Source organism: Tripterygium wilfordii, chromosome 21 (genome assembly GCF_013401445.1).
Source record: "Tripterygium wilfordii isolate XIE 37 chromosome 21, ASM1340144v1, whole genome shotgun sequence".
In the NCBI taxonomy this organism is placed as follows: domain Eukaryota; kingdom Viridiplantae; phylum Streptophyta; class Magnoliopsida; order Celastrales; family Celastraceae; genus Tripterygium; species Tripterygium wilfordii.
The window spans coordinates 8,144,136-8,210,381 of NC_052252.1; the positions used below are offsets into that span (position 1 = coordinate 8,144,136).

The window sequence follows — 66,246 nt, forward strand, 5'->3', positions numbered from 1 at the left end:
AAAATGAGACATTTAAGGGATTCGGTCAGAATTGGTACAATAATAGACAAGGTCAATGTTGCTGTGACACTCAATCAACATATATTGGTTAACAAATGCTTATGTGGCAAAAAAATAAATAAAAAATATGACTTTAAAAAAAACTTTACCTCTCCTCTTTCTGATCTCTCTCCTCTCCTAAGAAGAAGAAAAAAAAATCAGGGTCAGGAAAATGAAGGACCAAAATGTGAGTTTTGCCAGAGAAGGATGCAATCGAAACCTGTTGTGAACAAAAGGAGATTTGTCGATCTTGAACTTGCCTGGTGTGGATGGGGCACTATCAATCTATCATTATGCGACATTGGCTTCATCTGTGACGTCATACAATCAAAATCTCAAATGGGTTTTTAGGGTAGGAATTCTCAATGGCGGAGGCCTCTCTATCTGTTTCATTAGCTGTTTTTCATTGTTGTTTTTGGACTTGTCGGTCTATTTGTGGGAACAAAGGAATCTTCTGGTTTCTTGGAGAGATGGGTTGTCCTCCTTTGTGGTGGGATACAAGAATTGAAGAGTCAAAAGGAATTGTAAATTGTATTGATTGAACGGAATTTGAGAGACGAAGAAGAAAGAGGCCTTGTTTGGTGCAGTGGGTCGCAAAGCGGTCCCATTAACGGACCCGCTTCACCAAACGCATCATAAACCGGACGTTATAGCTCACAAAACTGGGCGGTAAGAGCATCTGCATCAGTTTCTCTTAACAGATTCCCTAAAATACAGATAAAATGCCACTTTCCCCTATTTTACAGATTCCCTATCCAATCAACACTGCATCAGATTACCTATCATATTCTCTATTACATTAAAATAATATTTATTTCTCTTTCCTTTATTTATTCTTTTCATATAAATTACTTCTATTTAAAATAATAAATTAATTACATTTAAAACAATATATTAATTAAAATAATAAATTAATGTTATTAAAAATTAGAGAAAAAAATTGAGGAGAGAGAAAGAAGAGAGAGAAAAAGTGAGGAGAGATAGAGGAGAGAGAAAGGAGTGAAAAAGTGAGGAGAGGAGAGAGAAAGAGATGAGTGATGAGAGAGAAAGAAGAGAGAGAAAGAAAGGAGTGAGGAGAGAGTGAGGAGTGAGAAAGAAGAGAGAGAAAGAGGAGAGAGAAAGAAGAGAGAGAAAGGAGTCAAAATGTGAGGAGAGGAGAGAGAAATAGATGAGAGAGAAAGAAGAGAGGGAAAGAAAGGAGTGAGGAGAGAGAGAAAAAGTGAGGAGAGAGAAAGAGTGAGGAGAGAGAGAGGAGTGAGAAAGAGAGGAGTGAAGAGAGAGAGGAGGGAAAAAATGAGGAGAGAGGAGAGAGGAGAAAGTAAAGTAGTAAAAAATGTTATTTTATGTTTAGGGAAGTGAATAGTGGTTCTCTAGATGTAGGGAACTACTGTTCATATTCTGTAAAATAGGGAACCTCTAAGTAATCTGATGCAGAGCTCTATTTTGACAAAATCTCTATAATCTTTCCCTATTTTACAGACAGATTCATGTTTAGATAATCTGATGTGGATGGTCTAATGCCCAGCTGAAACAAGAGCCTTGACTGTTTTTTGGCGTGGGACCCATGCGATCCCACATCAAAAAGCAACAAAATTTTTTTTTATTTTAAAAGGTGTTGGTCCCGTACATTTTTATTTACTGTTTATATTAAGTTTATATTTTAAAACATAATGTAAAATTAAAGTTTCTACATTTAATATTGTATATATTATTTATATGCAATAAATAATATATAAATTGGCTTATTTGTATTTTTAGAAAATTAAATTAAATTTCAAAAATAATTATAATTAAAAATGCAAACAATTATATTTTACATTTTATTATACATTTAAATATTGTATATTTATACTATAAATTTAAATATAAATATTCTATATAGTATAAATATACTTAAATAAAACAATTAAAAAAACAAACAAAATACATTTTACACAACTTAACCGCTAACCACAATTAATAGCTTTGTCAAACACCTCAGAGCTTATTCCACAACTTTAAGCTCAGTTTTTTTTCACATCTTAACAACGAACGTTGAAAATTAACATAACCGCTCTACCAAACACACACAGAGTCTAGGTCTTTGCTTTCAATTGCATATGAAGAGACTAGATCTGATGATAAGAGACTAAGAGAGAGTAAAGTTTTTAGAGAGAGAGGAGAGGAAGTTGCAAAGAATTTGTTTTAATTACAGGTCCTTTTTTCTAAATTTAATTTTCAGAAAAATCTAACTGGGTATTTCTAAATCATGGTTTGTTGCCACATAAGCAATTGTTAAATTTGCCAATCTACTTCATGACAATGTTTAAGATACCATCTACAGTGGCAAAACACCTGGAGAAACCACAAAGAAATTTTTTGTGGGGTGGCTCAGAAGAGAAAAGAAAGATGCATTTAGTTAACTGAAAACAAGTCATAAAGCCAAAAAAATTGGGAGGTTTGGGGATTGGAGACATAAGTGAGAAGAATAAAGCTTTGCTCTTTAAATGGTTATGGAGATTTTTGAAGGAAGATTCAGCCTTGTGGAGGTCAGTAATAAGTGAAAAATACAAGACAAATGACCACAAACTCTGCTCCAAGTAGATCCTTATCTCAGTTTTGTGGTATGATGTGCACAACATTATATCGGGAACTCAGTTAAGTCGTCTAGTGAATGAAGGGTTGGGTTTCTCTGTAGGGAATGAGAAAAAAGTTTCAGGCATGATAATTGGATCGAAGTAGAAACGCTGAGATCACGGTTCCAGAGGCTGTATAGTATATCATCACAGTAAACAACAACGATTGAAATGATGGGGTATTGGCATAACTTTGGTTGGGAATGGAATTTTGCATGGAGAAGAAGATTATTTGGTTGGGAGGAGGAAGCACTAGTCGAGCTGAAGCAAACCTTACTCTCTTTTAATATGAGCCTCAATAGAAGTGACAGAGTATTCTGGAGATACAATTAAGATGGAAATTTCATAGTAAAGTCATCTTGTTGGAAGCTACAAGACATCCCTCCACACACCATTACAATAGATATTCCTTACCATATTCCCGCCATCTGAAAAGGATTCATACCACCCAAAGTAGAAATTTTTACGTGGACCTTGCTCCAAAAGAAAAATTAATATCAGGTCTAGGTTGGTGCAAAGAGGAATAATCTAGGATATAGACAATGTGTGCTCTTTTTGTTCATCAGCACAACAAAATAGTAAATGATACCTTCACTCAATGCTCTGGACCAAGATCACTATGGTATAAGGTGGTAGGGTGGTGGGGCATTGTCTGGTGCCCCCTGAAGACATTTGTGATCCGTTTGAACAGTGGTGCAGCATGGTGAAGGGGGTCTACAGAAAAAAAAATATGGTTTATGCTCTTCTATATAGTAGTATGGTCTGTTTGAAGGGAGAGAAATGAAGTGATCTTTAGAGACAACGTAGTTAACTGGGAGAAGGTGTTTTTGTTGTTTTTTGTTAGGCTCCAATTCTGGATATCCTCCATAATTCCCAACTTCCCATACACAAGCTACCAGATGCTACAATGCCCAAGCTCTGTGACAGCATATGAGCAAAATAACAACAAACCCTTAAGGCTTCCCTCCCAGTGGGAACTCCCCCACAATGGTAGCATCAAATGGAATGTGGATGGATCATCTATGGGTAAGCCAAGCCTTGCTGGTTTTGGTGTGGTGTTGAGAAATGAAAGGGGTGAGTTCCTTTGCATCTTCTCTAGTAGTGCAGGTATATGTGATTCAAATGAGGCATAACTGAAAGTCACTAGAAAGGCTTCGAAGCTTACAACATCATCAGTGTTTCAAGCCAGGAACATAATTCTAGAGTCTGATTCAGTGAATGCACTCAAATGGTCAATGGGGAAAGCGAATGTGCCTTAGAGGCTGGATCAAATTTGTAATGATATTGAAATTAGGGCTGTGAAAAATAACCCAAAAAACCGAACTGTCTAACCGAATCGATCGATTGGACGGTTCATATAATAAATTTAAGTGAAAACCGAACCGATCGATTGTGTTAAGTTAAAAAAAATCAAAAATTTGGTCGGCTTTTTATTTATCAAGACAAACCGACTGAAATTATATATTTATAAATATTATATATATATATATAATATAGTTAAGTAAGTTAAAATTGTTGTTTTAAGTTTTACAAATTTACAGTTTTACTTATAAATTTATAATCTTTTACTCTTAATAATTTCTTATAACTAATGACTTAAACACTTAAATATATTATTATGATAATTGCAATATGGACCATTGATTTTTGAATCAATGGCTAGGTGTGGTCCTTAGACCTTAAATCCTTTTTGGACTTCAGTTTTTCAATCTTTCTTTGCTTCTTTGGATTATAGATATTGGATGTGTATTAGGTTGCATTATTTATTCCTTATGGGTATGGGCATAATGACTATTTAATTTTTCACATATTTAGCTAGTATACTAAATTAGTGTATCAAGCCCAAATGTTTGACCGAAAACCGTTGAGCGATTTTCATGTCAAGATAAGTGTGACCGTTGGTTATCGGTTTTCTATATCTAAAAAAATTGAAATTTCTGCTCGGGTGTCCCAATGTAAAATAACCAACCAAACCGACTAATTCACACCCCTAATTGAAATAGCAAAATGGCAACTATCAAAGATATTAAAAGTAATTAGAGAAATAAATATTTTAAGTTATAAATGATGGTTTAGATAAGTTGTTGTGGAGTGCTGTTGAATTGTGATTCTGCAAAATTGTAAAATGACTCATTTTACTATATTTAGAGAATATGTTCATACTCATTTTATTGTGGTTTTTTTCAAAAAAAAAAAACTTTGTTTTACAGCATAAAATTTTAAAATCAATCGTGAACCAAATGGTGAAAGCGTAATACATGGGACTTTTGGAAGAATTTATTTTTTTTATTTTCAAAATTAATTTATAAGGTGTGGAAAATGAGCTAATTTATAATATTTGGTGGAATTTATGACGATAGCTTGTAAGATGTGTAAATTGTATAATATAACTAAATAAAACAAAACGAAATGAAAAAGAAAAGTAATAATATGAACTACAAATTATTGACATGGATTTACGTGCTTGAGAGAATTATTCCGCTTATGTAAAGTTGTGATTGGCATTGACTGACAAGAGAGGCGAACAGTGGCACAAGCATCAATGCACGGAAACGTGTCAGTTTCTAAAGGACCTCAGCCTGAGCATCTGCGTTAATCAACGGGTTTACGATTAACGCCAAGCGCCTGCGGCCCCAACCCATCGTGGCTCTTTCGTCTGCGTCTCAGTTAACAGTTCACAGTCCTCTTTTTTTTCCCGCTTTTGTATTATACGGCATCGTTTGACACGTGTGACATATCTGTCATCTAATTTCTTCCGACGCCGTGCACGATGATGTCGTTTTTAAGCTTTTCCACGATTATATATACTTTTCAGAAAATCAAATATTTAATTGAAACTTCCTTGCCAATGAATGTCTGCTGTAGCCCAAAATTAATTACGCCACTTATACATGCAGTAGCTATAAGTATAAGATTAAAATAAAATATCTCAAATTTGACAAAGTGAGATCGACTATGCCACAAAATTACAAATCATATTGAATTGATTAGTTACATTGTTTACAAAGAATGAAATGTTACAACGTCTTTTTTTGAAACGGAGGAGGGAGATTTGAATCTTGATCACCAGAGTGATACACATCATCTTTACCATTCAATTAGTAGCTCAAGTGTAATGTTACAATGACCTACTTTGGTAAACAATTTTCAAAGTAGCATATATGTTAATAGAAATGGTGGCAACAGAAATGTTGAATAATTTTAGTAGCAGATATGTTACGTGAATGTTTGATAGTGTTTGGTTGAATTTTTATCGATAACATTTATGTTGGGTAACATTAATTTATTAAAATAAAGATAATAATTAATTTATAAAATAAAAATTAAGTAAAATAAAAATAAAGATAATTAATTAATTAATTTATAAAATAAAAATAATTAAGTAAAATAAAAATAAAGATCATTAATTAATTTAAAAATTAAATATAATTAATTAATTAGTGCGAATTGATTTGAGGGTATTAGGGGAATAACACTAAAGAGTGAGGACAATATGGGGAGGAAATGAAAAATGCTTTCAAAATTGTCTCCAAGAGGAGCATTCCAAAAGTAACATAATATTGCTCCAGAATTGTCTCGGATTATGTGTCCGAAAATGATCGTTTGACGTGCACAAAGCATTTATGCTAGATACAAACATAAATGCTTGCAAAAATCTTTGCCAAACAGGGTCAATGTCTTTATTACAACACTTTACTATTTTTGCAAAGATGGTTCTTTCTCAACGACCAAAGATATGTTCCTTTTAAGGATAAATTTAGAATTGACACTTCTCTTGTTTAATTTAAGTTGTTTCTCTTGTTTAATTTTATAATACACAAAAATTATAGTCAAAATATTTGGATTTCAATATGAAAAATATTACTCCGCTTGTGATTGCAACGGGTCTCAAACTTGGATAAAAAATGAGGATTGTGTAGATTGGCAACCAATTTAAAAATTTTTCAAGCCTATGAAAATGAGTCAAAATGATATTCGTTTGAGCGTTCTTTGCACGCGACAAATTGCATTGAACGTGAGTGTAATGATAAATGACCGAGGGTTGGCACAGACATATTTGAATAGCGACGTGCTGCATCGGACCCCGAGTATAGTGATAAATGAGTAAGGACGTCCCCCGCAAGTGACGTGCTGCATTAGTGCCTAGATGCGGTGAAACATGGGTAAGGGTTCCTCTTTTGTACGGACGGCATAAAGAAGTTAATCCACAATTATGACTACAGATAGACATGAATGGCATTAACGAATGTAGGGAGTGAATTTTCGTTGATTTTCTCATATACTAATGTAGAGTACCGTAATATTTGAATAAGGGCTCTAGTTATAACATATATTGACCATCTCTTGTCACTGGCATATTTACACTTCTCTTAGGATGGGCTCAAGCCGACCCTGAATTTTTGAAAAAATAATTACTTTGTAATATATTAGTTTGGGCTAACATTCGCTTTACACTGGATTTAGTCCACCCTAAATTGTTTAAATTTTTTTTACTTATTGTTGTTTGGGCTAAAATCATACTACATGAGTACTTTTATATATATAATATAATATAATATAAACTATACATCTTTCTATAAATACATACATTTATCCTCACTACCCCTTAAATTTTTTTTAAAAAAATTCTTTACACATTACCAAAAATACTTCTATTTTTGTAAAAGTATATAATAGTATGGTTAATATAAAAATTATAATTATTAATTAATACGCACTCAGACAAGATGATATATGATTTATACTTAATGAAAATAATCTATCACAATTTAAATGATTATTTTTTTGTCATCTTTAACATTTTATGTTTTAATTTATAATGTGTAATTTAACGATGACATAGATATTTACTTATACCGTATCACTTTTAATAAATAGCCCTAAACTTTTTTTTCTGAGGTGTTGTCTCCTAATCCCCATTGTCTTTTCTGGCTCCCCCACTAACGAAGCCCCCCTAAATATATTTCCTAAATCCTCCACTATCACTAGTTATGTTGTTTTCTTTTTCGAAAATCCAACTTATAACCCTACTTTTGAGGCTTTTATGCAATTTTTAGCAAATATTTTTATAATATAGCTCGATTGTTGCAAATGAAAACTTAAATTTTTTTTTTAAAAAAAGGGAAAAAACTAGAGATCCTTCAATATTTTAAATAAATGAACTTTATCCTAATTGAACAATTTATTTGCACCTAAACCCAACCTCGAAACTTAAAAATTGTACCTACAATATAGCCCCGAGGCTTATAAATTTTTGTTTGTACATATATATAGTAGGTGTTAAATATATAAATCAAAATTATTGAATGCCTAAAGGAAAAAAAAAAAAATTTATGTAAACAATCATATATGTCTTGTATTGTATAGTGAGTACGTACCCTTCTATGCGTAGATATTTTTTAATAGGTCGACGGCGATAGAAATTTAAGCCCACAATCATAGTGATGGGTGGTGGGGATCATTGCCCCCCTAACTAAAGGCTAACCCCATTATTATGTATTTATGGGTTTCAATTCAGTGTCTTGCCTTTTGGCATGGATAATATGTTAATAGATTTAGACGCCGAAAAGATTATTTGTGAATAATTACATGGTGTAATAAATGATATCAATAGCAAACAAAAGTTCCGGAATAGGGCGGCCGATGATTTTATTCTTGAGCACACCTGATTTCGACTCTACTCTTTAATCTATCTTATTTTATGTACCATTTGATTGTGTAATAGAGTAGTTGATGCCCTAACCTCACTGGAACGATCGATTGAATCAATTTCTTTCAATCATGTTGCTAAATAGGTTTTACTTATCATCTCCGATTGTATTTTGAGTAATGAATTTCTCTTTAAAAAAAGCAAACAAAGGTTGCGTCATCATTTATGTTCCAAATCTTTGAATTGGGAAACAAAAAACCAGGAGATTTAATAGTAGAGACATAGGTCACACTATTGGAAGTTTATGATTAAACTAGGAAACTAAATTATGAAAATATATTTTTGATGGGTCCTAGTTTATAATTCTGGGTCTAAATGATAAAGACATTTGTAATGTTCCCATATTTGAATAGATATATTTGACAACGACAACTTAAATTTGAAAACTTCCTTTAATAACTAAAATATATTAGAATAGAATTATTAAAAATATTTTAAAGATGGTTGGAGGGATTAGATTTCCTATTAAATATTTGAGAATGGCAATGGGAGGGATTAGATTTCCTATTAAGTATTTGATTAAGCATGTAGTTTCTTCACTCATTTAGAAAGAAAGAAAACATGAAGTTTCTTCCATTTGTGGTTGGGGATCAATGTCATTTCTCATCCTTTCACAGTTTATAAGTAGAATGCTTTTCTTAGTCTCATACCCATTTTCTATGTTGTTTAAGAATCAAAACTTCTTACTAAATAAGAAATTAAATCTTACTCTCTCCGTCTCATTTTACTATCATTCTTTCTATTTTGGTTAATTAAAAATTTTGTTGAAATATTTCAAAATTATCCTTATTTAAAAAAAAAACCCACAATAAATAGTGATAATTTAGAATAATATGATTATTTTGATTAGTTAAATTACATAAAATGACGTTTATTTAAGAAGTTGAATTTTCAAAGAAGGACGTACAAATTGAGATGGAGGAACTATTAGATAAGAAGTTAATGTGAGAGTATGAATGCACTGTCTCAAAAGTTAACATGTTAATTAGTCAGAATTTTCAAATTGCATTATCATTCATGAATTATTGAAGCTAAGCTTACATCATATGATGAAAAAAAGACATTGCTTGCAAAAGTCACAATGCTATGGGTATCACACTTGAGAATATTCGTCACAGAATATTGGCTTTTACTTCCTGCTACAATCTTTCATTCAGTTTAGCAATTGATTCTATCTTCACTCAATTAAACAAATCATATCTACAATGACAAGAAAGTAGGCTATCATTAGATTTCCATTTCCATTTTTTGGTGATATTAAGTAAAAATGGTATTTGAAAAAACTAAGTAAAAAAAATGGTATTTGTAAAATAAACAGCTTTTGCCATTATGAACTTTTTCATGCCCTCCACAGGTGTAAATAAAAAGTACTAAACAGCTCATCTCTTACTATTTACCAGTGGCAGTATGCCAGTATGTGATAATTGAGAGTAAAGGAATCTCCTTCACAAATCCTTTCAAGTTTCAACCAAAATGATTCAAATCCCAATAATGAACAAGAAAATTGTCTCTGTCGGATTGTTTTTTTGACCTGTTGTGTATCTTTCTGCAAGATCCTCTTGCTGTAATCCCTTTCCTCTCTTACCTTTTCATCTTTCTCTCCACTTCACTGTAAAAATTGTGTGAGATGTATCTGTGAGAGGTTTCAACATTTCCTTGCTTGCTGGACTTTACTGGGTATTTATTATCTCTAACGACTCACTTGCCTGTATTTACATTTGTGGGTATTTCTTTGGCTAAAGCAGCCATTGAAGAAAAGCTTCCCTCTCATCAAGTACTGAAACAGAAAAGTTTCAATCTTGCAGGTGTTGAATCGCAGAAAGAGCCATTGAAACTGAAGTTTCTCTGTTCAGTAGCTAAAACCCATGATGAAGTAAGAAGAAAGTTACAGTCTTGTTCATTCTCCAGTAAACTACATTGCTTCACCCAAAATGAAGAACCATTGAAGAAAAGCTTCTCTCTTCAGTTATGGCAGTAAACCAATGAAGAAGTAGAAGATAAAGTTGTACTCTTTTTCCCAACTTAAGCTCGGAAAACACAAAATGCCAACCACCGCCGTTTCTGTGCTCCTCCTCCTCCTAGCATTCCTCTCCACCACCATCACCACCACAGGATCCCGCCACCGCCACCTCCTCCACCAGCCCTTTTTTCCCGTTATCACCGAACCTCCACCCCAGCCTACCTCTCCCTCTCCATCTCCACAACCTCAAATCAACAAAAGCCAGCCTAAGTACCCCTTCTCCACAACTCCCTCCACCCAACAAAAGCCTTTCTTCCCCTCCTACTCCTCTTCTCCTCCGCCTCCTTCCCCTGCTATCCTCAACACCTTCCCGGCCAACATCTCCTCCATACTCTTCCCTCACCGCCAAAACTCCTCCACACACCGTCCCCTCATCATCACCATCTCTGTCTCTCTCTCCCTTTTGTTCGTTGCTGTCCTTGCCGCCATTTCTGCCTTCGTCATCTACTTCCGTCCCCACCACCATAGCACCACCAAGAAGCCACCGCGTTCTGACAGCCTCCGTCTCTTCCCACCAAACACCACCCCTTCTGACGCCTCTCAGAAAACTCACCACGACAACGACCAACGTCGAACACCAAACACAAGTACCGAATTTCTCTATCTTGGCACTCTGGTGAATTCACGAGGAGCTAACAACAGCGAAATTGCCTCAAACTCTGCTGGCATCAAGTCAGGGGTAACATCCTCCCCGCCGTACCAGAGACTGGGTTCGCCGGAACTGAAACCGTTACCTCCCTTGCCGCGACTCAATTACTTGCATAGCTTCACTAGCGGCGAAGTTGAAGGTGATAGCGATGGAGAGGAAGAGTTCTTCTCCCCGAGAGGGTCTTCAGGTCGAAAGGAGAGTCTCAATTTAAGTCCAATTCGTCAAGGTTCTACTTTGAGGACAGAGGATCAAGTTCCACAAGGAGAGAGTTCTAAGTTCGGTTCGAGAAGCTTCAATTCCAGAACGGCGTCGTGTCCGTACTCGAACCCCTATTCAAATTCCGTCTCCACTAGTCCCTCTCCGGCGTCAAATGTGAGTCCTGGAAGATTGATACAGCCGGATTCCGTCATTGATTCCTCGGTCCCTCCGCAGGCTGTAAATCTCTCACCAGCATCGATTTCTTCGTCATCTTTGCCGTCTGGGAGAGATTTCGGGAATGCCCCGATATCGCAAGAAAGAAATGGGCCTGCCCCAACAAGAGAACCGCCACCACCTCCCCCTCTTCCACCTCTGCGATTTTGGGAGGTCCCAGTTGACACCAGGCCGCCGGCACTTTTGACGCCGTCAAGGCATGTTGTGTTCCAAAATGTATCATCACCGGTTTTGGCTAATGAACAATTGCAGACAGTGACGGAGAATGTTGGGAGTAACAGTGAGGAGACAACACCAAAGCTGAAACTGAAACCATTGCATTGGGATAAAGTCAGAGCTAGCTCAGACCGAGTAATGGTGTGGGATCAGATCAAATCCAGCTCTTTCAAGTGAGTACCCATAGAAATTTTTTAAGCTTTTCCTTTGTATTTTATTTATTTATTTGTTGTAAGTTCTGTGAGAGGTTTTATTTTGGTTTCTGGATGTAGATTGAATGAGGAAATGATTGAGACTCTGTTTGTGGTGAATAATTCGGGTTTGGGTTCAAAAGAAGGGAACCTTAGGCGGCAAGTCCTTCCAACGCATAGCCAGGAAAATAGGGTGCTTGATCCTAAGAAGTCACAGAACATTGCCATTTTGTTGAGGGCACTCAATGTGACCATTGATGAAGTCTGTGAGGGACTCTTGGAAGGTAACTTAACTGATTGGCTTTTATGTGAATGATTTATAGCAGTGAATGTTTCATATTTTTTGGCTGAAGGGCAGTGCTTGTGTCGTGATGCTACTAATAGTTGCTGATTGAAATTACGGTATACTCAGCTTAGCATTTCATGCTTATAGTTGCTTATGCTTCATGTCGACTCCTCTAATGGGGAATCAGAATGATAGAGGATAAGCTGCGTACTTTTTGTTTTTAGCAAGTGCTAAGGGCTGAACTTTTTGAATGGTCTTCTTTAATAACAACTGTAAAGCCGTTTCCTGTGAATGTATTTCGTACTTGATCATCCATTCTTGTTAGTTTTTACTCCCTTGATGTGCATTCATGTCTATTGAGGATGGGTTCTCTCATGTACAAATGTTTGCATGAGAGAGGCCTAAGGGGGTTGATGTTTTCTCTCTTCCTAGCTTTTCTTGTGAAAAATTTATGCGTCTATTAGTGAAACTATAGATCATTGGTTGCTCCGTATCTAACTGATTTCTCTCATGCAAACAGGCAATTCAGATACCATAGGGACGGAGCTTCTTGAGAGTTTGTTGAAGATGGCTCCGACCAAAGAAGAAGAACGCAAACTAAAAGAGTACAAAGACAATTCACCATTTAAGCTAGGCCCCGCTGAGAAATTTCTTAGGGAAGTTCTTGACGTACCTTTTGCATTCAAGAGGGTTGAGGCAATGCTTTACATCGCAAACTTCGATTCAGAAGTTGAATACCTCAGAAGGTCCTTTGAAACACTGCAGGTGAGTGCTTTGGTAGTGTTATTTTGGTGTCTCATGTTTGCTAAAACAGATCAAAAAGCTTATGCCTTTCTGTACCATGTACCTTTTTTGTCTATCCATGTTGCTGATGCTCTTACATTCCTTCCTTTTCCACAGCAAGCTTGTGCAGAGTTGAGGAATAGCAGAATGTTTTTGAAGCTATTAGAAACAGTGCTGAAAACGGGAAACCGCATGAACGTTGGCACTAACCGCGGCGATGCCCATGCCTTCAAGCTTGACACGCTTCTCAAGCTTGTCGATATTAAGGGCACTGATGGGAAAACCACTCTCTTGCATTTTGTGGTACAGGAAATCATCCGAGTTGAAGGTTATCGCATTTCTGGTGCCAATTCAAATCAAACTGATGAGAAAACTCAGCAATCTGCATTTCAAGATGAGGTTGAATTTAGGAAGCTTGGTTTGCAAGTTGTTTCAGGTCTGAGTGGGGAGCTCACCAATGTAAAGAAAGCTGCAACAATGGATTCCGATGTACTTAGCAATGAAGTTGAGAAACTTGCTTCAGGAATTTCAAAGATCAGTGAAGTTGTAAAATTGAATGAAGAAATAGTGTTGAAAGACAAGAGCAGGAAATTCTGTGAGTCAATGACTGGGTTCCTGAAGAAGGCAGAGGAAGAAATCTTAAAAATCCAAGCTCACGAAAGAGAAGCCTTGGCGCTTGTTAAGGAAATAACTGAGTGCTTTCATGGGAACTTAGCAAAGGGAGAAGCTCATCAATTCCGAATATTCATGGTGGTGAGGGATTTCCTTTCTATTCTTGATCAGGTATGCAAAGAAGTTGGGAAGATCAATGAGAGAAATGTATACAGTTCATTCCGTCAAATTCCAGTTACTTCAATCCTTCCACCAATTTTCCCTGGAATCAGTGGGAAGCAGCAACATGGTTCATCTGATGATGGACGCTCATCCTCATTTTAGACTGTTCCTGTGGTTGCTACGTTGCGCAACTTACCAAGATCCAATTGGAGAGTAGATGGGAAACTAAGAGGGAAGTTGTGGGTGGATCTCACTGATATGAAGTCCATCATCCATTTTTATATGTCAGGCTCCAATTTGTACTTTTATATAATATGTCGTCCATATACAAGTTTTTGGAATTTGCAGTTGTGTTAACATACAGAATTATGCCATGAAATTTCTGTTCCAGGTTCCTTCGTTGCTGCTGCTTGCCTTGTTAGATTCTGCTGTCTACGATTTTTTGTACAGAGGCTGCATTAGTTTGACATCTTTTCATGAATTCCTCTCATTTGGTATTACTGGTTTTGAGTTGAAGGTTAAACAAGATAGATCTTCTGTCACTTGGTGGGTGTCCTGCTGCATTTTTCTTTTCTTCTTTGTGAAAATGCTAAATCATAGGCGCTGGAGATGTACTTCACAATGTCCATAAAGGTGTTAGTGTTTTGCTGTGTTATGGATCGTGGATTGGACACCTATTATGTTTTGATTAGGAATTTAGTTTTCATAGTTTTTTTTTTTGGTTATTCTCATGGGTTGGGTTCTTCTGAGGTGTTCTTCAAGAGTCTATTTTGAGAGTTTTTTCAAATGTGTCCTCATGGATTTGATAAACATTTTAGAATTCATGAGAAAGTGTTAATACATTTTTTTTAACAAAAATGTCCCAAGACAATTAATAACTTCAAACTAAAATATTTTTTTTTAAAATATCATTGATTTTTATTTGAATTGAACTTTGAACACACATGTTTATTTAATTCAGTCAATTATCAATCGAGTCACCTTTCGTTTGTATTAAAAAAAACCTTAAAATAAGGACATTTATCATATTTATTACTTTATTAAGTCCGTCATTACATGATCTTGAAAAACAAATCCCCAATATTAATCAGGAAGGCAAGGTATGTGGCTTTAGGGCATCCACAGCGGAAGTGGAATACCCATACTGGACTCCAAATTTGGAGCACTTTTGCCCTTTAGTGAAAAATTACTCCACATCAATGACTGAACTGCAAATTCTTTGTGTGCTACAGAGAAACTCTACATTCGTTGTGCAACTGTAGCAAATGGTAAGTTGTTGAGTTTTTTTAATTGGTGTGGGTCCCGCAGCAATTAAAGTTTTTAACTCTTTTATACTTTATTTTTTTTGTCCTTTCTATTTGCACACTCACTTAATACCTTTTGTCTTTTCATATGCATTTTTTCAATTTAATTTAATAATTTATAGATTTTATGGACAAATGATGTTGGTACTTAATTTTTAGATAGATTTTAATGTCTTTTTTTAATTTAATAAATAAAAACAAGCAAGTACACTAATAGTTATTGAAAAAGATCATAAGTTCATATGTCATCCACACAACTCAACAATCAATTCATAATCAAGTATTTCAACAACCACATTTGTAGTCACACAACACAAAAACCACAAAAATAACCACACAATTCAACTATCAAACCACAAAAATAACCACACAATTCAACTATCATATTTGTAGCCACACAACCCAACAACCTCAAAATATCCACACATTTCAACTACCACATTATTATAATAATAATATTAATAGTTATTTTAATTATTAATATTAATTTCAATAACAATTGATTATTATTTAATATGATAATATTTTATGCTATAATAATTGTAAAATGTATTAACTTTAAATTAATCAAAATGATTGAAAAATGAATATTTAAATGATTTAGAGTATATTTTTGAGAAACTAAAAATTTATGGAAAATGTGCAAAAACGGAAGTTTTTATTAAGAATGTTGTTGTGGATGATCTTAGATACATAGCTCAATTGTAAAGGTCAAAATAGGCCCTTAGAGCATCTCCAATTGGTTCCTCAAAATAGCGGAAACTTTTTAAAAAGACCCATTTCAACAGGTATACCATGGGTGGCAGGGGTCTGCTGTAGTTTTTACTACAGCAGACCCCGCTGTAGGTGATTTGGATGACAAATTTTTTTTATTTTATTTTGAAAAAATTATAAATGTGTAGTTTATGATCTAACGAACCCAACGATATATTTTTTGTTTGAAACAAAAATCAAATTCATCTTGATCCAGACACCGAATGTTTTGAGTTTATATCCGACGTTTTAAAATTGTTAAGCATTTTTCATGTAGCATATGATTTTTGTTTTGAACAAAAAATATATCGTTGGATTCGTTAGATCATAAACTACACATTTATAATTTTTTCAAAATAAAATAAAATTTTTTTTTGTCTTAAATTGTTATTACAGTGGGCCTGCTGTAATTTTATTACAGCAGAGCCCCGGCACCCGTATACCATGCATTCAATCCGCAAAATAGAAAAATTCCAAATCTCTGCCCAAAGTTAGGGAAACTCCATCATCCCAACCTCTTTCTTCTGTACAAGGGCGGAACTGGGGGGGGCTGCACTGGGCTACAGCCCAGTGCAGATTTTTTTTTTTTTTAAAAATATACTTATACATATATATATACATAAATAGAGGCTAGGCCCATTAGTTATTCTCTTTCTTATTATACAAGTTATGAGTTAATAAACTAAGGCCCACTATCAATTTCTCTCCCAATTCTTAATAAACCAAGGCCCATGAATGATAACCCATGACCATCTAAGAAGCCCTTCAGCCCTTCACTGCTTCACAATAACCTCATTCACCTTGGCTTTTGAATGTTCGAGAGACTTTTCCACAATAGCTTGCTTTTGCCGTGTGCCCGTGTGAGATTCCATTCCACCTCCACCCTCTAGTGCGGCTGCTCATCCTAATTCCTATGCTCCTTGGCTTTTGCTCTTTGGCCTTCTATTTCTTGAGATTTTCCTGCCTGTGAATCCCCTTCTTCCTTTCCTTCAATAGATTGGTCTTCCCGCTTAAATCAGTACAAGATTCCCGTCCTCGCTTCTTCCGTAGGTGGGCGCTTTCCTTCCTCTAGTTCGAGAGTTGCAGGAGCAAGAAAGGGGCTTCCATTAGCATTAGTAGTTTTAGTTGGCACTCATCCCGCTCTTGCTTAGAATTTAGTCATATTGATGAGGTATACTTCAATTTCCTACTGTGTGTTTGTGTATGCTTCTGCCGCATTGTCAGGTTTTAATTACAATTGACCTTTGAATCTGCCTTGATATTATTATTAGCCCCTAATTGTATTTTTTTTATGCTCAATCATGACAATTTTTTATTGTAATGGCTGCAGCGTGTAACGTCCTTTATTGCTCATATTTGCTCACAGTGAAGTGGCCGACAAAGATATCATCCCCTTGTAAAAAGGTTAGAGTTCTTGTTATCCCAGGCATGTGGGTGACATGTCATTTGTTTTAATTTGGAATAGAGTTTTTCTTTAATCCCAGGCATGTGGGTGACATGCCATTTGTTTTAATTTGGAATACAATTTTTATTTAATCCCAGGCATGTGGGTGACATGCCATTTGTTTTAATTTGGAATAGAGTTTTTCTTTAATCCCAGGCATATGAGTGACATGCCATTTGTTTTAATTTTCTTTAGATAACTAAAATTGTTCTGCTTACTTAGGTTATAAACGTAATGGCCCATCATCAACCACCACCTAAAAGAGGGAAAACTCTATTTTCCTTCTTTAAAAAGAAAGATGGTATTCCTGATGATCAACAAAATGCAGCAGCACAAACTTCAATTCCTAATTTGCGCACTTCTGAAACTGTTGTGGTTGAAAGTTCAATTCCTAATGTGCACACTATAGACACGACTTCTTTTCAACGAGATCCAGGCTTACGTATCCCAATTAATGATTATCCAGTTAATCAACGAGATGAGATTAGACGTAAATATCTAAATGCAGGGCCTTTTCAACCAAATCTTTCTGAGTATCCTGGGACAGAAGTTGGGGCCCAGCATCGCCGATTTCAGTATGCTTGGTACAAACAATTTCCATGGTTGGAGTATTCTCATTCTAAGGATAAAGCATATTGTTTTCCGTGTTTCATTATTGAGACTAAAAGTAGTTCTGCTTTAGTTAATGAAGGGTTCAACAATTGGAAGAGAGTTAACAACGGAGAGAAATGTGTATTTCTTGTTCATGTTGGAAACGTATCTTCATCACATAACAATTGTGTGAGATGTGTCCAGGATTTGATGAAACCAACCCAACATATTGACAAGGTAATGAATGCACAATCAAAGGAGGATGTCATGAAGAATAGGTTGCGCTTGAAGACAACAATTCAGAGTATTCGTTGGCTTGCATTTCAGGGATGTGCTTTTAGAGGCCATGATGAATCCCCTCATTCATTAAATCGAGGGAATTTTATTGAAATGGTAAAGATGATGGCTACTTTAAATGAGGATATTGCAAAGGTGGTATTGGAGAATGCCCCTCAAAATGCAACATATACAAGTCCAAAAATACAAAAGGAAATCTTGCACCTTCTTGCTAACAAAGTGAGAATGGTGATTCGTGAGGAAATTGGGGATGCAAGTTATTGTATTCTTGTTGATGAAGCGCAAGATGCTGCTAAAAGAGAGCAAATGGCAATTGTGTTAAGATTTGTCAATCGCGCGGGCATTCTAATTGAGCGCTTTTTTGATATTGTTGGTGTTAGTGATACTGCAGCAATTACTCTGAAAAATGAAATCTCCGTTATTCTTACAAGGTACAATCTCTTGTCACTTTGAGCTCTACAATCTTCAACTATTAATGTTTGAATTATAGCATTACTTTGAGCTTTCTAATATTCTTACAAGGTACAATCTCCAAGTTCAAATGATGCGTGGTCAAGGGTATGATGGTGCTAGCAATATGCGGGGTGCTTGGAATGGACTTCAAGCATTGTTTCTCAAAGATTGTCCATATGCATATTATGTTCATTGTTTTGCCCATCGACTGCAACTAGCATTAGTGGCAGCAGCTAAGGAGATGCCTTGCATTTGGCAATTCTTTTCACATTTGACTTCCGTTGTTAATCTTGTGGGTTCTTCTCCTAAACGCATTAGTGAGTTACAATCTACTCAACGGGATGAGATTACTCTCATGTTGGCTACTGGAGAAAGACAGTCTGGTAGAGGAGCTAATCAAATGAGTGCACTTCATCGAGCTGGAGCCACTCGTTGGAGCTCTCACTATGACTCTGTTAGGAGCTTGATAGAAATGTATGGTGCATCATGTAAAGTTCTTGAACATCTCAGTAACGATGGGGCAATTGGATCTATACGTGGGGAAGCTAGTGGTGTTTGTGCTGCAATTATGACCTTTGAGTTCATATTTCTCTTGCATTTGATTGATAAAATCATGGGAATCACAGATTTACTTTGCCAAGCTCTACAACGTAAATCCTTGGATATCTTGAATGCTTTGAGATTAGTTTCAACAACGAAAGCTCTCCTTTCCAGATTTAGACAAGATGAGTGGGATACATTTTTTGAGAAAGTGAAGTTATTTTGTACCAAACATGACATTGATATTCCTGATATGGGTGGTCGTTATAGAGTGCGTCGTTCATGTCAACGACAAGATCCTATTACAATCGAACACCATTATCACTTTGATGTCTTCAATGAGGTAATTGATTTTCAGTTGATGGAGTTAAATAGTAGATTCAACGAGAAATCAGTGGAACTTCTTACTCTAAGCTCTGCTTTGGATCCGAGTGATTCCTTCAAAGCATTTAAAATTGACGACATATGCAATCTTGCAAGCAAATTTTATACTCAAGATTTCAGTTCACAAGAAATCCATGCTTTGAGATGTGAGTTGGAGCATTATCAGTATGATGTAATACTTGATCCTGAGTTTCAAAGAGTTTCTACACTTTCTGAATTATGTCACAACTTAGTTACGTCAAGAAAGTCACATAACTATTATCTGACTGAGAGATTGATTCGTCTAGTATTAACTCTTCCTGTTTCGACGGCGACTACAGAACGGGCATTTTCAGCCATGAAGCATGTTAAGACAGCTCTCCGTAACAAAATGGATGACGAATTTCTTGCAGATTGCATGGTTCTTTACATTGAACGAGAACTTGCTGAGAAAGTCAATTTAGATTCTGTAATAGATGATTTTTATTCCTTGAAGTCTCGTCGGGCACAACTTCAATAGATATTATCTCATATTGTGTAAGGTATTTTGTTTCATCAACTTTAATTGTGTATTTATGCTAATGTTTTACGGTTATTTTATGCGTTAAATAGGTGTAATGTCATAAATAACTCTAAAAAAATTTCCAGGGGCGCTGCCCCCGGACCCCCATCAACTTCTAGTAGCCCCCCCCAACTCCAATTCCTGGTTCCGCCCTTGCTTCTGTACCTTCAACTTCTCTCTACTCTCTACCCAATTTCACGTGAATAGCTTCTTCTTCTGCAACCCACTATTCGTCTCCTTCCTTCACGTGAACAGATCCTCGAAGATGAAATCACACGGCACCACCAACCCTCCTTCCCCTGCAACCTTCTTTGGCACCACTGTAGATTTCTTCAGATCCTCGACGATCAAATCACTCGTGCTTGGCTTTGAAGAGTGCACGAGAAGCTGAGATGTTGGGCTAGACGAGATTTGAGCTTAGAGGCAGAGAACTCCGTCGAGGTTGACAGATGGGAGAAAAGAGACGAGGTGGTGTCGTGGTGGAGCAAGAGTTGAGATGTGAGATTCAACAAAGGATTAGGAGAGAGTTGAAATAGATCTTGGTTTGTAGCGGAGATAACAAGGAATTGTGGTGGTGCCTTGTATTTTGATGAAACCCTGGACTTTGGCTTGATCCCCATAAGATTTCAAAGACTTTGATAAAGACCATGATGAGATTTTGATGAAGATAAATGGGTCTCGTTTTGATAAAGATAAATGTACTAAGGTTTAACAAATGTTTACACCATATTTGTGCAGGCTTATGGGCCGTGCTAAGGTCAGAGTATGGGCTTGATAGATGCGTTGGAGGTTGGGCTACAGTCTGGTCGCACGGGCTGGCCAGAGTGAGGTTTATTTGGGCCGAGTTTAATTGTAGTATTTGGGCCGTCAATTAAGTGGTTTATTTGGCCCAAATTAGGTGCAAAATCATGGAGATTAGATCAGTTATTGGGTTTATTCCTATTTACAAGGTGATTGGTTGCTTAGTTGTCTATTATCATGGAGAACTATTTTCTGTACGAATTCAACAATATGGAGAGAGTTTTTGGATACATGGAGCTTTCAGAAGAGACGGTTGAAGAAGAGGAGCATAATGGAGTGAATTTCAGGCCACTGCAGTCATGGCTGTTATGGCCATTTTTCTAGCTTACATGGAGTTATTGATGTAGTGTAAAAGCAAGAAGAGAAGATGATGAACGGACACACACATCAAACAAATATAAATTTCAGCCCATCGGCTTAAACTCTCAAGCATTCAAGCTTTCAAGTTTTCAATCGCTCGAGCTCTCAAGCATTTCTGTTAATATTCTTGTTTTCAAGCTTTATTCTTGCACACTCTTATTTTCTAACCCCAATGTACATACTTTGTTCATCAATGAAGGGTTATATTTTGGCATTTTCGTTCATTTCTGATTTGTCTAGTGAAGCGCACTTCAGTGGATCTAGAGTTCCTTGGAGTTTTTATGTTGAGACCATGATTTAAACCCTTTCTCCTTACAATCGTTTGATTTAGAAGTTAGATTAGTAATGCAATCACAATACATTTTGTTTTTACACTTTGAGACTGACTGCAAGTCTCTGGCACGCTCGCAACCAACTGATCGTCACAACGATCCCGTCTCCATAAAGGGTAGGGATGACTTTTTTGGCATCTGCAACCAAATAGAGCCAACAACTAATAAAAGTATAAAACAATTAAAATCAAAAGACATTAATAGGGTAATATTTACAATATAAACATCTTATTTATAACAATGATAATTATACAAAATCAATATTCAAATGAAGGTATCAATATATTCTCCCCCATGAAGTTTTCATAAATGTTCAACGAGATCTGCTTGCAATCAGGAGTGAGTTTGTCTATATCTAATTAGATAATACGTGTTAATGAACTCTAGAGTTTTCGATATACGTGTGTGTGAAATATGTGGTGGCGTATACCCTTGTAGCGTATCATAATTGAATTCAATAGCATAATTGTCCCTCTCATCCTCAACAATCATGTTGTGTAGTATTACACATGCAATCATAATATTCGATAAGGTTTCAGACTCCCAATAACGTGCTGGCCCACACATAATTACAAAATGTGCTTAAAGTACTCCAAATGCTCTCTCAACATCCTTGCGAGCTGATTCTTGAGCCTTAGCAAAGAATTTCCTCTTATTTCCCTGCAGAGCTGGAATAGTTTTAACAAATGTCGATCATAATGGATATATACCATCAACAAGATAATATCCAAACGAATAATTGTTGCCATTGATTGTGTAATTGACTGGAGGAGGATGTCCTTCGGCAGGTTTGTTAAACAATGGAGATCGATCAAGCCCATTCAAATGATTGAGGGATATTGGTAATCCAAAAAAGGCACGCCATATCTAGAGATCTTGAGAAGCAACTGCTTCTAAAATAATGGTCGGTTCTTGAACATAATCGATGTGCATATCTTGCCAAGCAGTTGGACAATTCTTCCACTGTCAGTGCATACAATTAATACTACCCAACATTCTAGGAAAACCACTTATTTCATTCATAACTAATAATCTAGCGACATCATCATCGTTTAGTGATTGTAAGTATTCTACCTGAAATAAAGCAATAATCGCTTGAACAAACCTTTTGAGGCTTTCAATGGCAGTACTTTTTCCAATTCGTACATAATTATCTACCGACTATATAGATGCTTCATAAGCAAGCATCCTTATAGCAGTGGTTACCTTCTGAAGAGGAGACAAACCAGGCACGCCGAGTACATATATTTTTTTGCACAAAATATGGATCAAAACCTTGATGGCAGATAAAATTTGAAGAAATAGCGAATGGTTCATTTGAAACCTCCTTCGAAATATGTGGAGAGGATATATGAGTGTTTCAGTAAAATAATCACAATAATGTCTTTCATGACCTTCAACTCAACCACGCCAGATGACAATATGACTTGGCATAGATCTTAGGTGTTGCACTGGATGCTCTTCTTCCTCCTCCAATACCATTGTTGTGAGCAAAGAAAAATCTTGGTTGATTTCATCTTCCTCCTCGAGTAATATATTAACCAAACGATTACGATGAGCCATGTAGAATGTTAAAAGTTTGCAAGAAAAACGAAATAGAAATGAGTGAACCAGAGAAGGGATTGAAGATGAGTGAAAGAGATACGGAACATGAGCTCATTTATGGATTGATGAAATGAGTGTAGATAATGTTTGAGTGGTGTAGATAATGTTTGAGTGATAGCTGAAATAAGACTGGTAGAAGAAATATTTATTTTCAAAAATATTTATTTAAAAAAAATATTAAAAAGCATTTATTTAGGAAGTATGTTTATTAATATTATTTTAAATTTAATGTTAGATAATGATATTATTAATATTAAAACAATATTATTTACATTTGTCAATAGTAATAAGTTAAAAGTCGAAGATAGTGAAAAGTAATTATGTTGAAAAATAATAAAATATTTGATGTGATGTTAAAATGGGGTATGATTGGAGTGATGTACCCCTTAGAATAGATTTTTGAATAAAATGAGGAGATAATGTCTCCAAAATGAAGTATTGGGTTGGAGTTGCCCTCCGACATATGACACAATCCTACAATAAAAACAAGTCTTGAATATGAAACTGCTTGGTTCGAATGACCTAATAACAGTATTTGACTTCAAACACAACTTCAACAAACTGGCTGACGGAGCATTTTTTTTTTCTCTACAAATATAATACTCAAAAGGCAACCCTATCAACAGCTATATAACTTTCAGAGGAGTAACTTTTAAGAGATCACCTTCATGGATGCTTTCCAAAAGAAATCCATCTGCAAGTAGGCCTTCAATCAATATCTTATTATCTTATATGAAAAAAAAAATGTAATTGATTAATATTCCATGCCAACTTTGCAAGCATTATTACTTTGTAGATACTGAAATCCTCTCAAGAGCTCCCCAGAGCTAAAATTTTCACTTCATGCTTGCCTTTTCTTGGCAACAGCCTTCTTGTATTCACTTCTCCGTTTCTTGGAATTTCCTGGTCGATTTATTGGAGTTGGGAAGTCTCTGCATCCATTCGTTCAAGCACCCGCCTTGCTTCCTCTTCTGTTGCTGGAACAACATTGCGAATCCTCAGTCCATCTGCGATAGCCTCAGGACGGACAGTAAATGTAAAGTAGAATTTGTTGGATACCTGTTCAAATTGCAGGAAGAGTACAAAGATAATAAGGAGAACATTAATAATTTGGATGTATGGATTCTAAAAGAAGACTAAACAAATGCAACAAAAAGTTTACTCAGAGTATATGATGAGGGGGAACAATTGAGACGAGCATAGCAGTCGCAAAGCAATCTTCAATGAATATTTTCATTGAAGCTAAATTTTCTTGAAACGTCGCGTTCATTTACGGGGCTTGCATATCCAAGTTTCATTACATGTTCAAGAGCTTACATGATGACATAAACTGATGAAAATTTTCAACATTCTTCTGGTATGAAAACTATATAAGATTAAGATGCTCACCTCACTAGACCTGAGCTCTGGCCTGGTAACATGAGCTACAACTTCCACATTTATCAAAGGTTTAGCTGGGTTTTCGAGTTCAGTGTACAGAATGCGAGACTTGAAACGAAGGAAATTTCCAACATCCACCTGCACAAAGAATATATTGCAACCTCAAATAAATTTCACATATGAGAAATCCTTCAAGAAACAATATGGGCAAACAAATAGAAAGTATCAATGGGTATATCAATGATGAAAATGTAAAAACAGATTTGAAAAATATTGATGTATATGAATTCTGAATAACAAAAAAACTTAAGGATTGGAAGAAGAAATAAAACACTGTTGGTAAGACCTTCTTTAATTCAAATTTTTGCCATAGGAAGATGTTTGATTCATAGTGCAGGCAAAAACTTCTTTTTAAACAGAAGGTACTGACAATCTATCATTAACACCATGGCATATCATTATAAAAAACAATAGAATTAGAAGAAGTTACTTAAGATGCCCTTGAAAATATCAATAGAATATGTCCTCCTCCCTCCACCCAATCCCCCATTTAGGAGAAATATGTTACTCAAAGTATTTATCCAACTGAATAAAAAATATTACTCAAAGAGTTTGGTGGCTACTTACGGGCTTAAGGAAGTCGACATGATCAACCTCTATAAAGCGGGGAGATGCGCCTGCAAAAGCATAAGCATTTGAGAATGCAAGTTCAAATGCCTTGCGCATCAAAAATCCTCCAAATATCCGACCATGAGTGTTCCTTTGCTGTGGCTGGCAGATCAAAGAGTTCTCGTGGCTAGTATCTTTTATAAGGATGCTATCTCTGTCTGCCAAAGCTGGCATATCACAGAAAACTCTGCCTTCAGCCAACAATGTGTGGAGCCTGTCTGCATCCTCATCAGTATCAATTCTATGTTCTGCTCTTCTATTTTTCCTCCTCTTGTTCCTTTCTTCTGCTTCTTCCCATAGCAATTTTTCATTCTCGGTCTCAGGTGATATCTGGTTAATAACAGCTGATTTCCCACTCTTCGAGTCACGAGCAACAAATGTGAAGTTTGCAACAAGTGCAAGTGAGTTTGATGGACCTGTTGTACCTAGAAAATAATCTCTCATATTAAAACTTGACCAAAAAAAAAAAAAAAAACACAAACCCAGTGAAAATAAGAAAAAAGTACTTCATGTTGAGTGATGATACTTATATAACAAGACATAAAATACATCAAGCAATCACATAAGGGACAGGAGCTTGCTGAGGGTGTTACTATTTTCTAATTGTCATCATAAGTTGCCCTACATAAAACACTAGAAAGATGGTGGGAAAATCCTGCCTTAAAACAGAGCAAACGTTAAACTCAATGCTGTTTGGGAATTCTCGAAATAATCACAAAAATTTAAGGAAACCACTTGCCTCCACAGGAAAAATTCCTTAACTATTTTTTCAAGACCATATACTAATGTTGTGCCCCAAGTCTTGATGCTTGAACAGGACTCTCTCTACAAGCATCAGAAATAAGTAATAGTAAGAGAAGACATGGCATGATAGGAAACATTCATTTATAAATTGTACAGTACTTTGCCTCTAATAGCAGAGGAAACTCTCATGATAGATATTGTTTCATCATAAGGTTCCGTCCTGCTCATCTATGCTTCATCCTGAACTCTGTATGTAATTGAATGAGGAATAACTAACCACAAATTCAATGAATAATTGAAGAAACCTTAAGCTTTGATTTTTGATTTCTAAGACACCATATAAAATTTTCCCTTCAAGATTCGGCACTTTTCCTGCTGAGGACCCTATCTCCAATTCCCACACCAAGTCGTATAAATACCGACCACTTCAGAATAGAACGATTTTTTTTTCCAGTAACTGAATCTGAATCCACTACATTAAGCGGTAGCATGAATATTCTTCTTGATGAAAAGAAGCTCGGTTGCCAGCTAGACAAAACTCTAGATTTTATATAGCTTAATTCCGCTACATTCATATTACATAGCACCTACTAATTGTACAAATATATCATTAATACTCATATGAAGAAATCGTTTGCTGACTCTTACCCTTAAAACATTACTAAAGGTTAAGGGCGATTTCAAACCCGAGTAAATCACTATAAATAGCACATGGATTAATTGCAAATTTGAAGTTCTCCATCACTGATATGATTATTTAGAGAGTAAGAAAATACATACAAAGATCACTCGTAAAATGAATCTGACATTTTATTGCTGGCCTGAAAATAGAAGAAGAAACCAGAACCGTCAAGTATCATTGAATACCTTGAGCGGACTGAGTGACTTCCAGTTGAATCTCCATGGATGACCGTCCAACCCATGTAACAGCACCCTCTATCTTCAAATCAACATCAACACTGATTGGTTTCTTCAGAACCATCCTGTCAACAGAAGCAGTGACCAATAACAGTGGCCTTGTCGTGCCATCATCATTGCAGCAATGCTGGTCAGCCAGGGAACAAATAAATCACAATGCCTGATGCCCATGGCTATCACATTAACTATAATGGATTTCTGGTGTCATGCCTAAGCTAGTGGTAAAAGAGTAAACAACATCCGTGCACTAGGCTCCCGCAATGCACTGGGTCAAGGACATACAAGGTGTACGCAGACTTTACCCCTACATAATATGTGGAAAGACTGCGTCCATGAATTGTACATGTGACCTCTAGGTTGCACCCCTGTACCTCTACCACTGGGCCACATGTTAACAACTCCCACGCACAAGGCTCCCGTAGTGGGCATGTATGCAGACCTTACCCCTATATAATTTGTAGAGAGGTTGTTTCCAATAATTGAATATGTAACCTCTAGGTTACACCTCTGTAATTCTACCACTAGGTCACATGTTTGCCTAAATGCCTAAAATAGTGAAGGAGCATAAAATTAAAGTAGCAGAAGCGGTGGTATAGGCAGTGAAGGCTAATTGCCAATGAGGATTTTATGAATAGTAAACATGTAAATATCACCCAAAGTGAAACTTGCACAAGCAATTTAGACAAATAGCCATCCAATGAAAATTTTATATGATTGTTAAAGTCACAAAAATTTTGTTTAATGATATTCCAGTAGGAAGAACACCCTTTCGAGAGATGACTCATCCGTCAAGAATTTTAATTAGCAGGGATTGTTTACTCCTAGCTCCATTGTCTTATTATTCTTAGGAATTAAATTTCTCAGTAGTTGACATTTATGTTAATTCTGCCTGGTGACCCAGCGGATCCCAAGTCTGGATAAACAAGGGCAGTGAAAACTTGCAGCCAGCACAAACTTTGTCAAACTTTATAAAATGAATTCAAATGAGAAATGTTTGATTGTAAATAATGGCGAAGGATAAAGCATGTGATGGATTCTCAATAATATCGCATGTGAATTCAAGTAGCCGAACCCAACCTTATTGGAGATAAATGCATTGAAAACGACGACAAGAAACTGTTGGCATTTATATTGTTGGTAGATGATAAAATTTGAGCAGATAAGGAATGATTTTACTTAAAAACACATAAAACAAATATGGAGTTAAGAACCTGCTTGATAATTGATAGAATGTTTTTAAATACTTTTTTCAAACTTGACTTAATCCAGCTTCTTTCCAACCCGAAAAAAATGTTGTAGATAAATGTTCTTAATATAACTTTGAAAATAACGCAGACACGAAGAGAAACTAGCTTGCATTTTTTCGTTTTACCAAATGCATGTTACAAATCGTACCCTTTTGCTACACTTGCTTGTTCTGGGTGATAAGAAATGTAACAAAAACTATCTAATATTTCTGGATTAAAATTCTTAGTTTTTCTTCCTTGGTTCATTTTTCAAAGTTCACATTTAAACAGCAATAGTATTAAGAGTACAGGCATCGACTTAGACTTGAGCTTTATACTTCTCAACATTACAATAAAAGCATGAATCTTTAAAATTATCTTTATGTCATTGATCTAATAACCCAGAATGGATAACAATTAATCAACAATATAAAAAAAAATCTCAACAATAATTATGAAGGAAAAATGTTTTTTCCCCTCTGTATAACGTATGAATCTCATGAAGGTAAAATAATGCCAGTCAAAAAGCATTTCTAATTTACATGGGGAGGAGAAAAAACAATCGATTGAAACTGAATACAATTCTAAAAAAATTAATCAACTGAACAAATTAAGAATAAGAATCATAGTTCAGAGCTGAGATTATGAAAACTCTGGAATTGGCATTTAGGGAAGAATATTTCGAGGATTACCTTATAAGATATAGTTCCAGCAAGAGCATCAAGATCTTCGACCAGCTTCCCCGTCCTGATCTCATTCCATGGATTCCTGTACTGCTCTCTGAGTATGTAATCACTAGAAAACTTGTAAAGAACACTGGTCCTGCTCTTTGAAGGGCTTTTGGCCGCCAATTGACTCTGTGCAGCCTCTTCAACAGGGGTTTCGCTGACCTTCTCGAAAATGCTCGATCTCGCTTCCCACAAAGCATTAGTCACCGGCGAATGGTACATTCCGGGCCAGAAGCTAATGGGCTTTCGATTCAACGAGCCCGCATCGATTGGCACAGAGCCCTCGAATGGTGAACTCACGGTGGAAACAACCGGGATAGCACTACTCTGGTCGTGAATTTCACTCGCAAATGATCGAACTTGAGTACACCTAAATCCGGATTCCGATTGTTTCTGTGGATTAGACAACTGGGTGTTGATGAAAACATCGCGAATTCGAATCTTTGACAGAGAAGCTGAGAAAATTGACCTCGATTGATTGAATATGCGCAATAATGGATCAAAAGGGAGGTTATTCAAATGGGAAACAAACGCTGATGGAGGTTTGAGGAGGTAGTGACAGAGTGATTTTGAGAGTGGGTTCTTCATTTTCATGGTCTTGAAAATCCTTTCTTTGGCATTGGGACGGAAATAAGAGGCGGCGCACTTGAAACACTACACAGAAGGAGGCCTGATCGTCTCAAAATGGTGATATCTTTTTAGATTCTAAAGACCATCGGCACCAGTCTCCGCACCAGACAAAATGTGCAGATTCCGTATCCAAACCATCACTCAATCACATTGGCTATGATATTCTATAATTTATTAGAAAATGAAAAAATAATTAAAAATAATATAAGTTTTTCTCTCCACAAAATTCATATGATTACACTCTCACCTATCACTCTCTACAAAATTCACATGGCTACACTCTTCTCCTACGATTTCTCAAAATTTTCACATGGCTCAATATACTCTTCACCTAGCACTCTCCATGTACCATTCTCCACCCATAAATCTCCAACTACGGAACTACCATTTTTATTCCCTATAATGATCTTATACAATGAACAATATTCATCTTGTCAAGACTAAATATCTCTCTCATTTAATTATGGTTTTGTTATTGTTTTCACTGATAACATATTGATCTACTCGGCTACGAAAGGAGAACATGAAGAGCACTTGTGCATCATTTTGCAGACTTTACGGCAGAATCAATTATATGCAAAGTTGAATAAGTGTGAGTTTTGGGTGAACGATGTAAAATTTCTTGGCCACGTGATCTCTAAAGAGGGTGTGGCAGTTGATTCCTCTAAGGTCAAATCCATTTCTAAATGGCAACAACTAACGAATGTTGGTGAAATCAGAAGTTTCCTTGCGTTAACTGGCTATTACCAGAGATTCATTGTAGGATTTTTTTTTTTCTTCATATAATGACGCCCTTGACACGATTGTTACAAAAGAATGTAGCATTTGTTTGGAATGAAGGTTGTAGATGAGCCTTCAAAGAGTTGAAGTTGAGACTTACTACCGCTCCGGTGTCATCATACTAGAGAGGGAGTATGGGTATCGAGTGTATTGGGACGCATCAAGTTCCGGTTTGAGTTGTGTATTGATGCAAAAGGACAAATAAGAATATCGCTCACCATCTAGTATAGGGAAAAGTATATGTTAGTCTTCAGATAGGGCTTGGATTGAGTTGATGTCCAAGGTGGTTCTGTAAATATTTTGTTGTATTGTACATGTACTTCCATAAATCCGCAAAATGCTTCTTTGACCGATACGCTTCACCGCAATCTTTCTCAGAACACAGAAAAATCAAATGATTAATGAAACGCAGATAAAATCTCTCATATGGGGCTGGTGGCGGCCTGCTTCTCACACTCGCACAAGGTTATGCCAAACCAAACAGAGGAAGAGGAAGACGAAAAAAAAAAAAAAGAGCTTTCATGATAGAGGGGTCTTTACAAATCTCAAATCCTGTAACACTCAAAACTCTCATTTACTATTGTATTATTATTTGTTATTTTACATCACTATGCGTGTAATCCCATATATATATATCACCAAATACACAATCAGGAAAACAAAAACACCAAAAGGAAATAATAAACAAATAAAATGTTAAAATTAGAAGGGAAAAAAAAATCACACAAATCTGTTAAATGGCCTTCTTCCAACACCAGCAGGCATAGAAACTGTTGAATCAATACTTAAGTTCCCTATAGATTGCAGCGACTGGTTCTTGTCTAATATCTTGTGGGAGCTCGCAGAATCCTTACTCGAGAACTTGTTCCATTTGAAAGACCCAAAGCCTTGTGCCAATGGAAATGATAGCCTTCTCTTTGATTCAGTACTGCTACTGCTTGGACTAGCCTTTACTTTTGCCTTGGCCGAAACCGTAGGAGACATGTAATTTGGCACCGAAAACGGAGGGCAGCTAGTAAGGCTGTCGTCGTCCTTCATTGGCAAGTTGAATGGAGAATCTGCTCCACTGCCTCTTGCTCTTGAGTACTTTGACAAGCTTGGACTGTTATGTGAAATCCTGTATGAAGGTGGAGTCCGTGGTGGCCTTGTTGCAGGTAAAAATGTCGACTTTGTTGATCTCGGCGTGGGAGTAGCATCGATGTTTTCGAACCCAAAATGCTGGTTTTTGTTGGTGCTTGACCCCGGTCGTGGGCTAGGCTTCAGCTCAGAATGTGGCCTTGGAGGTGTCAGTTGAAAGTTCTTTATTGCTTGACCTTCTGGAGGGTTTGCCGGAGGCAACTGACGCTCTAACCAGTTCCACCACCATGGGAATCCACCAGATCGGATTTCCGTTAGAGGTTTCAGATTTGAGTCCGGATTAGCCTTCCACAACTATAGTATAACAGAGAAACAGATTAGGCTATGGTCTCCTTCATATTGCTAGTGATTTTCACAAATTTAATCTATATGATTCCAGGGCTAAAACCCAGTCGAACTTGCTCCAAATGTGAGATGGTGATTTAAGAAAACAAGGATTAGATATGCTTATTTCACAGAAATTCTAAATAAGGAATACTACAGTGATGATACCTGATGCGAATATGCGTAGGCCATGGCCCTTTCTCTCTTGACAACAGCATCCACCTTTCTCTGCAACCTTGCTTCAATTTCCTCTTTCGTTAGCGTGCTATCATCCCAGTCTTCATTACCTGCCTCAGACTATAACAACGATCTTAGAAAAACTATTTGACAGGTAAGATAAATCTTTGTAAGGTCTAACGGAGTAACTATATATATAGTCCTTTTCACAACCAATACCAAATCAAGTTGGCATGAGAAACACAAGTAATGAAACTTCGCAGATGATATATTGACAACTGATGGGCCAAATAAACCTTAATACAGGTAAAAAAAAAAGGTTGTGGAGTTCAGAAGAAAGAAAATACAATTAAAAGAAGAAAGAAGGGAAACTTACTGCCTGGCTCATGTTCCATTTGCCCAAAGTACTCTCCAGTTCCTTATCATTTCGGTATTGAGATTGGCTGCGTGCTTGGTTTTCTAACATTTGGATCCTTCGCAACTGAATCTGCGACTGGACTCGTACCAAGAGCTGCATATATTTCATGGCATTTGATGTTTGCCTCTTCACATTCTGTCCTCTCACCACTCCTTGAAGCCTTACCAGACCCTTCAAAGCTCTAAAGCTCCTCCTCGCCTGTGTCCCATTAGCCGAATCATAAAACGTAGTCCCAAATTTGGCAAGAAGAAAGTCATACAAAGGGGCAAAAACCCAAAACGACTTCAACATAATTTGGATCAAAACAGGCCAATTAATCAAATTTCAGTATTGCATACAGGCCTACTTAAGAACATCCATGAACCAGGAAGACTTTCACATACTGCTCTGTTAAGCTACAATTAGAACGCTTGGGAGTGCATGTTCATTCATAGTTTACCATCCAGGAATTATTCTTGCAATGGCTTAAGTACAGTTCAATAGTCCAAGCTATCTCACAGAAACATATGCAATTAGATAATGTTTCAGGCAAATCAATAAGTTTGTACCATCCACAGGGAATAGAAACTTACCGTATAACCTCTATAAGCAGCTTGGATCTTAGTAGCCGAAGCATGGCGATACCTTAGGGTTGGTTCTGGCCTGTAGCTAATCTCACTACGGTGTTGAACAATCCTAGGGGAGGCCGCTCTAGGGGAAGCAACCTTTGGAGAAGCAACTTTGGGAGATGCAGCCTTAGGAGAAGCAACTCTTTGAGAAGAAGTTCTAGGAGAGGGAATCCTTGGGGAAGGAACCCTTGGGGAAGGAACTCTTTGAGGCACGAAAGGAGGTGTTTGGGGCCGCTCAGGAGGCGTCGGTGGCCTGAAAATCAGATTATGCTCTCTTTCAGCATCATCGAGGATTTTCTCAATGCTGCTTGGCTCTCTGAACAAGGGAATGAATGAATTGGTGTCTCCATGCCTCAACTTTCCTAGTCCCTTCTTTTTCTTCTTCTCTTTTGTACTATTCTTCTCTGGTTCCTGGATAGTTTTGACCAAAAGATATAAAACAAAAATTAAAAAGATAATGAAAAGGCTTCAATCATCTTGAAAAGAAAATCCTGTTTCATTTAGTTCAATTTCAAACAGGGACCAGCTGCTCGTCTTCAGGTAAACCAACACAACCTGGTCTTTCAAAAGAAGCTCAATTTAACTTACAAGTCCAGACACCTGATTTGGACTATAAATTATATCTGTTTGGAAGGAAAGAAAACTGGTAACCAACAAGGAAGGTTTCAACTTACATTGGCTAATTTCTCCTTGGAGTGTGGTATAAACACCCTTTTGATTGCGGAAAACCAATTCCCTTTCTTTCCCATGTTCCTAGCATTAGTATCTTCACCTGAAGGGAAAATCAATTAATCAAACACCAATTAAGTCTAGGCACGTTGCAGTTTTGAGATCCTTGCATATATGTAATAGTTGTAGATTTAAGGATATGCGGATAACAAATTTAAAACTCCGATACACAATAAGGCATCTTTAAGTGGATTAAGAAAGGAAGTTTTCTTACAGAATGTCATCGACAGTTCCTACCCTCTCGATTTCCCACTAATGATTCAGATCTTGAAACAACCTTACATGATTTTGATCACAGAATTTCAAACAATATCTCAAAATCAAGGTTTTGTGCTTATGTGATAGATTAAGACAGAGGCCGGCACAATTCATCATAAGTTATCTACTATAGAAGAACTTGGATAAATTGAGAATTAGTCTCTAAGGATCTACAACAACAACCATGCTCTGACATGACAATCAAACATTTCATGATTAAATCCAACTTTTTCATTAGATAGAGATTGCAATCTGAGGATATATATAAATTTATCTTTAAAGACAAACACATACAGACAAAATCATCTCAGTTTCTTATTCTTGTGTCAATTAAAAAGCAGGACAAGATTGAGACGCCTTCTTCCTACAAGGATTTCCTAACTAAAGCACATAAAAGAATCTTAAATTGGTAGCAAAGAACCAAACCCACCAAAAAATATTTAGAGAAGGAGTAAAAATTTATCCTCAACAATTAGGGAAAAAACGAAAATTCTTCAAGACGACAACATATCTCACACCTTGAAGACAAAAGGGATCAAAAGACTAGAAAATGCCCAACCTAAAAACAACCCAGAAGACGAACTCAAATTCCCAACAGAAACTTTTTTTTAAAGAAAAAAAAAAAACCCAACCTGTTATGCATACCCAGAAGATCAAATGACCATTTAATGCAACTAAAATTCAAAATTAACTCAGATACTACTTGATTTTACCTTATGAACATTCCAATTCTGTGACTCTTTCAAAAAAGCTGTTGTAGAAGCAGCCAAAGAAGACTCTTCTTCCTTGTCTAGCTAGCCCCCCTCACCTTTCCTACAAAACATTCGAGCTTCCAGCTACTTTCCTTTCTTTGCGTTTGATGGCTTTCTCTCTGAGTTTCTTTTTTTTGTTTTTCCCTCTTTGAATAACTTCTCTTTTTCTTTGCTGGTATATATGAATTGAAACTTTTCTTTCTTTCCTTCGCTCTGCTACCACCTTTTGTTGGATTTATAATATAATTTTCTTTTGGGTTGATGATGGAGAAGAGAGAGAGAAGGAATGAGAGGTTGGCCACTTTGTCACTCAATTGTTGTGGCCAACTTCAACTAACTTTACTTCAATGGAAAGACTATTTGGACACTGTCTACTGATTAAAACAGTTAGGTTTGGTGCTAATGGTTTTTGTATTTTTACTCAAAACTATTATTATTATTATTATTATTTTAAACAGCAAGTACTCTCATTATTATTTTTCAATAAACTATGATGAGGGTATTAATGCTCGTATTTTTATAATCCCAAAAAAAATTAAAAGAATATTTATCTACTGAGTTATGGGGGACCACACGCGCTGGTGTAGAGGCGTGTGTTACACGCTCCAGTAGGAGGTGAAGTCAAGTCAAGTCAAGGTGGTCGTGGTGGCATGTTATTTGTTATGATTATTTTTTTTTTAAATTAATTTTCTTTATAGTATTTCTTAAATTATTTGAAATAAGGAGATGATAAAGCCTCAATAAATAAGAATTTGGCACCTGGGTAATAAGAACATATATGTATGTGACACATAAAGTTGGGAATTGAAGTTTGACAAGCTAATAAATCTTGATGTTGGTCAATCCACGGAGCTTTTAGTGGTTTTTGTTCAAATATCAATCATTTGTTCTTGGTTGAAATGTTGGTCCAAAAGCATTAGTAGTAGAATCTAGTGGTAAACTCTTGAAAATTGAATTCATGGACTATTTTTGCTATTCCTTCCAATAAATTCTTTAGCAAAACCTTTTTTTTTTTTAATATATGATTTAGAGTAGTAAGTACAAGAATAAAATTACTTGGTTTGCTAGAAACAGTCAAATTAATTGGAGATCATCATCATCAAAACTTTTATCTCAAAAATTTGAGGTTGGGTACATGAGTTTATAAAAACATCAACGAGAATACACTACTTATATTCGTTTCCATTCATTTTTATCATGGATCCTAAATTAATTGAGGATGAATTCTTCTAATTGTAAGATCTTAAATTTTTTCCGTAACATTTTTTTAAAAGACAACTTCATTGATTTGAAAGGGGTACATTCAGTTAAATGAAGAGAGTGGATGGAAGATGAAACCTCGTCCAAAAAGACAGATATTGACTTATAATTTACATCAAAAGAGGCTATAGCATCAATCAATTTATTGACATTTCTTAGCGTGTATTGCATTCGACAATCCAAACTCGACAACTGAGAACGAATCTCGTCTAGTATGAATCCATATGGAGATAGGGAATTCTATTGTTGTTAACTGTTTGGACTATCTCTAGAGTATCTCCTTTTAAGATGAAGTTTCTGAATCCAAAGTCTTGTGTTAACCTGATTCCAAACGTGAATGCAACAACCTCCACCTTTGTTAGATCGTAGCCTTATTATTTTGCATGGGCATTAATAATTATTTTTAAGACTGGTATTAGCAATATGTTTTATAAGCCCCTTCTTACTTCCTTGGCCCAAAAAATGAATTGCGAGATACTAATGTGTGAAGACTTTCCATTACAAAAAGGCGAAAACGAGAAGAGTGGGAAAAATTATTAAAAATGGGAGGACAAATATGAAAATTTCTTATTTGCATATCCTTGCGTAAGGTATTGTGTATTTTAGGCCTAAATCACACATATTTATCTCAAGAAATGTCTCTTACCTCTCATACATGAACCTAAGAACTCATAACCACATTCATAATGTTAAGAGTTCAAGTGACGGGGTAGGACACGGGTTAAGAGGGATTTCAGTAATTGTATAAGTGCATGCCCAAAATTTTCACGGTCACTATTCGCAATCAGATACGAGGGCTATACAATTTCTTAACATCTACAATTTACATTTAACGGTAGAAAAAAAAGTCAGGCCAGTTTTAAAAACAAAAAACAAATTATGATGTGATGTGACATACTTCGCAAATCATTGCATTAAAATTGTAGACTCTCATACTCTAAATAAATTGCGGGATTCCCAGATCCATTACATGTAATGATGAAATGCAATATGCTTATGTTAAGCTTTGAATTCAAAAACACATGAGAATGAATAAAAGGTTCGAATAAGTGTCCAGTGACCCAGTCCAAGTCTGCTATAGTGGTCTTTCTGAATCATTCCTTGGGTTCGGGTCTAGTCTTAAGTCGTAGTCGTGGGTGCATTTTGCGTTGGGCTTGACCCGTTCTTTTTCGGCAACTTCTTCTGCGCGTGTCTTCCACTTACTGTGTCGGCAACTGTGGAAACAACGCTCCTTTAAAAAACAAAATATAAAAAATGAAAAGATGATTGCTACACCTACAACATTAATTATATTGTTGTGGGCCTAGTCTCATATGATATCAGCCGTCGGATCTTAATTTCGTCGGTTTGATTCTGAAAAGTTTACTGTTCATCTGTGAAGTATGATTGTGTTTTTAGCAATCTTTGGTGTACCATAATAATACCCTGTCGTTGAGATGGGGGCTGGAATTATTCCAGTAATTTCATTAGATCTATACCATCCAATGCAACAATGCATTGATTTAACAACACTACACCCAATACATTCAATGGTGTAGATCTGGTGACATTGCTGGAATGATTCCAATAAATCCTTTTCCCTGTCTTTGCACGTGAGACGTGCAAGGCATGTGTGAATATATACATATATATTTACATATTGGTGTTAAACATATATTTAAGGAAATTCCAATCCCACTAATTCATTATTCATTATTTCAATTTCTAGTGAAATCAGATTGTGAACAAAATATTTTTTTCTTTTTTAAATTTTATCATCCCATGTCTTTCTCCTTAAAAGTTCACATAATGACCAAATTAAAGCATGAATTGGACAACATTTGTCTTGAAAGCCCAAAATTAGATTGGAATCTACATTGACGATGAAAGATTCCTATTACATTACTAGGCTATATATATACACACAAACATATATATATATAATGATGAATATGTGGACACTATAAAGTATAGAGTATGGACAAGGGACCCTTTTGAGATTACTTACGGATTGGAAAAGTGACTTAAAATTGCCTTAATCGGTGGTTTAATCTTTTATTTAGTGTTGGATTCCCTGGTAGGTCAACCAAGTCTTGAAATAGTCTCAAGAGACATCCCCATAAGGTCGCTTTATGAAATGGTTGTTACAAAAGAATTATTTAAATAGGACAAATTAACTTTACGCAAATGTTAGGGGTGGTAGCTCATGAACAATAATTCATGAAGAAAATTTGTTTGATAAAATATATTGTGTGTGGTTTGTATCAATTACAAATCTAAATTTATACACCTACATTTTTTTTAACTTCTCTCCACAATGTACAAAGTAATTGGGGAGTAGTATTACAATATTATCATCTCACACGCATCAGGTAATTGTTGAGAATCCCACATCGATTGAAAGTCCTAATTGAGTGTGGTTTATAAACTCAAACCCGCCCTTTAACAATCAATTAGATCTTTTCCTAAGGTTTAATGAGTTGGATTTAGTCTATTTACTGGGCCTAAAAGAAGAAACAAAGCCGTTAGGGTAATTCGATGCATTCATGGGAATCGAAACCCCAAAGTGAATAATATAATTAGTTGTTTGGGATGTGGATTTATGAAAGTGTCTTACAAATATATTGGGGCGACCGAGTTTTGGAGAGTCCATTTGCACGTCTAGCATGTTTTTGAGGAGGCATTCTAATGTGAATGTTATTCCTGAATGTATTTGGTTTCTTCTTATTGCAATGAAGATTCAGGGTCTTTACCCTTTCAAAAAAAAAAAAATGTGACCCATCGCAACCCAAAATCTCAAAACATCATATTATAATTTATATGCCTAAATCACGTCATATACAACTAATATGACCTTTTGTACCATTTCATATGTGTTTTATACTCCACTCCCCTCACAAGTGTGATACTCTTACATCATGGTCACGTGTTGGGATTTGACCCAACTTACTCCATTGTTAGGTGAGAAATTTTTGGACTGGTGGTCGTGACGATTGAATTTAGACCCATATTAAATGTTCAAATGATAAACTAATATGATATTATTCTCGGTTAAAAAAAAAAGTGATACTCTCACATTCTTGATATTTCTCTTTGCTCAGGAATCACCCACTTAATATTCTCAATCTTGGTATTTTTTTAAAAATATAGAAGACAAGCAATGCAAGCTTGATTAATATGGGATTTTTTTTGCGCTATCACATGTGTCTTAAGCTTAACAAAATTGACCACAATTATAGTTTGAAAGCAAAATTATTTGGGTAAATAAATGCTTTTGAGTTGTCGTACACTTGGGATTTGGTAGTTAGTGCTTCCTAATTGGAGAGTGGCTCGCTTTTAAGAAACTTAATAAGATTAATGTTATGCTTAGAACATGGTAGATGATGGCCCAAGTCCTATCATGAAGCTGAAAAAAGACACCAAAAAGAACATAAATAAATCAATAAAAGGCTGTTTTTAGCAATAAGTTGTTGAATGAATGCATTCTTTTATGCCCAACACAAGAAGCTAAATTATTGATGTGTTTTGGTAAAACCAATATCATTACCAAATTTGAGAGGGAGTTAATTAACTATATTTTGGAGTTTACTTCTTTTTATAAACATTTTGTATAGTGTAGGTCAGGAATTCAAAACCCCCTTACTTAGGTTTATTAAATTGGACATATTGTAGTGGACAAATTATGGAGTAAAGAAAGAAATAGCATATTTGTGTGTCATTTTTTGAAGGGAACATGAACAAGACATGAGTAGTCACAAAACTAACCTAACTTGGGTATGCTTGATTTGGATTAAGTAACCACTACTACCCACCCTTTATGCTTAAGCCTCCTCAAATTATTATTATTTTTTTGGAGTAGCGTATAAGCAAAATCAATATTGATAACTAAAATGACACTATATAAAGTCTCTAAGTAACTAATTCAGTTCAAAGCAAAAAATTGAAAATTGAGAAATCATTTTCATAAACATGTTTTAAATCACTTTTAATAATGTGTTCCATTTTAATGTAGTTTATTGCACTAGCGTACTCGGGATTTTATCTCAGGACGGACAAAGTCATGAAGGTTGTCATTCCCCAATTTTCATAAGGAAAAGGGATGTGAAGGAATGAAGAAAATACCTAAGATCAGGAGATGGACGTAACGCAATGTTGCATAGCAATGACGTTAACCAGTAAAACCAAATCCCAAATACTAAAGTCCTAGAGAGGACATGTCAACTGCGTAAAAGCGGTCCAAAAATTTTCTCAAAAAAATAATAAAACATAAACAATCACTTGCATAATCCATGCAATCCCTACAATCAGAGATCCAAAATAAAAACATTCAAACCAGTGTTTAAGCACCCAAATGACAAATAACATACTATTTAAGTGAGTAACTAAGTCATCATCACCTAGAAATGTTTTCAACAATGGAAGTGAAACTAACATAGTAGACAATATAGTTCTACTAATGAAATCAAAGTAGATAAAGAAAGGTGGACTACGCTCACATCACTCGTCTGGCAACCGCTCATCAACCTGCTCAACTAAAACAAAGGTAAAGCAAAACAAAAAGAGAGAAAGGGTGAACCAAATGCTTAGTAGGGTATACAAATCCAATGACATACGTCAAAAAAGAGACAAATATAGAATCTAAAGACAACACAAATATACTGAATATGCTGATCCAAGAACGATGCCCATTCAACACATGATCTAATAGTTCATCAAATGCATGCTCAAATTCAATGTAAATATTTTAATAAAATAAATACATCTTCCAACCAATCACTAGTTACTGAGTATAATAATAATAACTCAATTGGAAAACCATTCTTTAAGTCAAACTGTGATCCTCTATTGGACTTTCGCTGGACACCGATCACCAGTGATACTTAATTAACTAGGTTATAAGTACACCTAGCAGGACATCCAGAGTCTTTTCTTAGGTATTGAAATTTACTCCTCCTCTAATATCTGCCTTGATTAAAGAATCTATCATAGTGTGTAAAATTTCACAACCTATACGAGATATATATCCATCTACGTTTCTCATAAAAAATCACATCAAAACCATGATGCATGCCTCCTTTTAAAGAGTTTATACTATTTCCATAACAACCTCCCCTTATTCTCCGATTTGTCCAAACCATGCAATTTAAACAAAACTAAGTCCAATTTACATTTTGAACTACATAGAATATATTTACACAAAACTATTATCCAAACTACGCATATTAAATATATTATTTATCAAAGGAATAAACTATTTTAAATAGTCCAATTTGCATTTTCAACTATATATAATATATTTACACAAAACTAGTGTCCAAACTACGCATGTTAAACATATTATTTATCAAAGGAATAAACTATTTTAAATAGTATCTCCTCGCTCATCTACCCCTCTCGTGAGATACCACACCCATTCGGGCAATCACAAGTAAAACATTTCGCAATTCATTTAATGCAATGTAAAACATACTCATAAATAAAACCGTAATTTCATTAAACTAAGAAATTTGAAACACCTTTGAACAATTTTCAAAATCATGAATTCATGCACCACCTTCTTCCAAGGAAGAGGTCAAGAGTTGGCAAATAACAGGGAGATCAATAATTTCAAAGAAAAACACCAAGGACAACAATTTTTAAGAAAGAGTCCAAATAATCACAAGGTTTCACAATCAACTCTAGCAACCTAATTAAAGAAAGACAACGAGTTTAATAATTGAGATTATACAAAGGACTAGGAATTTCACCATTAGAAGTTTGAGAAACATGCCATGCATGGCCATAACAAAAGCGCTAAAGCACCAAATAGCGACTAAGAGCAATTGAACCAAAGAATTCACCTATGGCCATGCAAATAGTGATTTCCACAAGTATTACCACATCAAAAACAACCAACACTAATAACATTGAAACTTTTGGATAAGAAATCGCCTAACTCTCATTCTTAGTATTTTTTCAAAAATCTAAGGTTCAACTCCACGTGCGTACCGAGTGCTATCCATTGATCCAATATCCATAAACAATACAATTTCATCACTAACAATATTGATTAACTCAATTTAAATAAAAAATCTCTAAATCCCATAAATTCTAGAATTCTAATCTATCTAAATTTTATAAAATAACGATAAGTAATAATTAAAAGTAACTTATAAATGTCATCGGCGATTTTTCATACATTGAAGTCATTTCATGATAATCTACTTGCAAGAGCATCAAAAATATTTTTTTTTAATGTACTCAATTAAACTATCATTTAACTATTGACCGTGATTTCAAATCCGATTATTGACAATCTATTGTTAGAGATTTTCAAAATAAGTTTGAGTTTTTATTTGGTGTTTTAAAAACTCTTATGTATTTGAAAATACATGACTGTTTTAAATACTCTTTTCTTTAAAAATACATGTTAGGCAGCTCTTCACATGAAAAGACATGACCATTCATTGAAGAGTCACCATTGTAAAGAGACACCACAAACTCTATACATAGAGGTATTCTCCAACCATTTGATTCATCCAATTTTCTATCAATGGTCTCCCATTCTTTCTTCATAAAAGTTTTCTATTGTTTTTTCTATTATTGCAAAAATAGAAAGATAAGTATCTTTCTCATGATTATTCTCAAAGTACTCTGACTTTCTACTACTATTGCACCAAGAAGAAGGTGGTCCATAGACCAAGCTTCATTATATCCTAGAGGCAGATTTGTTGTAACCCAGTGCAGCCATTTGGTAGGGGTAAATACTATCTTAAGGAAAGCGACTACACGCCTTGAAGCACCAGTTTCCATACAAGATTGTTGCAATCACTATATTCCTACCATTTCTTCTATATCATCTATATGGTAGAAACTACTCTCTACTATAGCAGTTCCGACTAGTAGAATAAATGACAAACTCAGAATCCTATAAACCAGTGTGTATACGTTATGCTTCTAGTATCAATTATATTTAACAAGATCATTGATTCCTTTTAGTTCTAAGAAAATCAACGCTAGAGTGCACATCAATAACAAAATTGTCAAGTCGATCTGAAAGTGTCAAAAGCTTTATATTAGATAAATCACTCGAATAAAATTGGACAAGTAAGATCAACTTTTTCTTTTCAAAAATGACAAATGAATCAAATTGGTTTAGGCATGAAACACATCTAAGTAACTCACTTATGACTTCAATAAATCAAGAATTTAGCTCCAAAATTGTAGATCTATTATCAAATTGAATGTGTCAATTCGGGTTACGACAATTGCAAGAAAAAATGGAGCGTGAGTAGTGATGTGGACGACGACTAAGGATCCACGACAATATAAAATCTTAACCAAGAGATGACTCAGAGTTCAAATACGAACCTCCAATGCATGCTATGTCGTCGGATACTGACTGAGAATCTAAGGCTTTAGATTGAGATGTTTAGACTAGAGTCGAGTCTCGCTGACTTAGGGGATTAGAAAAAGGGGAGCGTGAGAGAGGGTAAGATTACTTCAAAAAAATGAAATATCCCTTAAATATTCAAAATATTATAAAATTAGCAATTAAATAATAAAAAAAATTCCGTACGGGCAATTGCCCACACTTGACTTTTCCTCCGTCTGCCCTTGGTTTATAGGCGAACTTAATCAAATTCTGCTCCTCTAAAATATGACTTTCACTTAGTGGTGTTCAAAATCATACCAAAACCAAACTGAAAATTTTAATTGGAATTGGTTTTTCAATTTTCAGTTTGGTTTCGAATTTATATCTAGTTTCGTTTGGCAGAGCATATTTGCTGTCAAAATAAACTAGTTTATAAGTTGTGAAATAAGTTATCAGGTGTTTAACGAAGTTTATAGCATAAGTTAGTTTATAAGTTCTAAAAAAAATCTATTTAAATTTAATTTAAAAGATAAAAGATCAAATTTATAATATTATCTTAATAAAAAAAGAAACAAAATGAAAATAACAAACATAGGGTGCATTTGGTGGACTTTTTTTTACCCACAATATATTGTATTTGAACAATAAATGGTTTGATGCAACTAAGGGTCCAATTAGTGCACAATTTTGTCAGTAGCATATATTGTACGTAGCATATATTGCAGATAATAAATGGTTGTAATAAATGATAGCATAAATGGTTATTGAAATGTTGTTAGTTGTTTGGTTACACTTTGCTGGAACAATATAAAGTCCTAATATTGTTGTGTAAATTATATGGAAGGGCATAACTTTTTAAAGCTATATAACAGTAATAAAAAAAATCATAAAATAAATTATAAACACTGCATAACTCATTAAAAAATATAACTTTTTTCATAAAAAATAATAAATTTTTTTTAAAGAAATTGTAAAAATACCATAACTCATTCAACACTGCATAGTCTCATATATATTGATAAATACATGTCCAAATTCACATACCCCTTATGATCATATTAATAAAATTTATATATAATTATTCATATTGCATTAGATAGTTGATCGACAAATATGTCACGAAACTGAGTCATGTTAGCATCATTAATGACCAAATATTCGTCACTCTCTTCCTCTTCTTGCTTCCCCTAGTATTAGTAGATCCAGGGGTGGGTGTGCTAGCCTTCACTGGTGATGAAGCAGTGGAGAACTCATCAACAAACCTATCATAGTTTGAGTCTACTGGACTTGGAGTGTAGCAATCAGCTCCAAATTATTGTATGAAGTCATTGTCCAATACGATATGAGGAGATACATAGTTCTCACCATTCGCAGAGCTACCTCCCAAAGCTTATCTTGCTTCCCACAGAAATGGAAGCCTCCATTCTTAAACTTCTTAAAGTTGATATTCTCCTGCAAATTGGACATATAAATTTGTGATTCATAACATATTTTAGATGACATTATCAAATAAATAATTATACATAAATGATAAAGAGAGCCACTTGAATTCTAGCTGCCCACCAATCTTCAGTGGCCTCAACCTTTCCAGTCTCAAAATTGATTCTCAAACCTATCTCAACATTCATCAAGTCGTGCTTCGTTTTCAATTTTTGCAGGGTACAATTTTTACCACTTACAATCTTAAATTCTTCAGCAATCTTATCCCACTTCATTTGATCAGTATTTTTCTTCTTCCACTCATACAGCATATCTAGGAATATTTTGATGGTTTGAATATCCCATTTAAACTGTACATCTCCCTCTATCAAACTTTCTTTCCCTTTCCTACTCATCTCCTAAACTAGTAACAATGAGAGAATATTGTAGTCAAATGTAAGTTAAAATGAACAAATCACAACCAAGATGAGCTATGCAATTAGATGGTGAGCAGAAAAACCAGTCATAGAATAAACCATTTGTAATTTCAATCATTGAAACACATTGAACATATAAAGGGTGATCAATACATTGAATTAGCTATGATTCTCGTCCTACTTAATAAAGAAGATTGATCAATACATTAAACTAGACTAATGTTGGCCCACTGATATTCTCAATTTCTTCAATATTATAATACAATCATTATCAGTAATCATCTAAAATTTTATGTTCACCATGTTTTAACCTCAAAAAGTATAATAGCTCATTCCAAATTTACCACCACAATACACATACAATTTCACCTGAAGTAGAAGGCAAAATCACGATCAATTTACACCATAGCCAGTAGCCACAAATGAACATGTCACATTACCTTACAAATTGTCATAACATATATTTCAAAAACAACGTCAAATGCAAGATAGACTAATTATCCATAAAACCATACCTTTGAGTTGTGATAAAAAAAGAAAATTTGTATTATGGCCAATCTAGAACCAGCCAAAGTGTTCATCTTCTTTCCTAATCCGATTTGCTAGATTTATCAGAACTAAGAAACTCCATCTGAATCCAGCATAAACAAATAATCTAAATCCATTTTAATAGTAATATCAACATTATAATCAAGCTTTATTAGTACTTCAGATGTCCAAATCCAACATAAACAAATAATATAAATCCAATCCTAATAATTGAAGACATCGGCCCAATCTTCAAACACTAAGATCAAGATCTCCAGCATCCATATTTTACACAAACAAAATATTGACTACAGATCAGCCAGAGATGTGAATAAAAAAACCCAGAAATTCTATCTATCAATGGTTCTTGGCACAAACCCACAAAAAGAAAGAGCAAAACCCATGAGCAGAGGACCAAGAAAACAGAAAGAGACCGAAAAGCAGCATATATTTCTCCGATTTCACAACACATCCATGGGATTCAAAGATCAAAATAACCTAAGATTGAGGAGAATAAGCGGGGATTATCGATGTGTGAAGCTTCATCGGAAAAATTGACTAATTCGCATACGTCGTTGTCGGTCGACCACAGGTCGAGATAGGAGAAGAAAATCGTAGTCGAGATCATAGAAGAAAATCACAGCAGCAAAGGGTTGTATAATGGCAGAGAAGAAGGTTTTGTGTGATTTGAGTACTTGATGGTAGAGTGTGTAATTATATGAGTCCATTTAGGGTATTTACATTAGCAATGAATGAAATTGTCTCCAAATTGTACAAAACATCATAATTTCAAAAATAATAATATATGGTGTTGAAATTGCATTGAAATTTGGATCCCAAAAATGCTGTTTGTTTGGTCAATACAATAAATGGTTGAAATGCGATAGATTATGACTCATAATAATTCAACAAACGCAACCAAGCTCTAAAATAAGTCTCAATTTGAACTTTATTTTTTTTAGAGCTTATTAGAGCTTATATGTCAGTTTATAAATTAGCTTATAAACTCTGTCAAACAAGCACAATATATTATCAATTTTTTCTTTTATAAAATTTGGATCGCTTTACTCTTCCCTAATTCATTATTAATAAGCTATAAGGTATCATCAACATGGAGAGTCAAACTTGCATCCCAACAATACGGATTCATCCAACCTGAGGACCGGGTTGACACAAAAACTACATATATAGGTGTATTGAAATATATGTTACAACGAACCAAAAAAAAAAAAACTCAGGTATTATAATCAATTTCAAGACATTTATATCTATATTTAATCCTATTTAACACACTAGATGTACTTTCTTATAGCGAGATAATTAATTGCTTGTCTTTGATTTTCATAAATTCTCATAAGGTGTTTAGATCATATCATAGTATTTTCCACAAATACCTTAATTAATAATCTGCAAGGTACGTATCAAAGTGGAGAGTCAAACTTGAATGTAGGTGTACATATACATTGTAAGTTGTGTAGAGCTTAATTTCAATGAAATATATGTTACCAATAGAAAAATAAATAAATTCAGTAATTAGTTTATCCATTATTTGAAACCCAAAAGAATGTTGAGGGAGAAAAGAAAATGTTGCACAATTTAGAGCTTGGAGACAAATTAAGAAAAATTTTGAACTTATTTGATTTCCAATTAATTAACATATTCATCAATCATCCTCCTCTTTAGCCATAACCATTCTACTAAGACGACTAGGCCCAAGCTTTTTTCTTCTCATCAAATTCCTCCTCCTAATAACCTCCATTTGGTTCCTTCTCCTTGTTTGCATCATTGCCTCCTCTTCCACCACAAATCTCCTCATCAACACATCATCCGTCAATGATTTTCCCCGGAAAATAACTCTTCTTCCTTCCATGCTAAGCCTCGCACTTGGAAACCTCTCTTGGGTTGGAAATGGTCTTGAGGATCTCGGATAACTGTTGCTTCTTCTCGGTGGAACGTCGGCTCGGAAAACTTCATTGTAGGATGAAATTGGTGCACATAAGCAAACCCTAGTGAAGGAGGAGGCAACCCTAAGCGATGCACATTTTCTTAACTTATTATTATTGTTGTTATTTGTGGTAGACGATGATCTATTAGGGTTTGTGAGTGTTGTTGGATAATTGACTTCCGTTGATTTGGAAACAGTTTTCCATATTGTCAAATTGGTTGTCGTCGTTGTGGAAGAAGACCTGGAAATTGACTTCCATAGACTTGACATCTCCATTGCTCTTTGATACCAAGGCTTCCTACAACATACATAACAAGTGCATGTCAAGCATATAAAAAAAACAAGATTAACCAATCTTGATTGATCACTCTCTCTCTCTCTCTCTCTCTCTCTATATATATATATATATATTTGCAACCTTGGATTCATAGCTATAGCAGGCTTAAGTCAGTTGGGGTTGGGCTCATGGCCACTTTATTAAGGATCTCTTGTGATGACTTTTATTTCTACATTTTTTTTTTCTTCGGTCTTGCAACTCTTTTTTGGGGGGTATATTAGCATTCTTAGAGTAATTTCTGTGAAAAATAAATAAATAACACCCAAGTTTATATGTTCTTGGATTGGTTCCCTCTAAATATTATGTTGTTAATTACTAACCATATATATTTGATATATTTAACAAAAATCCAAAAGTAGTAATTCATTCCAAGCACAATTAGACTAAATTAGGATTGAGATTGTAGACCTAATTATCCCCCAACAAGACTCAATTGGACCCATAAGTCAGACCACCCCATTCTCTTTTTTTGAGCCCAGCTCAGGTAATCAAATTTGGTTTACACACACACATACCTTCAATTGGAAATGAACCAAGAAGTCAACTAATTAATTACCATTTAATTTTTCAAAAAACTAGTAAATAAATCCTTACACACAGGCAGAGATATACAATATACAATAATGGGGGAAATGAAAGCTAATTGTCACAGAAGAATATTCTCATATAATCTAATCTTTTAATTTGTTCAGTTGCATCAATAAAATGTGAAGAAAAAAAAGGGAAAAAAACAGCATATGTAGAAGAAGCAGATATATATATATGAGAAGGAGAGCGATAGGTAAAGGTACCTTGTGTTTGAACCCTTTGGATCTTGCATGAACAAAATGAGACAGAGACAAGTGTGTTTTTGTTGTTAGAGGGAGAGGGAGAAGAAGCAGAAACAATGTTTTCATTTGAGCAGAGAGAATGAATGAGTGAGTAAGAGAAGTGAAGTGAAGTGAAGACCTTTGTTGGCAAATATGCTTTTCTTTTCTCCTTATTAGTTCTTTAATATTAATTAGTCCAATCTCTCTCTCTCTTCCTTTGGCAATTGGCAGGCATGATTCCTTCCTACTACTCACAAATTCAAATTTTCAAAGACCCAAGTATAAAAATTTTAAAACCCCCCAAAAAAAGAACATTGTTTTTGATAAGTTTACTACACTACCCTTTTTTTTTCTTCTTTAATAAAAGAAAAAGAAAAAAGAAAAAACCTTTTTATGTTATTGATTGTATGGTTTACTTTATAGGACATGTGAAGGTATCAGAATTCAGACAGCCTTATGGTTAATGATGTTCATCTCTTGTTAATTATTACATGATTTGGGACCAAAGTGCAAAGATCTAATTAGGTACCCATGCTTGTTCCTCTCTTTTTGTGGGAAGAATCATAGATTTGGAATTAAAATATATATAATCTAAATAGCTTTTTTTTTAAAAAAAATATTTGTTTGGAAGAAAAACACAAATTTTATTGGATTAGAGATGAATTATAAAATATGGCTTTGATTTACCAAAAACAATCTCAAATTTCCCTTTTAAAACTGTTTTAATAAAATAGTTGGATAATAGATGGCATCATGATTCATATGTGGGGGTTCTTACAACTCTAAAAAGCTGTTGCAATTAGAAAAAAAAAGACATGATGATTGAAGATGTTGGCAGTTTTCTTTTGAACAATTTTATGTGAAAGAAATTGATTAGATAAACTGCCATTTTTGGTGAGTTAATGCTTCAAAATTTAGCATGATGTGAATAACCCTTTTTATGCCCTAATCACACTCATTTAGCTCACAATTTGAAGTGAGAAAAGGTTAATTCATACCCATTTGCCAAAATTGATGAAATGCTTTAAAAATATTATTATTATACTATTCTATTAGTTCTTCCACTTGAGATTGATAGAAGGAAAATGGTTTCTCAAAAAAAAAAAAACAAGAAGAGAAAGGATTACTTAAAAATGTTTTAAAAAAAATTGGGATCTCAAGGCAGTAGTTGGGGAAATGCTTCTTTTTGGGTCAAAAGGCAATATGGTTTTCAGTCATCTTTTTGTGCTTTTGTAGATTGATGTAGACTATAGAAATCATTTTGCCCACTTTGGATTACAAATTAAAGAGTAAAGAAGGAATGAAGATTTAAAACTAATAACTACATGAAAATCATAGTTTTACTGAATTTAAGGTCCCAAACCAAATGCCTTCTCAAAGTCTGGAGCATCAATTTTTATGATTTTCAGACAAATGTTATAGTGCAAAACCGCCAAATCATATGGATTCGGAAGGTCCGAGTTCAATTTTTATTAGGAGTTTTGTCCTAACTTACCTTGTCATTGGGTGAAAACTTTTGTATGCGTGAACCTGACGACGCAAGTTGTTTAGATTAATGTCGAATGTTTAAAAGACAAACTTGTATAGTGTGTTCGATTAAAAAAAAATGAAATGCAATACCAAGTAAACCCAGATACAAATTAGTTTGAAATTAAAAAAAGAAAAGGAAAGGAAATGCAATTAGATAGACTGTAAAACAATCTGAAATGCAGACAAACAGATTAACCAAATAGAGAATGATGTTTGTACTTTGTAGCAAAGTTATGCATGGTCCTGTATTTTCAAGACCTAAAAGAAAAGAAATGCAATACCAACTAAACCCAGATACAAATTAGTTTGAAATTAAAAAAAGAAAAGGAAATGACATGAAATTAGATAGACTCTAAAACAATCTGAAATTCAGACAAACAGATTAACCAAATAGAGGATTATGTTTGTACTTTGTAGCATAACTGTCCTGTATTTTCAAGACCTAAAAGTCCATGGCAGAATCTCTATTTCTTTGCCCTGCTAATCTACTGAGATATAACATAAACATAACATTCACAAAATCACATGAACTACCATTGTCTTGGATCTGAAGTTCCAAGAGTACTAATGTTCACATCTTTCATAAATCTATGTTTGGGAGGAGGAGAATAGTGGGAAGGGAAGGGGACAAAAAGCATCTACTAGATGAATACTTTGTTCTTTTTTCAGTTTTCACACATAAATATACACAGACAAAGCTACACTACACTGTAAATCCTGCAATGTTTGTTTATAAGTATGTACATAATAACTGCTTTTGACCCCTCCCCTCTGAACTCCATGACCAATCACAGGGTGCCTGAAAAAAAAAATCAAATTCCCAGAGCAACTCACATTTTGTGCCTGAAAAAAATCTCATCCAAGGTCACAACAATGACCACGACGAAAAATTTAACTGACAAAACAATCTTCCATATGCGAAAACTGCCTCTACCTGTTCATATTTCAAGTCTACAGTTAAATTTCTAAATTGCAAAAAGCTACTATTGTATACACCTCTTACCACCAGATTAAGACTAGGAAGTTAAAGTACAACATCCTTAACCCGCTGAACAAAACCTGCAAGGAACATGCCTACAAGTAGGGTATACAGAAAATACAACAGATGAAATACAAACTCACTGACTATCAGGCTCACCAGAGCCTCCTTTCCTGCTCCAACCACCTGAACCAGCTTTTCGCTCTCCTCGCTTTCTCTTATTCCTTGGAAAGTTGAAATCCGAGGCCAAACATGAGTTCGTAGTTGCTTCCTCTGGACCCAACAAAGTTTTTGTTAGAGGCTTATTTTCTGACGTCAAAGCTAAAGTAGGGTTTGTGCTTTCTTCTTCTCCACCTATTTCTTTTTCGCCTTTCTCTCGTTCACATTGCCCCTCTGTTACTTGATTCTTCTCCCTTACGAAATTGTGTTTTTCTTCAACCGCTTCATTATGTATCAGCACATTGTCGAATATCTGCAGATATCAATATCGTATATGGACAAATGTAACACAGATTCTACGCTATCATCATTCTCCGAAAAATGAGATGTATCATGAAAATCAAATAACACATATATCCAGTGGATAAGATTAAATTTAAGAAATCTGTTTAAATGTCAATTTATGTGACGGAAATGTTTTACGGAGAAGAATGTAGACTCAAGAACCAACCTATTAATATGGAGGAAAAGGAACCAAATGTGATTCCAACAAAACCATCTAATGTAATTTTCTTCGAAAAGATGGAAAAGAAAACTTCATATGTCAAAATTGCTATCTAAGGAACCAGAATATATTGGAAGCATTCACTACAGAGCACCGCATAGTCCTCAATAGGGTACAGCCTAAGATATTTGTAAAATCATTGAATGATATTCGTTGAAGGAATGCATGCAGACATATTTTCTGTAACAGATTTTTGGTTGCATGAGGTAGAGTCTGGATTCATGTTTCTGAGCCCAAATTGTTTAAGATAAAAGATTTATGGTGATGGTGATGGTGATGGGGATGGTGACGTAGGGTTTGGCAACAAATACAAGACCAGAAACAGTTTAACCACAGTGAGGTAATTACCCAATTAATAGATTGTAAAAGAAATAAGTTCATGTATAACTTCAAATAATAATTTAGCAATTCAAAACATTTTTTTATTCCTAGATTAGTTGTTCAAATTCAAATCATTGATCAAATCATCGTAAAATGTAACCCCAATAAACTTTATATTAGAGGGGTGGAAGAACACTTTCAGTCCAGTAGATTTATTAAATAAATTCATGTTAAATATAATAGAAAATTGGTCTATCATCTGGATAGAAATCAGAGAGCCTCTCTCTTAATGGAAATTACAAGTAATAAAGGTAGAAGCACACCTCCACAAACAAATCAACCATCGCTAACTATTTTTGTAAAACTTACATAAACATACAAAACTAATGATGTTCGAAAGCTTACATATTCAGATGAGTCTCCAATCTGGGGCTGATGGAGGGTAACATCAGCAGCAGACAACAGTCCGTCTGTACTTTCAATTATATCAGGTACATGAACAGCCTCACCGTAAATTGAAATTGCACTTTCAGGTATGACCAGATCGCCTACTTCATACGCTGCAATATGTTGAGTCACTGCATGTATAGCTTCTATTGATGTTATGTCTATATTGCCAGCAGAAACAGTAGGACTAGGAGCAGAGCTGGTCTGAACATCATATGGGGCAAGAAGACTCAAATTTTCAGAGGAAGAAAACTTTGCAGCATTTTTGGACATCACCATTTCAATTTTATTTTTGAGTTTTCGAACCCGAGAGTGCACCATCTCAATCTTCCAAAGGGTCTGCTCAAAGGAACTATCACCATTTCCAAACTCCAAAAGCATCTGGTCAGTAGCATTGCCAAATTTGTCAATGCCATCAGCAAGCTGGTCCATTGTTGCTGCTCCAGATTATAAGAAGAAGAATAAGAAGAGAAACGGTAGCATTGAAGGTGCATCAGTGTCAGTTCAAAGATGCATACAGAGCAATATAAAGTGCAGATATTCTCACTTGAAAGACAAATCTTTCAGTGGTTATTTTATCTTTTTTATTCCTATAGTTAATATTTTATGATTTTTATCTGGTTTCAAAGTGTTGACATTAAAATTTGAGCTAATTGCATTAATACAAGGAAGCGTTTGATATTGTAGTTGAAGTATTTAGTGCAAGTAAAACGTTAGCAATAGCATCACAGCCTGGACTCCAAATTTTCACCTAGATACTTACATCCTAATCATTATTATGCCAGGAAGACAAAAGGAAACCAAGAAATAGAGAGCTCCGAGCAATTTCGCTCTTCAAACAAGTCTAAAATAAAGGAAATTGCATAGGTTAAATTCAAAACTTAATGAGATTTATCCAAAAACAAGTCTAGAAAGTTGTTCAGTCTTGAGTTCCAAATTTATAGCTGTTGCATTGTTTCTTCAGACAACCAAGCTTTAAGTTCAAGAAAGTCAGACGAGAGAATGTTTGGTAGAAGCAACTTGACTTGGCATAAGGAAAAAAATGATCAGTGTAAATTGTTACCTGTAGCACCAAAATCATCAACGATAAGAGCACCATCACGATTAGTCCTCTTGTTTTCTGTACTACCACAAGCATAATCCAAATGAACATCACAGGAGAGAAAGAAGAACGAGTAAAGAACAAAAATTAAAGCTTACAGGAACAAATTCTTATTACCAAGATGAGAGAAAAGGTTATGATGTGCAAAGTATGATTTTATATCAGTTGTATCTTCAACTCTGTTTCGTTTCCTCCTTTTTCTGGCCTTCCTATTTTGACATTGAGTTGAAAATGGCAGCGCCTTTGAACCAAAACATTCAGGTGTAGATTGAACTTCAGGATGCCTTCTCAGCTCACATGCTGCAAGCTCTCTTTCATATTTTAGTGATTGAGACTCAATTTCCTTAATTTTCAGTTCCGCCCATTTGCAGCGCCACTTCAGAGGATGTATAAAGTTTTGCCAGTGACTCGTCAACTTCTTCTTCCTATGATGGAAACACAGGTAGTTAAAAAAATAATATTCATAGTGCAATTCAACAAAGACAAAATAGGAAGTTGAAGCTCTAGCATGAGAAAAATCTATCAAAAGAAATGTGAGATGCTCCTCAATTTAGACACAATAGCATCATGTCTGGGAAGGAAAAAAAAAATCTATCTGCTTCTCTGCTATGACAACATTCATCAAGTTTTGCAATAATTGATGTACGTTATTAAGTCAAGATTAAGATGCTCTGAACTTCACAATGGTGTGAATGCCAAGTGATGAATACAGGTTATAGTTTAATCTTCCTGATCTTATCAATGACGCCCATAGAAGTTAAAACAGTCAACAAGTGCACCAGACTATACACTGGGATCATCATCTGTATGCCACAGTGCACATTCTTAATATGGAAAGTGATAACTCTAATTTCCGTGCTAGCCTGGAAGAAATTCATGCTTGACTTTGTCCACTTGTTTTCCTAGAGAGTCTTATCTCCTCATTACAGAAAGGCTCAAACTTGGGGTTATAAAACAAACAAATCGTCAGATAAGCTGCCTATGGCCCTACATTCATGCTCGTTAAGATGCCATTGTGTTCATTCGATAAGATAAATAAACAAGTTCAAACAGATGTTGTAGGCTTGTTATATAAATGAGCCAAGCTCAGCAAATGTAAATTCAGCTTGTTCACATTCGCGAACAAGCTCATTTATATGTTTCTAATCCATAAGTCAGCTAGTTTTGACCTTCATGAACATTAAAGTGGACATGCTCAATTAATGTTCACGATGTGTTTTTGTGAACATTCTTGATTATATGTTCACTAAAAGGCTCGATTATGTGTTTGTGAACTAGCTTGAGTAGGCTAATCTTAAAGACTTCTCAAGCAAGCTTGATAAGAGTTTTGCAGAAGTGCTCATGTATGTGCTCGATAGAGGCTTTTCAAATAAGCTCACAGGGTTTGCAACCAAGCTTGATGAGAATTCACAAACAAGCTCGAACTCGCAGAATTCATAATGAGGAAAGCTCAAACAGGATTTCTAAAGCTAGAGTTTGTTAAACAAATTTAACAAACAAACAAAAACACCTCTTCGCTTGGCTCAGGTCATTTACACCCCTACTCAAACTCATCCAAAGGATATAACAACCAGCTAATTAAAACAGGTGTAATGTTTTCTGTGGGCTATAGAGTACTCCTCAGAAACTCAACAGCCATCAAACAGATATGAGCTTGTTTCCAACAGCATCACGTATTGCAGTTATGAAAACTATTTCGACTAAGGATGCTAGATTAACCAGTAGCATAGTAACTTCTTTCCATCAAATTTATAAATCCTCAATTAGGATAGGGCCAAAAAATAATCAATTTCAACAGAAAAATCCACATTCATCAAAACAAATGAATGCATCTTGTTCATTTAAAAAAAAAATCAACTCTTCCCTAACGTCAAAGAGTAATTTTAATATTAAGTGGTAAAATGTTGTACTGCAAATGGCAAACAATTATCACAAATCAACTTGCTTAGCATAAAGATTAGGCAATTGATTTGGTTTCCAACATATGTGTTCAGACTCAGAGTAGTACCAAATAGACAACAAAAAGGACGACAAAACAAAATCTCACCTCATCTGAAACAGGCTGTTAAAGGCATCATAAGACGCCAAATCACTGTCACCAAAAAATTGGGATTCCACTTCACCTTCACTCAGTCCAGAACACCTCTCAGAGTCAGAAACAGTGTCGCCAAACGAACTTGAATGCTCAGTCGCATCTGGGTCATCACTCTCAGCTAACCTTGTCTCATCAAAACTGGAAAAGGAAATTATATCAACCTTTGCCATGTCAGGGTCATCTGGGTCCGTTAATGGAGCCTCCATCCCACTGACAGTATCCATGCACCTTGTACCTTTCCTATCATCATTTTCCACGACAGTCCTGTTTGCATTATCAGCTGCAACTTTTGCAGAATGTTGTGGTTTATTCTCATAATTCATGTCCATCAACGGCGGAGCAGCTTTTGAGAAGCTGCAATTTTAGTGGGCGAAGAAAGCAAGAGTCTTTTTCAGTAGCGAAGATGGGGACTCAAGGTTTTGTTCCAAAAAAATGCAGACAGGGCCATGAACTATGAAGCCGCAGCCACAGGATTCAAAAAAGACGAAGGTGGGTAGAGACTAGAGAGGTACATATATGGAGGCTCAGGCAAATCGAAGGGTTTGGTGTCTAAATTGCGCCAGAGATTATTTTATTTTTACTAGGCGCCAGAGAGAGAGTTGATAACACCACGTATTTGTTTATGAAATATTTACATGTCGAATCATAGTCCATTTTAGATTACTTAATTAATCAAATCTAGATTAATTTAAATTCAGATAAGTAAATCCAACATTGACCTAATCTAGGTTAGGGTTCGGATAAGATTTATGTGTTTGCACTTGGATCCAGTTTTAAATCAGACAAAAATTTCCTGTTTGAATCCAGATTTTGAACATATAACTTATGTCAAAACTTGATTTAATTTAAATCAAATAAATTCAATCATCCGGACAAAAAAAAGTTTCATCACCTTAGTTGATACGTACTAAACCATGAAATTACATATATACACTCCACTCCTATCTATTTATGCATCTCTTTTGTTTGTCCAAATAATGAAACTTTTTTTTTTTGAAATACCATTGAGAAATATACTTCTTACTATAATTGTATCTTAGACACACATATAACTAATATAACCGATTGTTAACTAAGTCACCTCTTGTTGGTAAATAATGAAACTTTTTAAAGTTGTAAAAAAAAAAGCTAAAATCTTAATATAATTGAAATAAAATGTGTTGTGTCCATCTTACTTGATTTATGGTTTCTATTTTAAAACTAATTAAATATTTAAATAGAAAGTTAAATAAAAATTATAGAAAATTTTAAAATTAAAATTTTAAGTTTTTTACCATGATAAATATGATTGGATAGGATAATATTTTATAAATTTTAAATAAAGTCATTTTTTATAATTATTTCTTATTTTATCACGGGACTCATAGAAGTATTTATAAGGATGATGCTTGAGACCCACAAAAAGTTACCCCAAAAGACTTATATTTAAAGTGAAGTGTTGGATGTGAAATGAGTCCTACATGTTTGTTTTTAATCAATGATTATTTTAATGCCACATAGATTTGGGGATTTTTGGGGGGTCTCTAGCATTGTTCTATTTATAAAGTGAGAGTTTGGAAATTATAATTTATTTGTGCGACTTATTGACGATTGATTTATAAAAATAATAAAAAATAAAACCTAATAGAGTTCTAATTACATTAGTTCTAAAATTTCTCTAATAAAACAGAGACCGCGTGGGATAACGTTTGAGTAATAAGTGCATGAAATTTTAAATAGGAAAATGACATGTAGCCCATTAGTTTAATAGCCCAGCAAGTTTATTTCATTCTTTTATCCCAAAATTCATTGTCCAAAATTTATTATTTTAATATAGATTCTATCTTTTTCCAGCACAGTGTAGAATTCATTGTTTTAGTTCTGAATTCATTGTGTTTTGAAATTCCATTGAAAAAAATAATGGAATTAAGATTTATCCGATAAAACTCATCAACAATAGATCTTGTTAGAAAGAGTTTCATGCATTGATTCCAAATATGTAAAAAAAATTTAAATCTAACATGTATTTTGAGAGTTAAAACATTTTAAAATTTCGTTTAAGAGACTTGGTCTCTCATGGGCTACCAGTATATGGGTTACCTAGCAATACTATTTTTTAATTGGATATATCGATTTTCTCTTTTTTTTCTGAATATTCTGTCATTTCAAATGGTCACTGAATCATGCATGCATATTGTTCAATGGAATCCATAAGATATTTTGTTTTGTTGATACGATTTTATTCCACTGGTTATAGGTTCGATTTTATCAACCAACTAATGCTATCATTGTAATACCATTGAGGTTTCTATTTATGTAGCTTCCACTTTTATTACCAATGGAATTGTTTATTTCAGAAATAACTGAACATCGTTGGGTTTATTCCACTTTTTATTTTAGGGAAAATGACCAAATCACGTAAAGAAAGAGTAGTGAAATCTTCAGGGAAAGGGTCGATAAAAACAAAAGACTAAAATCCATTAGTTTGTTACATGCATTTGGGTCACATAATAAATCTTATTCCACTGGTTATAGATATTCCTTTGTTCTAGATTAATCAACGAACTAATGCTATCATTGGAATACCATTGAGGTTTCTATTTATGTAGCTTCCATTTTTATTACCAATCGAATTGTTTATTTCATTGTTAACTTCATTTGTTATTTGCAGAATAACTGAATATCTTTGTGTTTATTCCACTTTTTATTGTAGGGAAAATGACCAAATCACGTAAACAAAAAGCAGTGAAATCTTCAGGGAAAGGGTTAACAAAAACAAAAGCAGTGGAATCAACAAGCAAGAATGAAACAGAGCTGAGCCAAAACCAATCACAAGAACTAGTAAAAATAGTAAGGATAAGAAAGTTTACCTCCTACAGTACAATTCCAATCTGGAAGGGATATGTAAGCTAGTTAAAAGCTTGACCTTCATCCCAAGCATATTGAAATGTTGTAGAAAACTCCATTTTGAAATATCTTTAGGCAGTGGATTGTCAAAGACACGAACGTGAAGCTCAAGAAGACTGATCATCATATTTGTGAAACAATAAAACATATGATGTTACTAAAGGAGTTTTCATCCTGGGAAATAAAGAGGTTAGCCTTACAGATAATGATATCACACTAATATTTGGTGTGTCATCAGGCAAGCACCTAATGAGTAAGACAAGGTAGGCGAAGCCTTCAAATTTGGATTTGTCAACACAAGATTCTCATATGTGACTATTCACAGATCAAGAAACATAAAAGAAGCGTTGAATGCAGTAACTGCAGGCAATACAGACAATGACGCATCCGATATAGCAAGATTGCTTACTTTATACATTTGTGAATCTTTGTTTTTCTCCACTAAAGGAGATACGCTTCCATGGTCTTTTATTCAATATGTGGTGAGCATTAAGGAAATGAACACCTATAATTGGTGCGGGGCAATAGCAAATAATAGGTTGTCACTGTGATGACGGTAATAGTATAACGAATAGTATTTCCATTGTATTTTCATTGAATATCTTTTGGTTTGAAAATAACTAATTCTATTTTCCTTTTGCAGTACTGGTTTTGTGAACATATCACTGTCTTCACCCCAATTGATCAAGTAAGTTTCCCAAGGTTTTTAAAGTGGGACAACAAAGGATGACCAAAAAGTCCACTGGAATTCAAACTTCTTTACATACAAAAGCTAAAGAAGTTCTACGTTAGTTGGGAAACTATATGTTGTATGTGTATATTCCATTAGTTTCAGAGGTGGAATACCATATTCCATTATTTTAATGGGTGGAATTCTATATTCCATTAGCTTTATAAGTGGAATATCATATTCCATTAGTGGGTGGAATTCTAGATTCCATCAGTTTCATAAGTGGAATACCATATTCCATTAGTTTTATAAGTGGAATACCATATTCCATTAGGATTTTATTAATTTTTAATTGGAATTACAAATATTTGTAGGTTGTTAAGCTTGAATTACAACCAATTGATGAAGAAAAACAATTCATTGATGCAAATGAAGGAAATCACGAGTCAGAGGACAATAGCAATACTTATATCTTCAGTTCCAAGCGCCACTAGATCTAATGCAGGATATGGTTAAGATAATGTTGAACCTGAAGGAAATAGTAAAGATATTGGTAGTAATGAAGCAAATAGTGAAGAGATTGGTGATTATAAAGGCGATAGGAACGATTCTGAGGAAAGCGATGTGAAAAAATCTGATGATGATAAAGGGGAAGAATCTGATGATGATGTTGAGGGGGAAGGGGAACAATGTGATCTTGATGAACAATAAGGAGAACAACCTGGTACTGGTAATCATGATAAGGAAGAGAAAGATTCAAATGTAGGGGAAAGAGAAGAACCTGTGGGAGGGAAAGATACAGAAAGAGCAGACGAGAAAACAAAAGAGAAGGCAAAAGACATAAATGATGATAAAGACAGAGATGCTGAGGACACTGATCATGAAGAAGCTGTGGACTTGAGCAAAGATGATAAGGGACTATACTATCATGAAGTGTGTTGTCATGCACTCCTAGATTATGAGGGGAAACATTACAAAACACCAGAAAATACGCAATAACTACGTGAACAACTATCATTGGTCCTTGTAGACACACCTACTGCCATTGCCTTCCCTCAATAATATAGTTCTTCGGGTGCATAGATATTGACAAAACAAATAAAGCACTTAAGAGATTGATGACCTTCAGAATGAACGAAATTTTGAACGTCGAGAATTCCAAAATATGAAATATGTATATGAAAAAGCAATTCGTGATAGAGACCAATTAGTTATTGAACTGAAAACCCTCACAGATGAAAGCATTTAGACAGATAGGGAGAAATTAATGGCATGTCTTGAGTTTCAAAGTTTAAGGTTCGAATTGCAAGGTCAACATACAGAATCTACAGATAATGGTTATCCTGATCTTGATAAACTCAATGCTGCATTGGTTAAAAAAGACGTGGAGAATCCTGCTCTTACTTTTAAACTTCTTTCAGCTGAATTGCAAAAATTAAGAGAGTCAAGTGAAGCTCAGATTAAAAAGCATGAAGACAGTTATGATGATGTTTTAGAAAAGGATTTTAGAACCCTAGTAGCAAGGAGGAGAGGGAGAGGAAGAGGAATAGGTAAAAATGACAACCAAACAAAACAACATACACGTTCGATGGCAAACGTGTTAGGCAAAGAACAAGGTCAGAAAAGTTAGATGATGATTTCGAGTATGATTTTGAAAACCAAGAAATAGAAAAAGATAAGAGTTGTCCCCAATAAAGAAAAGGAACCAATCAATATTGAAACACTGTAAATATATGAAAAAGTGAAGAAGACAAAGTCGTTGCCATCAAATTTCATTACTCGTAAATATATCAATGATGAGGACTGGGAGAAATTGGTCAAAATTTCAAATATTGGAAGCAACGGGTAAGCTTGTTCCCAACCAGTTAATCTGTTATGCACTAATTATAAATGGAATAACTGAATTTCATTATTCATAAACAATGAAATATGTTTATTCCATTATTATTCTAAGTGGAATAACAATATTTCATTGGATTGGCTTTTTTCTGTACAGCACATTCATATGGTCTGGTAATATTGCTGTTAACTACAGTGATGCAGTATCTTTGGTTGGCACTAGCATGGCAACCAATACTGTAAGTAATCCATTGAATTACCAATCCTTTAATTAAAATCGGAAATGACCAGAATATGCATATATAACTCTTGTTTCAACCATATTTCATATCATGGCATTGATGCATATGCAGAGATTCTGGCAAGGATCCAACAACATAAAGAAGATTTTATAATGAGTAGGATGGGAAGATAATTTGCATTGACAAGCTCCTGTCTGGTAATAAAATATAGTACATTGCTTATTATGCTAACATGAGTATTTTATAAAATATATATCTATATTAATAGGCATACCTAAGACTGGGAAGGGAGGAAGTTATCCAAGAACTACTTATAGCCAAGATAAAAAAAAGTGTATAGAGATTACAGATACCTCCATTTCCCTCTCCATTCAAAAGGAGACCATGATGAAGCATTGGACTCTGCTTGTATTGGACAAAAAGGATCGAATTTGGTAGCGCTACAACTCATTAATGCCAAGGGTTAAGAGTGGCAGAGACCCTTACCTTCAAGATGCTCTTGAATTTGTTAGTACATCATCTTCCATATGATGTTAGTACATTGTTTTCCATATTTATTAGTTACTCTATGTCTCAGGTCAAATACTTAAACAAAGTGATGACTAACGATAGCGATTCCAAGCCAATAGGGTCTATGATGATGACTGTAATGGAGACGCCACAACAACCACCAGGATCATAAGAAATAGACTTCTAATCATACTTTAATCAGATTTATCATTTCCATTTACAAAATGTTGTCTTAATTTGATGTTCCTTTGTCTCTTGTTGTCAAACAGAGTGGACTATGGGATAATTGTCTTGTACATAATGTACTGCATCTTCAGCCACACCACTATCTCAAAGGAATTATCACCAGATGATATTGCTCGTTTCAGATCTTCAGTTCTAAGCACGTTCCTGAACGATAGAGGATATTCATGGGATGAAAATATCCATAAGTACACCTTAATGTTGGCGAATAATGAATTTTAATGCCATCAATCAATGTTTCAAGAACATTACTTTTGTTTTAATTTTCAATGAAATTAACTTATTCGATTATATTTACAATGAAATTAACTTATTCCATCATATACATCGTATGATTACTGAATAAGAGAATGATTTTGGTGCAGCCACATCAACTTTTAAGAAAACTTTATGATTGCCATGTGGATTAATAGAAAAGATTAATTTTTATTTATTCAAGTTATACACAAACACACAAATAACACGTATTAATTATTGATTTAATTAGAACAAATTAAATCATGTATAACCATTACAAAATGATTCTAATTTAACGATTTCTTTCCTATTTCAATTTATCAATTGATTTGTGTCATTAAAGCATCATGCATAACCATTAGAGAATGATTATAATTTAACAATTTCTTTCCTATTTCAATTTATCAATTGATTTGTGTCATTAAAGTTGATTTTGTTTTCCTTTCACACTTAATTGCTAAACGGCTACCATATAATTTAATCCATTAATTGGGTCATTATTCCATACACAACCTCACTCATTTCATTAATGTTGATTTTATTTTTCTTTCACACTTAAGTGCTAAACAGTTACCATATGATTAAATCCATTAATTGGGCCATTATTCCATACACATTCTCACTCATGTCTTCGATGTTTTCATAAAATACGTTTATCAAAACATAAAATACGTTTTATTTGATGTCTTCCATATTTTCGGCAGTTTGATTCATGTCTTCTTTGATAGACCAACCCCATTTGTAACTGTTAATTCTCAAAAGTAGTGCAACTAGGAAGAAATGCAAGAGAAGGCTCCCATTAAATTCTTAGAGGTTGGTTATTTCTATTTGTTTCAATTTATGATATTTAATACAAAATATTTATTAATTGTGATGATTGTTTAACCTATATAAATTAGTAAATCTTTGTGTTCTTTTCAACTTTCAAAACACCTGAACTTATTCTTTCTCATACAACATATCATTATGGCTGATACACTAAAAAAAATTTGATGGTTCAAGGATGAATTGGGAGGTGCATCAGCCGGCTATGAGATTCTAAGAATGTCTGAAATAACAATGACCTCCTGAGTGTAGATATGCTTCTTTTGGATGCAGAGGTGATGTTAGACTATTCTATTTTTTAACTACTTGGTTCGCATGTTGGTTTAAATCAATTAATTTTGTAGTAGGTATACTTTCAATTAATATTATGTAATTAACATTGATATAATTAGTATTTTTTTCATATCACATAACCCAACACATTTGCTCCTCTTGTGTCAACAAGAAGTTCCAGTAGGTATGGTTTCACTTTATGGAATTAGTTTCCCATAAACTGTTTATTAAATGATTGCTCCTGGTTTTCCTTACTGTGATGGGTCTGACTTGAGCTTTTTATGTTGTTAATGGTCTCTATCTTTTCACTTCGTGTATCTTGCTCCCAGATGACTTGAAGGGTAACTTGCATCTCGCATGTTAGACTATTCTATTTTTTCGTTAAATTCGTACCATATCTTTTGAAGCCAATGTATTGCTATTGTTTATTTTATTAAACCTAAAACACTTATTGGATGTATTGTCTAACATATTGTTGTTTGTGTCTTTTTTTGATGTATTAATTTACAACTTCGGCTATGCAGGGAACACAAATCTACGGAAAAATTCATAAGCGTCAGGTCTAAATGTTTCACAATAAAATCAAAGAGGGACATATCTACGTGATTAAAAATTTCAAGGTCGTTGGTAGTGATAATGCATACAAGCTTGCACTGGGAGATGTATCAATCAATTTTTTACCCATTTCTTCCTTCAAAGAGCTATCGGGGTATGATGGTGCTCCCATTGAGCACTACAAGTTTCATTTTCAAAATCAAGATGAGATAATCAAAAGGGTAAACAACCACACATATTTGACATGTTTTCAATTTCCTTACACATTTATGCTGCAATATAATTAAAAAGAAAAATTACATGCCACTTCCATCCTTAAACCTAAATTTGTCAAATTTATATACGGAGATTGAAATTACATGCCGCGCAAAGCGCGGGCATGGCCCCTAGTTATATATAATAATGAAATTAACACATTCAAGAGAAACTAAGGTAGTGTCCTTTTTTTTCCAATGCAAGACACATAACAAAATCTTATTTTTTAGTTTCTTACATTAACACCAATCAAATGATGAGCATAAACCCTCAGGGACTAGGGAGAATTCAGGACATCATGCCCTTCTCAATGCAACATAAGAGTAATGCACAAATTAGCTTCAACATACCTTAACCATATATGGATCTATGATATGTATGCCTCGAGTGTAAGCCGCCATTGTCATTCCAATATATATAGATGTTTTTCCAATATATATAACAGTGAAATTCACTTATTCCATTGTAATTCCAGTGTAAATAACAATGAAATTAACTTATTCCATTGATAATACAAGACTGAAATTAACAAAAAACATCACATGTAATCAGACTGAATAGTTCAATAACTAAATCTGATAGATCATCAATGGATTAAGTTCTTGACGAATGTATATAATTCAAAAAATATCATTAAAAGGAAGATACATAACAAAATCTGTTGTTAAGCATCTAGAACCATGACTTAATCAAATCTTAAAGTCTGTGTGGTTATCGATGTAGCCTGATCTCGAGCACTACTGGCACGTTTTCTCTTAAATATCCTTTCTTTCCTCAAACTATGAGGATGTCCCTTTGTCCTTCTAATTATCGGATCATTTTGACTTGGCCCAGGAAACATAGAATCAACCACATTTGTTGTCATTGTCGTTGATGGATTCTCTATCCAGGTAATTAATAACTTACATTTTTCTTCACTCATTGCTGCCAAGTCTGTCACCGAGATGAACAATTTACACAACTCATCATATCGGTGCTGCTTCGATGTGATAATCCATCCTTCATAATTAATTTTGACTCGAGAATGACATCTCCTAACGTCTTTCCTCCATCAACTAAATATGTAATGAGTCGGGACCAAATATTGACGATTCTAAATTAGCACAATTATTGCATGCCTGCATAATATTCCTCTAAATTCGTATTTGCAACAACTACACTTCACTGAGGATGTTAATTCCTCAAAAAACACAGTGAACACAATTTTCTTCCTACCTTTCTCGTCAAAAACAATATCTTCTTCAACATTAAACATTTTGAACTCCACATTGTTCTCAACCAATATTATCCCACAATACATCATCCCAAACATCTCGACTTGGAACTCCTTAAACTTTGCTTCAGTATACAAATTGAGAATCTGTTTTTACATATCTAAAGAAGTTGCACGTTGGAGCTGCCTGTGAAAAGAGTTGAAATCAGCAAGGCTTTCCATTTCAACCTTATCCCTTAGAGCATTATTATATTGCTCAACAAACTGTTTTAGTATAGTCTTGGAGTTGACATAACCATCAAAAAATGCATTAATACTCTCACTTATTTGAGTTGTTGACATACCTGCAACAAATAATTACCAAAACTCAATCATATACCTGATTCAATTGATATAAATCAAATTATTTATTTGAATTCCATTTATATTTAACAATGGATTTCAATATTCCATTGATAATTATCAATGGAATCCAAACTGGAATTAGGGGTCACCATTAGGCTAGCGGGCCAAAGGCCGGCCCAATCCAAAATTTTATCAGGACTTGGTGATGCCTTGGGTAGGCCAGGGTTCCATTTCTGGGGCCAGGCCCGGCCTAAAGCCCGAGGCCCGATAAATGTTCTGCATATATATA

At 34.7% G+C, this 66,246-nt stretch overlaps 6 protein-coding genes across 10 annotated transcripts; 2 read left to right on the top strand and 4 right to left on the bottom strand.

The window, feature by feature from the left end:
• Nucleotides 1-9,766: 9,766 nt before the first annotated feature.
• On the top strand, nucleotides 9,767-14,069 carry LOC119988190 (formin-like protein 2). 2 transcript variants are annotated; one of them, XM_038833148.1, is made up of 5 exons: nucleotides 9,767-10,041; nucleotides 10,170-11,854; nucleotides 11,954-12,156; nucleotides 12,679-12,923; nucleotides 13,059-14,069. In XM_038833148.1, the coding sequence occupies exons 2-5, from the start codon at nucleotides 10,407-10,409 to the stop codon at nucleotides 13,875-13,877; spliced, it is 2,715 nt and encodes a 904-aa protein (XP_038689076.1). In that variant the 5' UTR covers nucleotides 9,767-10,041; nucleotides 10,170-10,406; the 3' UTR covers nucleotides 13,878-14,069. The 2 variants fall into 2 exon arrangements, with proteins under 2 accessions (XP_038689076.1, XP_038689075.1); XM_038833147.1 differs by having other exon boundaries at nucleotides 9,767-11,854.
• A 2,324-nt stretch (nucleotides 14,070-16,393) lies between these two features.
• LOC119988229 (zinc finger MYM-type protein 1-like) lies at nucleotides 16,394-20,055 on the top strand. The gene is made up of 4 exons (XM_038833194.1): nucleotides 16,394-16,943; nucleotides 17,103-17,176; nucleotides 17,439-18,535; nucleotides 18,627-20,055. Exons 3-4 carry the CDS (start codon nucleotides 17,451-17,453, stop codon nucleotides 19,978-19,980), a joined length of 2,439 nt encoding a protein of 812 aa, XP_038689122.1. The 5' UTR covers nucleotides 16,394-16,943; nucleotides 17,103-17,176; nucleotides 17,439-17,450; the 3' UTR covers nucleotides 19,981-20,055.
• A 3,541-nt stretch (nucleotides 20,056-23,596) lies between these two features.
• On the bottom strand, nucleotides 23,597-29,564 carry LOC119989931 (acyl-coenzyme A thioesterase 9, mitochondrial-like). 3 transcript variants are annotated; one of them, XR_005465914.1, is made up of 6 exons: nucleotides 28,750-29,562; nucleotides 26,781-26,958; nucleotides 25,128-25,594; nucleotides 24,510-24,638; nucleotides 23,910-24,179; nucleotides 23,597-23,814 (listed from the first exon to the last, which is right to left on the bottom strand). XR_005465914.1 is itself a non-coding variant. In XM_038835705.1 (5 exons), exons 1-5 carry the CDS (start codon nucleotides 29,377-29,379, stop codon nucleotides 24,033-24,035), a joined length of 1,542 nt encoding a protein of 513 aa, XP_038691633.1. In that variant the 5' UTR covers nucleotides 29,380-29,564; the 3' UTR covers nucleotides 23,597-24,032. The 3 variants fall into 3 exon arrangements, 2 of the variants coding, with proteins under 2 accessions (XP_038691633.1, XP_038691632.1); XM_038835705.1 differs by having other exon boundaries at nucleotides 23,597-24,179; nucleotides 25,128-25,585; nucleotides 28,750-29,564; XM_038835704.1 differs by having other exon boundaries at nucleotides 23,597-24,179.
• Nucleotides 29,565-30,730: 1,166 nt separating this feature from the next.
• On the bottom strand, nucleotides 30,731-34,917 carry LOC119989768 (protein IQ-DOMAIN 14-like). The gene is made up of 6 exons (XM_038835462.1): nucleotides 34,560-34,917; nucleotides 33,534-33,631; nucleotides 32,824-33,270; nucleotides 32,210-32,449; nucleotides 31,825-31,953; nucleotides 30,731-31,626 (listed from the first exon to the last, which is right to left on the bottom strand). Exons 2-6 carry the CDS (start codon nucleotides 33,606-33,608, stop codon nucleotides 30,916-30,918), a joined length of 1,602 nt encoding a protein of 533 aa, XP_038691390.1. The 5' UTR covers nucleotides 33,609-33,631; nucleotides 34,560-34,917; the 3' UTR covers nucleotides 30,731-30,915.
• Nucleotides 34,918-47,094: 12,177 nt separating this feature from the next.
• Nucleotides 47,095-48,792, bottom strand: LOC119990126. The gene is made up of 2 exons (XM_038835972.1): nucleotides 48,649-48,792; nucleotides 47,095-47,818 (listed from the first exon to the last, which is right to left on the bottom strand). Exons 1-2 carry the CDS (start codon nucleotides 48,675-48,677, stop codon nucleotides 47,239-47,241), a joined length of 609 nt encoding a protein of 202 aa, XP_038691900.1. The 5' UTR covers nucleotides 48,678-48,792; the 3' UTR covers nucleotides 47,095-47,238.
• Nucleotides 48,793-50,835: 2,043 nt separating this feature from the next.
• LOC119988407 lies at nucleotides 50,836-56,412 on the bottom strand. 2 transcript variants are annotated; one of them, XM_038833428.1, is made up of 5 exons: nucleotides 55,817-56,410; nucleotides 53,887-54,194; nucleotides 53,731-53,787; nucleotides 52,626-53,104; nucleotides 50,836-51,647 (listed from the first exon to the last, which is right to left on the bottom strand). In XM_038833428.1, the coding sequence occupies exons 1-5, from the start codon at nucleotides 56,191-56,193 to the stop codon at nucleotides 51,315-51,317; spliced, it is 1,554 nt and encodes a 517-aa protein (XP_038689356.1). In that variant the 5' UTR covers nucleotides 56,194-56,410; the 3' UTR covers nucleotides 50,836-51,314. The 2 variants fall into 2 exon arrangements, with proteins under 2 accessions (XP_038689356.1, XP_038689357.1); XM_038833429.1 differs by having other exon boundaries at nucleotides 51,442-51,616; nucleotides 55,817-56,412.
• Between the last annotated feature and the right edge of the window lie 9,834 nt (nucleotides 56,413-66,246).

Excerpts from the sequence above, each read along its gene's own strand:
- LOC119988229 (XM_038833194.1), top strand. The coding sequence starts at position 17,451 with ATGGCCCATCATCAACCACCACCTAAAAGAGGGAAAACTCTATTTTCC. Across the intron at positions 18,536-18,626 it reads ATCTCCGTTATTCTTACAAG|GTACAATCTCCAAGTTCAAA; the intron begins GTACAATCTCTT and ends TATTCTTACAAG.
- LOC119989768 (XM_038835462.1), bottom strand. The coding sequence starts at position 33,608 with ATGGGAAAGAAAGGGAATTGGTTTTCCGCAATCAAAAGGGTGTTTATA. Across the intron at positions 33,271-33,533 it reads CCAAGGAGAAATTAGCCAAT|GAACCAGAGAAGAATAGTAC; the intron begins GTAAGTTGAAAC and ends AAAACTATCCAG. Across the intron at positions 31,627-31,824 it reads CCTACGCATATTCGCATCAG|TTGTGGAAGGCTAATCCGGA; the intron begins GTATCATCACTG and ends GTTATACTATAG.
- LOC119989931 (XM_038835704.1), bottom strand. The coding sequence starts at position 29,379 with ATGAAAATGAAGAACCCACTCTCAAAATCACTCTGTCACTACCTCCTC. Across the intron at positions 26,959-28,749 it reads CTGGAACTATATCTTATAAG|CATTGCTGCAATGATGATGG; the intron begins GTAATCCTCGAA and ends CTGGCTGACCAG. Across the intron at positions 24,180-24,509 it reads CAGAGCTCAGGTCTAGTGAG|GTATCCAACAAATTCTACTT; the intron begins GTGAGCATCTTA and ends CAATTTGAACAG.
- LOC119988190 (XM_038833147.1), top strand. The coding sequence starts at position 10,407 with ATGCCAACCACCGCCGTTTCTGTGCTCCTCCTCCTCCTAGCATTCCTC. Across the intron at positions 11,855-11,953 it reads ATCAAATCCAGCTCTTTCAA|ATTGAATGAGGAAATGATTG; the intron begins GTGAGTACCCAT and ends TTCTGGATGTAG. Across the intron at positions 12,924-13,058 it reads GGTCCTTTGAAACACTGCAG|CAAGCTTGTGCAGAGTTGAG; the intron begins GTGAGTGCTTTG and ends CCTTTTCCACAG.
- LOC119990126 (XM_038835972.1), bottom strand. The coding sequence starts at position 48,677 with ATGCAAGATCCAAAGGGTTCAAACACAAG. Across the intron at positions 47,819-48,648 it reads CCAAAGGGTTCAAACACAAG|GAAGCCTTGGTATCAAAGAG; the intron begins GTACCTTTACCT and ends TGTATGTTGTAG.
- LOC119988407 (XM_038833428.1), bottom strand. The coding sequence starts at position 56,193 with ATGGACATGAATTATGAGAATAAACCACAACATTCTGCAAAAGTTGCA. Across the intron at positions 53,105-53,730 it reads TGATGATTTTGGTGCTACAG|CAACAATGGACCAGCTTGCT; the intron begins GTAACAATTTAC and ends AATCTGGAGCAG. Across the intron at positions 51,648-52,625 it reads TTGGAGACTCATCTGAATAT|ATATTCGACAATGTGCTGAT; the intron begins GTAAGCTTTCGA and ends TGATATCTGCAG.